Raw genomic sequence first — 72,089 nt, forward strand, 5'->3', positions numbered from 1 at the left:
CTAGCGCCCAGAACGGGAAGCCTGAGGGGGGGAGAGGTTAAAATCTCAGCTGCCCAGAGAGATGATTACGGAGCTGCTCCCAAATTAAGCTGCTTCACTGCTGGTACTTGGGCATGTGTTGGGATAATTGTGCTTGAATACTTAATGCTTGATTGACTTGGCTGTTTTGTGTTTGACCATATTTTGAAATGCGATCTCACTGTTGGGGTAGGCAATTAGCATCGAGCCCACGGGGTTGGAAAGAGTGAAACTGAGTTGCTTCTATGGTGATTTCTGCTTCTTTCCTGGATTCAGCACAGAAAGCTGAGTGTTCTGCTGGGGCTCATTTGCCTATATTTGGATCATCTGGAATTTTGATCTTAAAGAGGAAGTCTCTTAATCCTGAATGTCAGTGTGGCTGCCAACTTTGATCTTTGAGCCTTTGGTTACAGCGGAGAGTTTTGCCTCCATTCCAAGTGACCTTTGTTCTGGTTCAGCAGTGGAAGAATAGGAGAGGGGACGTCAGGGCTCAGGAAAGGGAGATTCTTGCCGGCTATTAGAAAGGCGAGGACAGAATGTGAGTGATAAGTTATGACACAGGATCCAGAATTTCTACATGGCAGTCTGCTGAGTGGCTTTGGTGCCCTGTCTTGTTCAGTTCAGTGGGTATGTCTTAATCATCTTTGTATCCCCAGCGCACAGCACAGAGCCTGGCTTTTAGTAAGCATTTGGTATTTATATTTGTGAAACAGGTATATTAAAGCTAGCACAATTTTTAGGAAAACAGAGAAGGGCAATTAGCCAATTTTTAAAAAATCTGTGTAATTTCATTTTCAGATGCTAATCTTGAGCACCAGTCAGGCTGTGTCCCATTTTATTGGAATAAAGTGTTCCAGTTAAGAATTCTAAAAGGCAGACAGTATATCTCACAGATTCAAGATCACTTTTGGGATATTTGACGCTACTGACTCCCTATTATAAAGGAAGGCCAGGTTTCTACTCACTGAATCCCATTAAAAGCAGCACAAGTAGGTACTGATTTACTTAAAGAGAAGAGGAAAGTTAACTATGGACTAGTCAGATAACTTAATGTGTCTCACTAATTCCTTAGAGGAAGATGTCCATTCCATAAATGAATGCATCACAACCCATTTGTTGAGTTTTATGAGAAAAATAAGAACCAAGGACTAATTAAATGTATCGTGAAACCTAAGTATCGGGTCTTTATAGGACAACTCCCTGAGTACAGAAACTCGTGGGCTGGGTCTAAGGCCAAATGTTGATATATGCATGCGGTTGCAGTCTCTGTATTGCCTTGGACCTCTGAGGACTAGGTATTAGTGAAATGAAAGGGGTCTCTGAATTTGGCTCAGGGGTGTGAAGTTCAACAGATCTGGGATATACAAACTCAATTTATTTGTAAATTGACCTGGAGCATCCCTTAATCAAGGCAGGACTCCTATGTTGTTCTCATTGTTGTTACTGTTTTGAATTAAAAATGAAGAATGATTCTTGGATTTGCATTTGTTCTGTGTTCTTAACTCAGAAAAAGTCTTTCGACTTTTTCGTGTCCTGGATGTTTAATCAACTCTTTCAAAAATTAGTTATAGAAACTTGCCTGGTGGTCTAGTGGTTAGGATTCAGCGCTCTCTCAAAAATTAGTTATAGAAAAAAAAATTACTTATTGATACTTCTGTTTTTGTTTCATCTGTATAATTGGGATTTTAATAGTACCTACTTCGTAGAATTGTGAAGATTAGATTAAATAATATATGGAAAATGCTTAAATTGTGTCTGTCACCTAGTATTTACCTATATTTGCAATGATAACATTTGCAATTATTTGAGCACCTTCTTGTTTGTCAAGGATGCAGTCTTACTCATATTTCTTTTCTGTTTAAGTATGTATGACTCTGCTTAAGAAGACTGTAGACTTCTCCAAAAGATAGTGCAGACAAGTTTATTATAGTAAATACTTTTGTAAGGTCACATAATGAAGTATAATAATTCTCAGTCACTGCCCTAAATTTGAAATTCTAATTATACAATTATCATAAATTCCTAGCAGCTGGGGAGTCTGGGTTAAGTATTAACAAGGCTAAGTATTTTAGTGCATCATGTAAGGCAGAGTAGAGTAGTGAATAAGCAAGTGGGTTTGAATCTTGGCTCCTTCAGTTATTAACCTCTTTGAGCCTTGAGATTCTTGTCTTTTAATGGAGTAATAATACCTACCTCACAAAACTGGTGAAAAGATTGAATAAGATAATATGTGTAAAGGACTTAGTACAGTGTTTGGCCTATATAGAGAGGACCCAGTAAGTGAATAAGTGATGATGATGATGATGAAAGCTGTGATCATTATCTTAGGTCACAGAAATTAGAAGGTGGGCCTTTTTTACTCCTCACGGGGAAACAGCATTCATGAGAAGCTTACTGGAGACAATTTGGCATCTTAGAGGATATGCTATGGTTTATTGCCAAGAAGCCAGAGGACATGGATTGGAACTCTCGAAATGAATGCCAGGCTTCCAGTCCCTCTTGGAAGGCTCTACAGAGCTGAGGATGGCTATGCTGCTATAGTAGCAAAGGATGATCTCCTCTGCCTACTCTCTGCCCCCAGTAATCGCAACTATCATCAGAATATAAAGGCACCATTTATTGACTTCCTTATATGCGCAAGGACTTTATTTGCATTATTTTTAATTACCATAGAAAATCCAATCTGCAAGCTAGATTGTCCCAATTTACAATTGTAAAAAAAGTCACTTAGCCAGTGGGTAGCAGAAACAAGGATTCCTGTGGGGTCTTTCTGACTGTGAAACCTTAGATTTCACCATTGTTTTCCGGCACACGTTACCACCTAGCGCCATCTCAAAATTTACCCTTAACAAAGGTCTTTAAAAACAGTTATAAAGAAACATTTATGAGAATAATTTTTTTTCTCAACTTGAGTTGTGTTTCTCTTCCTCCCCTACAGAGTACAAAATTATCAGAATCCACACATATACACACTTGTGAAACTATAGTGCGAGTCACTACTCTGAGTGGTGTTACATGTAGTTTGGCTGCAAGAAAATGAAACTCTGCATCAGGAAATGGTTCCTAAGACCAGTATTTTTATTTTTTGCTTTTTTGTATAAAAGCAGATGCCAACGAAAGAGTGAATCCGAAAAAGTCTCCCAACCACAGATAGTAAATACGTATAATATTAGTTCAGTGTTCTAAAGAGGTTGCTCAAGGTTGGTCACACAGCAAGTTAGTAATGGAATCAAACTGGAATCCACCCCTTTGGATATTCTTTCCAGCACTTTTTCTTTATACTTCTACAGCTTGTCAGGTATTGGGGTTGTAGCACAGAGAACAACTTTTTAAGAAAAATGGATTGTGGGGGGAAAGTGGTTAACACACTCCCGGAATGTGTTACCTGAAGAGGGTATCTAATTTTTGAGCCCTTTTGGAGGTTGCCCACCTCCTTAGATCTGTGTATCATGTGCATAAACAGCGTATTTAGCTCCAGGCCACCGCTCAGCCCTGAGCATACGCTACACTGGGCATGTTGCAAGGACCATTCATTCCAACTAAACACCTCTACAGGGGCAGGTGGAGGTGTAGCAAAATGTCCCTGCTGGCATTTTTCTCTCATGGTCCTCTGACTCCTTTTGATACACCTACTAACCCTCTGGCAGGCTCTGAAATCCTGTTTGTATGTTTTGTTATTGAACAGTTTATTTTCACATGAGAACTATTTTTACAAAATTCTACAAAAACTTACCTGCTAATGGTAATCACCTGTATTTGTATAGCTCATTCCATTGAATAAAGTATCCACATATGCATTATTTTATTTTTCTTGTTAACTCTGCCAAGTGGACCACACATGTGGGTTATCCACATTTTACTACCATTATAAAATGGGGTTGGAGAAGTTTTTTAAAAGACTTGCCCAGAGTCACACTGGGTAGTCAGCAGTGGAGTCAGATCAAACTTAGATCTTCTGAGACCTAACAGTGCATTCATCACTGAGATGCGTTTCTGCAGACAGTATTTTCACTTCTAGAAAAGATTGAAAAGTGCTTAATGTAAAGACTCTGGTCATGTAATTTCAGGCTTTATGGCAGAAATAAGGCAAAAATAGACTTTGGGGGGCACCTCTTGCTTCATACCAGGGAAGCCTAAAACCTTTTTTTTTTTTTTAAGATTTTATTTATTTATTTGACAGAGAGAGAGAGACAGTGAGAGAGGGAACACAAGCAGGGGGAGTGGGAGAGGGAGAAGAAGCAGGCTTCCCACCGAGCAGGGAGCCCGATGTGGGGCTCAATCCCAGGACCCTGGGACTATGACCTGAGCCGAAGGCAGATGCTTAATGACTGAGCCATCCAGGCGCCCCGGGAAGCCTAAAACCTTAATGAAGTAAGGTCATTGGAAGCATTCCTTCCCCAAGGTCTTATCCCACAGTAAACGTCTGACAAATTTTTATCTTCAGAAAGAAGGGAATACATTTTTTAGTGTCAAGTGTCATTTTTAAACAAAAATCATTGTCAAGCCAAAAATACTCAGTATTTCTCCCACTTACCATGTTCTATAACCTCTTTATTAGAGGATTTTAAGTTCTGAGATAAACGTTAACCAGTGAAATTTATGGGAAATTCATAAGCAACTAACATGAAACAGTGACATTAACTACTGGTCATATGTTGTGTATCTGTTGGTTCCCAAACTCGGGAATTTCCTGGGTGAAAAATGTAACTGGCTCTGGTCCACAGAGGGTGTGGAGAGACTAAAGAAAAAGGTGGGCCCCTCCAGATTGGTAAGTGGCAGTTTTAATAAGCAAGGGAACTTGCTTGTCTTTAGCAGCCGCAAGATCAGTAGATCTCTACACCTGCCCACCACAATCTTAGGCCTTAACTGTGGTCAGTCCTTCTGGCCTCAACAGTACCTTACTCTCTAAGGCTGAGTCCTTGAAGCAGCTCCTAATGGGGGAGTGGCAGGTGGATCATATATTCCAAGGACAGGGGGGAGGGGGTGAGGAGCCTCCAGTTGCCTGGGTCCAGCTCTGAGGTCAACTGGCAGTCACGTCCTTTCAGGGACCTCTTCCAACAGCATCGTGTCTGCTGTGGATCCCTTAGAAGATTCAGTTGCCTAACAGTTTCTTAGGTTCTTTGGAAAATGAGGGCCAGCCCTATAAATACTCTGGTGGATGTGATACCCTGGTTGTTACGGAGCAAACAACTTGTGTACCTTGAGGAGGGAGAGGTGATGCAGCCATAATTGCCGGTTATATAAAGTTAATAACATAAGAGATAACATTGTTAATAATTGTTTATAGGTTTTCATTTGACTCAAGAGAATTTGTAATTGCTTGTAGAAGCATTTTTATGAAGGCTGCTTTAAAATTCTTGTCAGGTAATTCTAATACCCGATTACTCTCGGTGTTGGTGGCTGGCGATTGTCTTTACTCATTTAAGTTGTGATTTTCCTGGTTCTTGGTATGGTGAATGGTTTTTTATTGTACCCTGGACATTATTTTATGAAACTTTGGATCCTATTTAATCTTTTTTTTTTTTTTTCGGTAGGTAGTCTCCCTGTTGAGATGTAGCTTGAGGGCTGAATGGGTGTATATGTCTAGCTTCCTGATGGGCTCTGCCAATACCAGAAGTGGAAGGATGACTCAGACTGCTTCCTTGCAGGAGCGTGGGGTGGGAGTTCAGCTCCCCATTTAGTCCTGCTGACACCTTCATGGAGAACATGGGGCATCAGCTTGTACTGCCTTCGTTGCCTCTATGTGGTAGCGTAAGACTGTACCCTGCTGACACCGGGGCAGGGGGGGCAGGGTGTGGGAGCAGCAAGCTGACTCACCTGCTTTTGCTGCAGAGTGGGGCAAATGTTGGGCAGCCTTGACTTCAAGGGAAGGGAAGGGGGGGATAAGTGCTGAGTGCCAACTAACTACTCCCGTCCTCCCCCCCACCTCATACTTTCTCTTACCACCTCATGGAAGCCAGGTGGGCATAAAGGTTCAGCTCCCCACTGGGCTCTACAGAAAAAGGACTGGTGCAGTACCAGATTCACTACGTGGTAGGGATGGGAGACTGTGCAGGTCACTGGACCTCACTGACTGTCCTGGTAGGGGAATCTGTGGGTCCCCAGTTACTGATGTGGGGAGGAGAGTGGGGTGAGGGCGGAAGATCAGCTCCCTACTTAGCCCTCCTAAAACCATGGGGGTGGGAGGAATGCAGTTTTTCTTTTCCAGTTTCCTCAAGTAAGGCAGTATTGCCAAAAAGGTTTTCTGCTGATAGGCTACCCATTTCCTAGTCTTTTGGCTAGGGAGAATAGGCTTTTCTTAGAGTTTTTGTTTGTTTTTGTGTTTGTTTGTTTTTTTTTGTCTTTGCATGTTGCTGGTTTCTAGTTAGAGGCTTCGACAGCATATATCTGGGATATATGGGGGAGTGGGGGTGCCATGTGGTTCCTCACGTCCTGAGATTCCTAGGCAGTCTGTCTTCTTCCTCCCACCTTTCAGGGTCTTTCAACTTGTTTGTGCTGTTAGGCTCATGAATTCTTACCTGTGAGAGAGAGGACCTCTGCTTGTGTAAAAGGGAGAAATGGGGTTACTCCATCTTAGAGCTAGAGGTCCTGTAACCATTTTTAAAGAACTTTCTGACATTCAGTTTGGTCAGAATATTTGCATGACCTTGCCAAAGGAGTCCTGTGGGGGTGGGGGGAGTGCACTCACAAAGACAAATTTGAATGACTGAAATTTTCCTTCTTCCAATACTCATTATGATATTTTGCCTTCCTTTCATACACACACACACACACACACACACACACACACACACAAATTGTTGTTGTTGATCTATCATGCAAATTTACTTGCACTCCTACCCCAACTCCAAGCTCATTCCAAATCTTGCCCTGTGATTCCTTGCCTTGGGTTGGATGTAAAAGTCAAGGGTATTAACTCACGTCACCAAGTAATCCCAAGTATCTATCTATTATTTTGCATCTGTTTGATCATGCTGTCTGGTATTGTAATTTGTCTTAGTGGCTTTGCAGGGAGCTTCAGCTCAGAACTCTTGACTATTCACCTTTGTATCTATAGCACCTGGGCTCAGTACCTGAGACTTCACAGGTTCTCAGTGACTATTTGTTGAATAACATGCCCATGTAAGCACATCATCCATTCACCCCTCCCTCTTTGGAAACCTTTCTTTGCACATCCTAATTTGCAGCTTCTTAATTTATTTGAGTGAAAGGTATGGCCTACCTGATATTGGACTGTCCCACTGTGTAACCTTGGGTAGTTCAGTATTTCCGTTATCTGTTGCTGTATAATAAGCTGTCTCAAAACTCAGTAGCTTACAACAACAATGATTTGCCATTTGAGTAGGGCTTGGTGGAGACAGCTTATCTCTGTTCCATGTGCCATCAGCTGGAGTGTTTTGACTCACTCTGGAGAATATACATCCAAGATGGCTCACTCACATAACTGGCAAGTCAGTGCTGACTGTTTGCTGGGAGCTCAACTGAAACTGTTTGACCAGAGGTGATTATTGTGATTATTCCCACAAGAGCCTCTCCATGTGGTTACTTGGGCTTCCTCACAACATGGTGGCTGGATTTCAAGGGGTAGAAGCTGCCAGTCCTTATTAATCCGTGGCTTGGAAGGCTCATAATATTTCTTTCTTTGCATTTTATTGGGCAAATCAGTCTTAGACCCAGGATAGAGTTAAGGGGGAGGGAATGTAAATTCTACTTCTTTATGGGAGTTGTAGCTTGTATGTAGAGGGAGGAGCTGAATTATTTGGGACTGTCTTTGGAGAATAACTTTAACTTTCTGCCTGCATCTTTATGTGTAGAATGTCAAATGGGCAACAATAAAACATACATCACAGAGTTGCTATGAAAATTACAGGAGAAAATATGTGTGTCAAGTTTAGAATGATTACTGGCACATAGTAAGCAGTGAATACATTTTAGCTACTTTAGCTAATTTTTCTTGATATGAGGATGGAGAATTGCAACAAAATAGTAAGTCAGATAAGAGCATACCTTTTCCTCCATGGAAGTTATGACATCTTCTCATAAAGTCCAGTCAAAAGATTTTAATATTTCTTCCTTTGACAACTTCAATTAATGCATCCTCTTTGATCAGCTGCTTCCTCTTAAACAACTGATAGAGATTAAAAAGAGAGAGAGACCTCGAATCAGTAGCCATCCAGTGAAAGGAATAACCCACAATTTTGTTGTCTGATGACTTTTGGTATCTTTGTTGGAATCCTTTTTCTTTTTATACTCACTTGCGGGTATTTTTGTTCTTGATACCACTTTTCAGTTCCTCCACATTGCACTTTGAAAAAGCGGTCCTCTCAAGAGATATAATGAAGGATACTGGAATGACATGCCCTGAGAAGCTGCTCTTGGTGCTCTCTTTGGAAGCACTCATGTGCAGAGTTAATCCTTAAAGAAAGTTACAGATCATCAGAAGTCATCAGCCAGATGAAATCCTAGGTATAACCAGATCACTTCCAAGTCAAGTCATCTCTGCATTTCAGCAATTCCAACAAAGTAATTTCTTGTTACCACAGATAGGGATTGATGCAATGTGCTGCTACAATTATATAAATTCACTATCTTTAGCAGTTGAAATGTTAGCCAGGTCAAAGTGCATGGTGCCTTTGTAACTATCTTGATTTTATATAAAGAGAGCTATCAAGTTTGTGCTAGGTTCTAATAGCACTGCTAATCTCATTCTTTTATTTTGCTTTTGTGTCCATACCTGTAATTTTTCCAAGTGATTAAGACCACAAGTCTTAATCTTCTACAGCTGACATTTCCTTATGTGATTATTCATCTCTTTAGTTCTTTTAACAGCCACATTTTATTAATGATCATTTACCATACAGTAATAAGCTCCATTATCATTTAGTCCTTCCAGAATTTTCTGATCCTTGATTACAGTGTAACATATTGCCTGATTAATTGCTCATCATTGCTGTTTTCAGCTTCTGCGTGCACTAAGGTTATTTCTTCCCTTTTTGGCTTTACTGTCCCCTGAAGACTTTGATTTTCAACAACCTTATTAGTTGTTGAACCTCAACTTCTCTCACTTCCTTTTTGTGTTCTCTGATAGCACAGACTGACTCCTTGTAAATGGTTACCATTTACTCTTGTTTCAGTCTGGCACAGTGGTTCTTAGATTTTAGTGTGCCTTAGGAGCATCTACAGGGCTCGTTAAAACACAGATTTCTGGATCCCACTCCCAGAGTAGGTCTAGGATGGCCAGAGAATTTGTTTTTCTAACAAGTTCCCAGGGATGCCCGTGCTGCCTGTCTGGGACCAAGCTTTGAGAACCATTAGCATAGCAGGTTAGCATGGTGGTTAAGAGCCTAGGTTCTGGGTTCAGCTGATATGGGTTCTGACCATAGCTCTGCCACTTAACTTTCCCAACCATGTGACCTTGGGAAAGCTAAGGTTTCATAGCTTAAACTGCAGTTTCTACATTAGTAAAATCAGAAGAGGGCCAATCTTCTAGACTCCTTATAAGGATGAGATGAGATAATCCACATAAAGCACTTAGTACAGTAGCAAGATGTCAATGCTCAATAAATGTTAGTATTGATATTTTTTACAAGTGTGAGGAATTAATGTTCAAGCTTAATTACCAAAATTAAGAAAATGTGCCTTTTTTCACAAATTGGCCATTTTTTCTTTGGCTCTTGATTTTCTATACTGCTGAGTTAGACCTGCTATTTTTTTTTTTTTTTTTTTTTTTTTAAAGATTGGCCATGTGGACAGAAAGATGCAGTAGAGAGATCATGAGATTTGGAATCAGGAAAACGCCTGGGTTCTAGTCTAGACTCTGCTATTTCTGGCTTTGTGACTCACAGCAATTTGCTTCATCTCTCTGATCCAAGTTTCCTGTAAATATCTTCTAAAGTGGTGACATAAATGGTAAGGATTGTTATATGGATCAAATGAGCTAGATCATTTGGTAGATTTTTTTACTTTAAGGTTCTGTGCAAGTAGTTGTTATTTTTATTGAGAATAGGGGTCTAGAGCAATGTTTTATTGCACTTATTCATTATCATTGTGGAAAGTCATGCTTCCATGGAGTGACAATTATGGAAAAATACTTTTCCATTAGCATTATTTTGAGGTGGTAGTGACTCTAACTAAGAATTGCTGAACACTTGCTTAGATGTGTGGATGTGTTATTTTCTATTTGTGATCAAGTTAGATCTCTTTCTTATTGACTGAAATGCTGGCTCATCTTCCAGACTTTTTACCTGGAGAGAATTAACATCCGAATGACCATATTTTAAAATGATGCAGATGGAAAGAGAAACAATTATGTTATATCTGATAATAATTGGGCCAAAAGCATGCTTAAGAAAACTTTGTTCTCATGGTTTGAGTTGCTGAGTTTTCATAGATTTTAGACAAAACTCAGGGACTTCTCTTCAGTTGATACTACAGGATCCTTTCAGAAGAGGAAAGAAGTTCCATTTAATAAAAAATCTTAAATGTTTGAAGATACCAAAATAAGCCACTCACATTTCATGCTTTTGACGCATTTTTCTCTTGAGGGAAGCAGAATGACACACAAAAAGTCACTACATATGTCCCAAAGAAGGCCGAGTCAGAGGGCTGAGGGAGTTAAAGACAGAGAGACTGCGGGATCAGCACCCTCCCTTTCTCAGGCCACGTGATGAGCCACATTAAGCCGGTGTGTCTGAGTGTCATAAGGAGCCTGAAAAGGACTTTGTGTGCCCAATTTATTGACCTTCACAAAGGATTATATTGAAACCATCTCAGACAGGTGAGAACCTATCCTCCATTGGGGGAAGAAATCCTTCTATTGAAGGAGATTCTATAACCTTCCTTATTAACTCATTTCAGTATTTACCATCCTTGGCTTCCTGCAGAGAAACCTCTTTCAACTGCCACAGGAACATCAGAATTTGTCCACTCTGGATTTGCTGAACACAGACATCTTTATGTAGCCAACCATCATCATATCTCTGGGGCCCCCATGTCACTGCTTCATCAGTTGATTACACAATTAAACAGTTTTGGGAGTCAGGATATCGTCATGGGCAAGAGCACTGAGAGGCAGGCAGTTCTGGATTGGAGTCTTGGCTCCTTCACTTTCTTGTTCCTATGACTTTGGGCAAAGTTACTTAAAACCTCTGAGCCTCAGTTTTCTTACCCATACAATGAGGATAATAAACATATAACATATCTACCTCTTACGGGTGTTGTGAAGATGAAATGAGAAAGGTGAATGTTTTAGGTCGAGCTACATGAAATCATTAATATATGACCATTTGGACCGACAAAATAGCAACTTTACATGGTTCATACTAATAAATGGCTTAGCAAAAGGACCTGAATTCTATCAAAGATTTAACATTAATAATAGTTTTTAGAAACAAGAGAAAAAACTTTAATGATAGGGGCGCCTGGGTGGCTCAGTCCGTTAAGCGTCTGCCTTCGGCTCAGGTCATGATCCCGGGGTCCTGGGATCGAGCCCCGCATCAGGCTCACCCTGCTCATTGGGGAGCCTGCTTCTTCCTCTCCCCTCCTGTATGCTCTCTGTTAAATAAATAAAATCTTAAAAAAAAAAAAAAACTTTAATGATATATTATCAACATAATACATACAATGTTAATATAATATATATATATAACATAATATATATTATAATGTTATCATTATTATATTATCATTATTATTGTCATGATGTACACTATCCATTCTAGGTGCTAGAGGATATTCCTGCAACCAAACCATTATGCAGTGGCTAGAACACTGATTTATGGAGCTGTGTGTGATGCCATAAAAGTGTGGAAGATAGAATGTCTAGATTGGCCTGCAGAGGTCAGGGAAGGTGCCTGAAAGGCAGCAGCATTTGAACTGGGTTTTTTAGGGTCAGTTGGAGATATCTTGATTGACAAACTGATGGATGAATTTCAAACAGAGGAGAAGGCATGAGCCTAACCCACAGAGGTAGGAGGAGATATGGGACATTTGGTGACCTGCAGTGATTCTATGCGGCGAGAACATGAACTTGGACTTGGGCATGGAAGGAATTGCAGTAGAGAAAGAAATGGCATGAAAGCAGGGTAGATTTTATTGGGGAAGTGTCATGAATGGTTTTTGCCAGTTCGGAAGGTTCCTCTGGAGGTTTTGTGGAGCACGATGAGCCTGGAGCAAGCATGGACACAGAGGGATGTGGAAGGAGGCTACTGCCAACTGATGTGGGGCAGTAGCAGCGTGTTGGAGAGCAGTGGATGCAAATGACAGATTTATGGTTTCAAGGCCCTAGTGGTGGCTGAGCTCAGGCAAGAGGGTGACATGTACATGGACTTGTGGGTGTGTGGCTTGGGCCCTGGTGGGTGGTCACACTGTTCCCTGAAGTAGAGGAAATCAGAGACGCAGGAGGAGGCAGACTTGGATGTGCAGACAGGGTGGGAGAGAGCTGAGGAGATAAGGAGTTGGGTTTGGGCATCCTTGCTGTGGTCTAAGTGATTGTGTCTCCCCAAAATCCATATGCTGAAGCCCTAATCCCCATGTGATGGTACTTGGAGGTGGGGCTTTGGGGAGGGAATCAAGTGTAGATGAGGCCATGAGTGTAGAGCCCTCACAATCAAATTGTACCCTTAAAAGGGGGAGGACGCCAGAGCTGCCTGTCTGCCACGCGACGACCCTGCAAGAAGGTAGTGCATGCAAGAGGACCTCACCAGTCTCCAGAACCATAAGAAATGTGTGTGTTTGGAGCTAGATGAGGCACCATTTACAGAGTGGCAGACACAGCTTCTGCACTTCTTCCGTTATAGAGAAATAAGGAGTCTGCTTTTCTGACTACCAGGATAAGACTGTGTGGGAACATCTCTGCTTTTCTAGGTGAGAATGGTGGTGGCTGTTGTCACGTGGTTGAAGGTATTTTCTAATGACTTTGTAAAACTTTGATTTTAGAATATTCTCCGCCTTTGGGAGAATCTCTTAAGTGAGGTTTATTAAGAGCCTGAGAGACATGAGCAGATCTGGGAGAGTTAGCCGTGGAAGACTTGCTCATTCCTAGAATTCATGTTGATCAGTAATATTGGTTCTGAAAATAGCTTAGAGCTAAAAATACCTTTCAGAGAGAGAAAAATTTATAGGCCCATCAAGAAGGGAAAACACGAGAAAAGGAAGATGCCACGTTTTCCTTGAGCTTTGTAATGGCATCAGCTAATATAAATCATGGATGAGTGTGGGAATAGAAAAAAGAAAAAGGCATGGCTGCTCGAGTCTTTTCAGAGAACAATCTCCCCGAGTCATAGTGACTGATTACTATGTGTAATGAAAGGTAGGAATGTTGGTGATGATGGAGTTTTCAAGCCTGCCTAAGTGGGGAAATGTTGGTGTTATTGATGAAGGTGAGGGACTTAGCATGCTGAGCCCAGGGTGGGTTGAAGGAAAAGGAGGAGCTCAGTTTGGCAAGGGTTCGTTTGCGGGAAGAAAATGGAACAGCCAAGGAGGAGCATTCAGCAGGAATCAAAGACAGCACCGCAGGGACTGGAGCGAGAGAACAAGGTGGAAGGTAGAGATTGGGGTATCATTTGCTTGGACATTATCCAAGAGGGAGACAGAACATTTGTAGCAGAAGAAAGAACTCAGCACCCAGAATGAATTTTCAGAAATGCTCAGAATTCAGGGTTGGGGGACAGGAAGAAGAAGAAAAGCCAGGGGTGGAAGCAGAGGTCAAGCAAGAAGGTAGAATGACTTACCTTGGAAGTGCGTAGAGGCCATTTCAAGGTTTCAAGACAGGTGTTCGGTATATCCTGGAGCTTCTTTTGGCTCAGGTCATGGTCCCAGGGTCCTGGGATCGAGTCCCGCATCGGGCTCCCTGCTCCGTGGGAAGCCTGCTTCTCCCTCTCCCACTCCCCCTGCTTGTGTTCCCTCTCTCGCTGTGTCTCTCTCTGTCAAATAAATAAATAAAATCTTAAAAAAAAAAAAAAAGAAATATGTCGGTAAAGGAGGAGTAATAAGGTGGTAGCTAGAGCCAACACCAAGATCATACTGAGATTTTCTTTCAAGGTGAAGGAGAAACACACAGGTTGGGTTGAAGTCTATAGGGAGGGGAAGTTTGAAGATGCCAGAGAGAGGAAATAAATATAACAACCGTATCTCTCAGATGGGATCTAGCTTTAGAGAAAAAAGGAGAACACAGATTCCTTTGAGCTGGAAAGGACAAGAGGGTTAGTAAAAATGAAGATTGAAGTAAATTTTTTTTAAATGACAGTGTTAGAGGGGCACCTGGGTGTCTCAGTAGGTTAAGTGTCCGACTCTTGATTTCGGCTCAGGTCATGATCTCAGGGTCGTGGGATCGAGCCCTGCATTGGGCTCCGCGCTCAGCGGGGAGCCTGCTTGGGATTCTCTCTTTCTGCCCTTCCCCCGCTAAAATAAATAAATCCTTAAAAAAATAAATGAAGGTGTTAGGATAAAGAAGGGAATCTTTGGAGCTGCTCATTAAAAATAGAATGGGGACTCATTTATCAAGTAAGAATGCAGATCTCAGAAGAATTAAGAGATTTTGAAGTAGCTATTGGTAGACATGTTATCACCCAAAAATGAGGAGAGAACTTGGAGCTAAGTGGTGAGTGCTGAATTTGAGTAGCAATCACAAAATAATTATTTGTTGAGTTCCTTCTATGTGCCAGGCACATGTACTTGAAGTGAGAATACAGGTTTATATCTCTCACTAGCAATTCTCTGGGACCAAGTCTCCAGGGATACAGAGAGTCAAGGGAGAGGAGTTTTTGGAGTGGAGGAAAGGACCACACTGAAGAACATGCCGAGCAGGCGTCCAGAGCACTGTGCCATTCATAAAGCACTGTTCCAGACTCTGATAAAACTTGCCACCTTCAACATTCCTCAGAAATTGTATCTGGGTGTTAATAAGCTAGAGTCAGGAAAAAGAAATAGTTCCCAGAAAGGGGGAAGAAAATAAGCATTCCTTGGAAAAATAAATAAATGGATATTTTTTCTTTTCTTTTTTTTTTTTTAATAAAGATTTTATTTATTTATCTGACAGAGAGACACAGCGAGAGCAGGAACACAAGCAGGGGGAGTGGGAGAGGGAGAAGCAGGCTTCCCGCCGAGCAGGGAGCCCGATGTGGGGCTCGATCCCAGGACCCTGGGACCATGACCTGAGCCGAAGGCAGACGCCTAACCACTGAGCCACCCAGGCACCCGATATTTTTTGTTTTCTTTTAAAGATTTTGTTTACTCATTCATGAAAGACAGAGTGAGAGAGAGACAGGGGGAAAAGCAGGCTCCCCGCCGAGCAGGGAGCCCGATAGAGGACTCCATCCCAGGACCCTGGGATCATGACCCGAGCCCAAGGCAGATGCTTAACTGACTGAGCCACCCAGGCGCCCTAAATGGATAATTTTCAATAGATATCTTTGATCTTCTCAGCAGTTTTATTGTGATTTGCTAGGTATAGCTTTCTTTGTATTTATCCAAAATATTCATGAGTAGAATGGTTAAGTAGATTGTACAGTGTTTACACAGTGGAATACTGTATGGCAAGGAAAATGAATACACTGTAGTTACACACAACAGCGTGGATGAAACTCACGAACAGAATGTTGAGGGAAAGGAGACTTACACAAAAGAATTTATACAAACTTTTTTTCACGTATTAGAAAGTTGATCTGTAATGTTAGAAGTCAGGGGAGCTTCACGTTTGACTTATGCGAGAGAATACCAGGGGGCTGGTAATGTTCTGTTTCTTGATCTAGGTGGTTTCCCTTGTGCTAATTTATTAAGCTGTATACTTCTAATTTGTGTGCTTTCTATAGTATATTATACTTAAAAGTTTTTTTCTACAAAAATGCTTGTTAGCAATGGGAAAGAAAAAAGAAACCCATTTGCATTTAGTTTGAAGAAAGGAAATTGAACATCTATTGAATATCACTGGTATGATATTCCATCCTTTATTTTACAGACTAGGAAACAATTATCTAGATCTATTAAATGCCTGATTCTAGCTCTCAGAGATAATTAGTAACAGAGTTGGAACTGAAGGCTGTTCTTGAATTCCAAATCAAAATCCAGAGCTTTCCACCAGTCTGTCATAATATACATGTAATATACACAAATCCTTCTAGCTCTGGTACCAAAGGCGCTTTCATCCATTCATTCATGTGGCATCTATTATGAGCTGGCCATTGTACTAGGCTCAGGGGTCTGGGGGCTGCTGCGCTGCAGCCCAGGGAGTGCTGTAATACAAAATATAAACAGACACTGAGGAACACATGTAGGGAGCTGTGAGATCCTAGGTGGATCCGGGGTGCCATCCTAGAGGTGTATTTATATGCGTGCTAGATATTTCGAGAGGCGTATGTTTGGTGGTGAGGTGGGTGAACTGGTGTAATACTGTCTGGATTGAAACCTTGAGCACGTCACTTATGTGCTAGGCAGTATGACCAAGCTAGATGCCTTGAGGTTAGTCACACAATCTCTCTGTGCTTCAGTTCTCTCTGCTGTCAAATGGGGTTCAGTTATACTAAGTTAATATATATAAATGCTTAGGAAGGTGCTGGACACAGCATGCGCTAAGGAGGAAGGGGAACTTAGCGGGAAAAGTCTTCCCCAGCAGATAAGGAGTGTTTTGTTACTGACATTGTTTAGAATTGCCAACATATGGTAGTCAGAGAAAGCAGACTCATTTTTTGGCTTTATTATTGTTTTTAAAATCTCTATCGACAGTGCAACTCCTTACTGCTTGCATCTGAAGCAGCTCCTCCCACTACCCCACCCTCAACCCTCTACACCACCGGGTACACAGTAGGCACTACATAAGTGCTTGCTAGCATTATTGTTTAGGTATGGAAGGCCCCGGAGGAATTTCCCAGAAGAACAAGGTGCGGAGGAGGCCTTCCTGACAGAGGAACCCTACGTGCAAAGGCAAGTAGGTAGAAAGGCAGTGTTCATTCAAACCGTCAGTTCATAAGCAGGAGGACAGGGCTTACGTGGGGGTAGCCCACCGTCACTGGAAAGGAAAGCGAATCGTTGTGAATCTTCCCTTTGACGGGCATCATGGAAGGCCACTCACAATTTCACATGAGCTCCTTCTGCCTTCAGTTCGACATTTTCCCCACTCCTCAACATTGTATGCGGTTGCCTTTCTGCTCCAGAGAGTCAAGGATGGCTTGAAGATACTCGCCCTTGAGAGTGTAATTCTGCCAACAAGCTATTTCTGTGCAGTGCTTTTTACCGCACCAATATGAGAGCCTACTTTGATGATGAGAATAATCAACTGCTTTGTCTTCTAGAGGGTTCTTAATGCCAACAGTCCGTACTTCTCTGTGAGTGCAATTAAATAAAGGGAGGGGCAAAGCCCAGTTAAATAATTCATAAAAGCACAACTACAGAAAGAAAAATTTAGCTTGGTTTTTCCATTAGTGACCAGGCCACTACCAAGGTAAGGGACTCCCTTACGCTGAGGACTGTCACACCATCATAGGAGTTCACAGCAGAAATGTAAATCATCTTACTGAGGAGTCCCAGGAGGACTGGCTTAAGCTGCTTGGGCTGCTTTTGCAAAATACCATAGACCATAACCAACAAGGAATCAATCCCTTCATACCTGTTAAAATGGCTGTTATCTGTGATCAGTTAGAGAAGAGATAACAAATACTGGGGGGAAATGTGGAGAAACAAGGCATTGTGCACTGTTGGCGGGGATGTAAATTGGTGCGGCCACTGTGGAAAACAGTAGAGACATTTCTCAAGAAATTAAAAATAGACATACCACATGACCCGGGAATTCCACCTCTGGGTATACATCCAACGGAAATGAAAACAGAATTTAGAAGAGATACCTGCACCCCAAGTTCACTGCAGCATTATTCATGGAGCCAAAATAGGGAAATAGCCCAATATATGGAATATTATTTAGCCATGAGAAAGAAGTACATTCTGCCATTTGTAAGAACGTGTGAGACCCTGAAGACATTATGCTAAGTGAAATAAATCAGAGAGGTAAAGACAAATACTGTGTGATATCACTTACATGTGGAACCTAAGAAAAGCTGAACTCATAGAAACAGACACTAGAATAGTAGTTACCAGGGGCTGGGGTGGGGGAAAAGGGGAGATGTTGGTCGAAAAGTACAAACTTCCAGTCATAAGATGAATAAGTTCTGGGATCTAATGTACAGCATAGTGATTATAGGTAATAATACTCTATTATTTACTTGAAAATTGCTAAAATAGTAGATCTTAAATGTTCTCACCGCAAAAACGAAATGATAATTAGGTGACATGATGGAGGTGTTAGCGAGCACCATGGTGGTAATTATTTTGCAGTATAGAAGCGTATCAAATCAACACATCGTACACCTCAAACTTACACAATGCTGGGTGTCAATTATATCTCAGTAAAGGTGGAAAAAATATGTAGGGTTTTGGTAAAATTGGTTATCACTTTGACATATTGATAAGAGAAGTTGCAGAGAGCACTGTTATTCCAAATAACTGGTACACAGTACCCGAATCTTCCCGGAACTTTTCATAACATCTAGAACATCTGGAAAGGAAGCAAATTCCCGTTTACATAATGTCGTCTCCTTCTTTCTGAAAAGCGCCCCTCTTCTCCAGCCATCGGATGTGGGATACTATTGTAGTGGGGGCTACTATTCGAGGATATCATGAAATCTTCGCATGTGTAAGAAGAGATGTTTGTCTTTAAGAGGTTGTGTCAAAAATAACGTTTTCTGGTCTGGTCTTTGGCCATTGTCTTACCATCTTCTGTGGTCCTGGTAGGCACCGTGATGCCTCCCCACCTTCCTAAGACTGTATGAGTCCAACAGCTCTCAGTCCTTGTCTTTGTCACCTTGGCCCCCAGGGAGGCCACGACAGTGTTTTGTTTTGGTGGTGGAGATTCTTAGAACACTTAATCTTCAGAACAACCCCGACACCATAGGTTTTATTAAGACCCGTTTTCACACTGAAGGAACAGACTCAGAGACGTTACACAACTTGGCCATGGTTCTCGCTGCCAGGAAGCGGTGGACTTGGGGTTTAAACCTCCATCCATCGATCAGCTACCAAAGTTTATATATGCTGTTACGTGGCAGCATTCAGCAGTATCCCTATTTGTGGACATTGAGTTCATGGTGTCTAATCTGTTACCAATTAGCTTAAATTGTTGGAAACCTATTTCAGATACTGAACTTAAAATCTGTTTCTTTTTATTTCTGTGTAAAATTGCCCTGTGAGGGCTATCCAGAATGTCCACTTTTTTTTTTTTTTTTTTTCCTCCTGACAGTCACTTTCAAATACTTGAACGAAACTCTCAAATATAGTTAGGGATGGATTCATAACGAGGTGGAACCTGAAGAGGAGCCATAGCATTTGAATTGATGGAAATGAAAGAAACAGACATTACCGGTAATCAAATGTGGTAACAATAGAATGATTTGTTGAGGGCTTATTGTGTCCAGTATTGTGCTAGTCACTGGCTGTGCATTACCCCGAGTCAGCCACATGGGATGATTGTGCAGAAGGTGGATGCTGTAGTCATTTGCTGGATGCAAAAACCGACTCGAGAGATGTGCAGTAATCCATTTCACCCAGGTATTAAGTGACAGAGATTTGAAGCTGGACCTCTGTTATTCCAAAAAATATGTTTTCTTCACTAGCCTCGGCCTGGGTCTTGGCTATGTAAATTAAGTTACAAAAACAGTGTAATCTGTTTATAAGTCCGAAGTCAGTGGAGTACAAGGCTGGGAAGGCCTTCTTGTTTTTCAGTCACCGTATTAAACACGCTCTGCCAATTTACTCCATTCTTGTCCTCTGTTAACATTTTAAGAGGATTCCATTGCTTTTTAGGCCTTTTTAGTCAGGACAAAGCCCAGCCCATGTCAATCTTATTTCTTTCCCTTTGTCCAGATCAGACCCAACAACCTAAGGCGGGTACCTGCAGTGAAGAGGAGCATGGTGTACTCATTTAATCTTTTTTCCCTACCTCTTTCACGGGGGTTTCAGGCAGGGAGCAGAGAAATGGTGGTGATTCCAACTGATGACGTCGGAATCACCGTTGACACCTGCTGCTTCTCTAGGTAACCCTGATCAGCTACCGATGCTGTCAGTAAGGCCAGCATCCACCGATGGACTGGATTTTGGGAAATGAAGGACAAAGGGGGAGCAAAGTTAAGGTTTGCATGACAGGGAAGATGGCATTTATGGAAATGGGCATGCTGGAAGAGAGTGAGCTGATTCAGGATAGGCATAATCCTATCCGTTGTGGAAGCTTCTACATGATGACTTAAGTTGGAAGGACAGTTAGCTCTCACTTTACGGAACTGGTGTGTTCCAGCTGTTGGTTCTAAAATGAACCCAATTGTTCTTGTTAACTGCTATTAGAAAATCAAGGATGTATCCCCACAAGGAAAAAAGAAAATTCTCAGTTGACTCAATTAAAAACTTTTGGTGAAGATATAGTTGCACTGGTGGCCAGCTTCCTAGCCCCTGGGGGATTGTTGTCCCACTTAGTGGTTCGCTTCTCCTTTGCTGTGATTTTTCGACTCCTTGGTTTCCCCTCGGCTGTCAGTCCCCATCATGCTCCCTTTGGGATAGAATGTAGTGTGGTGTCTGTTATTGGAGAAATGACTGCACAATCCCAAAGCACCCCGAGTTTTCTGGCTGGCTATAGATGTCACATTTGCATTCAGGTTTTACATACTTTCTGTTCTTTCTTATCTTTGGAACATCTCTAAAAATAACAACCTACTGGGAGCACCCATGAGGGTAACTGTGACCTGCATCCCTTTATCTTCCCATGAACAAAACTCTAAGAAAACGGTCTACAGACATGGCATCTTCTATTTCATCAGACTCTTCGTTGTCCTGTAGATTTGACATTCCCTGTGTCTGTATAACATTTATTGGTGTGTCTATTATGAGAAAGCTCTTTTGAACCAGTTATAAGAAAACCCAATTTGGCAAATGGTAAGTTATGTCCCTACCTCTGCCCCCTGAGCGATTTGATCTTGGGCACCACAGGAAGTTGTGGAGGTTTGGAAGGAGAGCATGAACAGAAGACACCAGGAGATCGAAGAACTTAGGAACACCTTGGGAAAGAGAAGAGGCATAAGGAGGGAGGAAAGGGCTACTGGCAAAGACGAAATTACTTTAGAAATATTGCTGCACTGGTTTCTATGCAGGAAACCTATAATACCAATCCCATTGAAAAGACTGGGTCAATAGAGTTACCTCCTGAACTCTCAATTTATAGCACCAACGTTTTCTCTAACTTTGTTACAGCTGAAGGCAGGAGTCATGTTGATACAAAACACTATTACAGCTCTTCTTGAAAAGAAGAAAAAGATTTTCACAAATGCTTCCCTTCTCATTTATTGTCACTACCATTTTTCCCCAGACTACTCTCATTCTCGGCCCACGGAGGAAATCAGAAGATAATCTAAAATTAAATGATGATGGCTCAAAGCTTAAAGCACTTAAAAAGAGAGAGAGGGAAAAAAACCGCATCACATCTTGAAAGGGCTGGGAATGAGGACTGGAAGATTGCCAAGGAAGCCCAGAAGTGCTGTTGACAAGTGGGCCTTTGGTACGTTGTGTGACCAGAGAGGACCTGTAAGACATTCTCCTTCCTCATGCTCTGTGATGATGTTTGAGGTTATGAAAACCTAGGAGAGAGTTGAGAAAGAATGGAAAGCAGGTATACACAGAGCACTAGTGAGTTAGGAAAACCAAGTTGAACACTTGATTTACTAGTTACCATGTTGTAATATAAACCTACTCAGCATTTCTTTCTGTACCTAAAATGACATCCTCATAGAATATGAAAATTAAAATCAAATTATATATATGCACACACGTATATCTTTTACATATGTATACCTATATATTTGTGTGATACATATATACACACACACACACACACACACAACATATGTATCACACACCCCACGTGCGCATAATTCTTAATCAATATAGGGGTTAACATATAAAACACTTGTTATAGTAATGCTATTAACTATTTTTATTATAGGATATAAAGCCAGCTCTTCAGCTTACTTTAGCTTTAGTCCCACTTGCCCATATGTGATGATATGCAAATCACAAAAAGGGCCCTCCCGTTTAGCATCTTCCATTTCTTGTCAAGTTTCTCTGACTGTTAGAAGTAAAAAAAAAAAAGCATAGGTGTCAGAGTCTGACAAATCAGAATTCAAATGTGTGCTCTGCCACTCATGAGCCATAAAACCTGGGACAAGTTACCTTTCTGGGTCTGAGAGTCCACATCTGGATAGTGGCATTATTTATTATTTCACAACACGGCTGGGAAATTTAATGAGGTGAAAAGTATGTAACAGTGCTGAGCAGATTGCCTGGCATATAAGATACACTAAATCAGGGGCTGGCAAACTTCTGCCCAAGACCAGATAGTAAATATTTTAGGCTTTGCAGGCCTAAGTACTCAAGTTAGTCATCATAGCATGAAAGCAGCCAGAGACAATTGTAAAAGAATGAGTATGGCTGTGTTCCAATAAAACTTTATTTAAAAAAGACATGTGGGTCACTTGGGGCCTGTGATCTGTAGTTTGCAAATCCAAGCTCTGTTTCTTCCTCTTTCCCCAATTTGAGATTTAGGTTTTTCATGTGTGTAATGTTGAAAATAGCACCTACCAAAATGTTAGTTTATTTATCGAGCATCTGTTGTGTACAAAGGACCGGGTAAAGTGCGATGAAGAACAGAGTGAATAAAATTTGCTTTTACCCTTGAGGGGCTTAAAGAATAACAGAAAGTGTTTAACTTATCTAAGTTTGGTCCTCCTCCTTAGCCAGGAAATGGTTTAAGAGTATTTATTTCATGGAGTTATTATGAGAATGAAATAAAGCATCGTGTTTAAGTGTAGATGCAGTAGCAGGCTTTGTGGAAAATGGTCATGGGACTGAACCTTTCTGCTATGAAGAGCTGTAAAGCTGGACAAAGTATATGAATAAACTGTTTTCACACGTTGGACAACACATAGCACGGGGCTGTGATGCTTGAGATCAGGAAAACACCATATTTCACTACAGCTTTCTACCTGAGACCACCATTCAAACTTCAGCACAAGTAAGTGAAGCCCAATTAAAAACAAGTTGAGCCTACTTTTTGTTTTTAAGTGTCTTTCTTTTTAAGGTAGTGGTTTCACTGGGTGGAGGCAGGCGAGAATAGAGTTTGGGGGCTGCTGATGTCGCAGGAAGTTACAGGTCAGGTTACTGAGGACCAGGCAGATGCACACATAAGATGGCTTCAGAAATCTGCATCAGGCTCCCCTGGAGGTTTTGGGTGAGTAGAAAGCTGTGTATGGATAGATCAAGATTCAGTAAGATTAGACAGAGAACAGCTATTGGATAACTGAACTGAACAAAATCTTGGAGGTTGCACAAGAGAGGAAGATGGAGTTACAACCATCCAACATGGAGGGACCTCATAAGCACCCTAGACATTCGATTGAGATGCCAGAAAATGTATATCTTAAGAGTAAGGTTACTCTAGCTCTAGAAGAGAGGCTACTCTAGAGTCATCATAAAAAAGCTTAAAACCAAGCCTTGATAGGATAAAGCTGACCTGTCAATAAATTAAGTGCCTGCCAAAGCAAAACACAACAGGCTTAAAATTCAGACTTATATAACAGCATAGAATCCATAATTGAGTATACATAATATGTTTTGAAGACATGTGAGGGAGTAGGAAAATGTGGCACTTAACCAGGAGAAAAGTGAGTCAATAGCAACAGACCCAGAAATAACACAGAGCTTGAAATTAGCAGACTTGTTGTTTTTTTTTTTTGGCCACACCCACCGCCCAGCCCCCATCCCTGACCCCTAGCAACCACTAATCTATTCTCTATGATTTTGTCATTGCAGGAATGTAATAAATGAAATTATACAGCTGTCAATCTTTGGGGATTGGCTTTTTTCACTCAATATAATTCCCTGGAGATACATTCAAGTTGCATGTATTGATAATTTGTTCCTTTTATTACTGAGTAGTATTCCATGATGTGGATGTATCACTGTTTATTTCACTGTTCATTCATTGAAGGACCTCCCGATTGTCTCCCCCTTTTGGCTATTACAAATAAATCTGTGAACATTTTTGTACAGGGTTTTTGTATGGACATAAGTTTTCATTTCTCTGGGACAAATGCCCAAAGGTACAACTGCTGGGTTCTAGGGGAGTTGCATGTTTAGTTTTATAAGAAACAGTCAAATTCTTTTCCAGAGTAGCTTTATCACTTATAATCTCACTAACAGTGTACGAGTGATCCAGTTTTTCTGCATCTTTGCCAGCATTTAATGTTGTCACTATTTTTTATTTCAGCCATTCTAATAAGTTACGTGAGATGCACTTTAAACACGAAGACATAGATGGGTTAAAAGAGAAAAAAATCATTTTTCATAGTAAAGATGCAGTAATTGTGTCAAGGATAGGCAAAGTAGAGTTCAAGGAAAGGAGTATTTACCAGAGATAAAGAGGAAGATTTCATAATGATATAAATAATGAATTAATTATTATTCATTAAGAAGACAAAACAGTCTTAAATGTGAGTTTATCTATAACAGAGCCTCAAAACATATAAATCAAGTGATAGGACTGAAAGCAAGGATAGATATATCCATTATCAGAGTTGGACATTTTAACACTTCTGCTCTCAGTAACTGGTTTGACAAATAGACTAAAAGCTGTAAAGATATAGATTTAAACACTGCTATCAGCCAAGTTGACCTAAAAGATAATTATAGCACACTATTCAACAATTGTAGGACACTTTCTTTTCAAGGCTACATGGGATATTTATCAAGGGAGACTATTTGCTGGACCATCAGAGTGTGTTTATAAATTTAACATTATTGAAACCTTTAAGCATACTTTCTGTCCATAAAGAATTAAATTAGAAATCAATAACAAAATATTGACATAATTCTCAAATATTTGGAATAAGAAACACTTCTAAATAACATATTCACCAAATAAAAAGAATTACAAAGGTTATTAAGAACTATTTTACTAAATGGTAATAAAAACAAAGTACCAAAATTTGTGGGGTGCCGGTAAAACATTGTTTAGATGGAAATTTATAATGGCAAATCTTAAAAGGAAGAATGGTTGTTGTGTGTTTTTTTTTCTTTTTTATTAGAGAAAGAGCACAAGCAGGGGAAGCCGCAGAGGGTGAGGGAGAAGGAGAAGCAGACTCCCCACTGAGCAGGGGTCCTGGAATCATGACCCAAGCCAAAGGCAGACGCGTAACCGACTGGGCCACCCGGGTGCCCCAGGAGAATGGTTTTAAATCAACCGTCCATATTTGCACCTTAGGAAGATAGAAAAAGCAAAGGAAATTATACCCAAAGTGCACAGAAGGAAGGAAATAATAGAAATTAATGAAACAGAAAATAAGCAGATAATAGAACAAATCAGTGGGGAAACAAAAATTGATTATCAGAAAAGATGACTAAAATTGAGAATTTATCTTTCTCAACTGGGGTTCTGCAAGAGAATTAGACTTAAAGAATATTGACCATTTTTTCTATTCTTCTAAGTAAGTTACATAGCCAATACTATTTTAGATCAAAAGAAAAGTTTATTTCATTTTATATAATAGATACTTTAGAGCATTAGGGCTTAATTCTTTTGTGGAATCCTAGTTGAGAACAGTTGCCCCCAGCTATAGTGATAAAGATTGTATTTATTTTTTTTGTTTGTTTTAGAGATTTACTTATCTGAGAGAGAGAGAGCTGGGGGAGGGGCAAAGGGAGAGGGAGGGGAGAGAAATCTCAAGTGAACTCTCCACTGAGTGTGGATCCTGACACAGGGCTCGATCCTATGACCCTGAGATCATGACTTGAGCCAAAATCAAGAGTCAGATGCTTAACCAACTGAGCCACCCTGTACTGATAAAAATTACAAAAGAAAATAGAAATTACAAATTACCAATATCAGAAACGTAGAAGGGGCCATCACTAAAGATGCTGTGGACATTAAAAATTAGTAAGAAAATACTATATGCCATGAAAGGAAAAAACAACACTACAGCTGTGTTGAATTTAAATAAGTTAAATTTATAATTTAAAATTTTCCTATAATTCCAGATGCACTGGAATTATTAACTGGAAGACTTTAACTTATATTTAAGAAAGAAATATTGCCAGTTTTACAAAAAGTTGTTTAGAAAAAGGAGTTGGAACTGCTACTCAACTTTATGAAGTGAACATAGCCTTGATGTCACAGTCCATTATCATGCATTAACATATATGTATATGCAGAATTTTAACAAAATACTAGAAATTGAATGCAGAAATTATGACAAAATATTAGAAATCAAATCTGGAAATATATAGTCGGATAGTATATATGACAAAGTGGGATTTATCTCACAAGTGAATACAAGGTTGTTTCAACATTTGAAAATCAATTATTTAAATCAATTTAACAAAATTAATGAAATCAATTAAGGTAATACATCACATTAAGAGATTAAAGAAGAAAAATCCTGTGATTAAAATGCAGAAAAAATACAAAATTCAACACCCATTTATAATAAAAACTTTCAGCAAAGTAGGAATAATAAGGGGTCTCTCAATCTGATAAAAGCTACAGCTAACATATTTAAAGGTGAAGGACTGATTGTTTTCCCTATCATTTTGGAACAAGACAAAAAGGCTACTCTATTCTATTCAACCTTGTGCTCAAAGTAATGGCTAGTGTAATAAAGCAAAAATAAAAAACATACAAAAGGAAAAATGGCAATATAAATGTATACACAGAGGGGCGCCTGGGTGGCTCAGTCGGTTAAGCATCTGACTTCAGCTCAGGTCATGATCCCAGCATCCTGGGATTGAGCCCCCACATCGCTTCTCCCTCTCCCTCTGCTCCTGCACTCTCTCAAATAAATAAAATCTTAAAAAAAAATGTATACATAGAAAATTTTATGGGATTTATCAAAAAAGATCCTAGAACCAACATATGACTTTAGCGAGGCCACAGAATATGGCATTGATCTAGAGAAATTAATTGCATTATATGTAATAGCAACACATAATTTTAAATAGAAACTATTTAAAACACCCACTGCTTGCAACAGCATCAAAACATTAAAAATTAAATGTAAGTATGTGTAAGAACTCCTCATTGAAAATTAAAAAAATTACTGAGCACAACTAAAGGTCTACATAAGAGAATAAATGATATACATGAATTGGAGGATTAATTACATTAATGTAAATTTAATGCAAGATGTAAAATTCCCTAAATTTTTCTAGAGATTTTCAGTGTAATCTCAAAATCCCAAGGTTTTTTTCTTCTAAAAATTGGCAAGCTGATTCTAAGATTATTTGGAAATACAAAGGACCTAGAATAGGAAAGAAAGAAAGAAAAAAAGAAAGAAGAGGGAGGGAGGAAGGGTCTTGAAGAGGACAAACAAGTTAAAAGATATATACTACCTGATTTCAGAACCTATCATGAAGATAAACTAAATGAAGAAAGTGTGATGGTGGCTACCAATGGATCTTTAAGGTTTATGAAACAGAATAGAGAGTTTAGAAATAGACAAATGGTTACATAATCAATGTGATTTTTGACCCAAGGAAGATACATAAATGACCAATAAACACTTGAAAAATTGCACATTATTAGTCATCAGGGCAATGCAAATTAGTATGAAAATATCATTATACTTCTGGGATGACTTAAATTTAAAAAGCCTGACAACACTAAATGTTGGCCAAGATGTGAAGCAATTAGAATCCTCTTCCATTGCTGGCAGGAGTACAGAATGGTACAACCAATTTGGAAACTGGCTGTTTCTTATAAATTAAAACATGCTTCAACAACTATGACCAAATAATTCCACTGCTAAGTGTTTAACCAAGGCAAATGAAAACGTATGTCCACAAAAGGTTTTTATACAAATACTCATTGCCGCTCTATTAATGCCCCAAACTGAAACAATCCAAATGGCCACCAACAAGACAATGAAAAAAATGTGGGATAGCCGTCAAATGAAACTGTGCTTAGCAATTTAAAGGAGAGGATAGATTTGGACACTTCCAGGGAGAATCAGCATCAGTTAGTGACTTGATTGAAAGAGCAATGTGAGATAAAGAGAGGCACTGATGACGGCCTTGAAATGATTAGGAGAAAGTGAGGAAAAAGCTTTTCCTTCAGGATGAGAAGGATATAGATGAAGATTCTCGGAGATTTGCTTGGAAACTATTTTTTTTTCAGTGTGAAGCAAAATAAGTTTCTTTATTAAGTGAAGGTTCCAGGTAGTCAGAATTCACTTGTTTCCGTGTTTCAACCTCTTTGTGTCTTTCCTGGGCTAATTTTCAGTGACTTCAGAGGGTGTTTGGCGTTGTGAGTGTACCAGAAATGGTCTCAAGAGTACTTGGTGTGCTTTAGTACTACCTGTTCTCTTTTTTAACTTTTTTTTTTTTTTAAGATTTAATTTTTAAGCACTTTCCACTCCTCGCATGGGGCTCCAACCCACGACCCCGAGATCAAGAGTCATGTGCTCCATGGACTGAGCCAGCCAGGCGCCCCTCCCTGTCCTCCTTTCTGATGATGTATTCGAAGCTCAGGTGTCTGTGGGATAGTAGTGGAATGGATGCCTCTTAGGTTGAGGGGGTTTGGGCTGAGATGCACTATTGTGGATGTTCAGGAATGTTGGTGAGAAAGGAGGGGCAGAGCGTCATAAGAGTCTGTATGTCAGGTCCTTCGGGAATCAGTCATCACATTCCTTGAGTTATTTTCTGTAATAGAGTTGTTTTCTTCTTTCCTACTGGGTGAATTTCTTGAGGGTAATGACTGCCTTATTCATCTTCTCACATTTCCTCCTTGAAGTTTATCATGAAGTGAGGTGGCATTCAATGAAAAGATGCTGAAAGAGGGAGCTATCACTATTTCTTCTGAGATACAAAGTTTTGTTATTAAAAACAACAACAAATGTAAACAACAGTTACAAAGTGAATTTTTAAAGAACTTTCAAGAGAAGGGCATGTAAGACAAGCCCAATATAAAAACGGAAAGACCCTTGACTAAAAGGGACATTTAAAAACCAGATTGGCAAGATAAGAGAGAAAAAGGAGAGGGAAATCAGATACCCAAGCTTTCTGAACTCAGAAGGGGAAAAAGCAGAAGATATAGATCAAAAAATCAAAACTCCATTAAGGGAAACAAATGGGAAGTAAAGGGAATAGGGTGTCCCTGCAAGATACAGAAGCATTTTGATTGAGCTATTGAGACAAGGAAGGTCGCACGAAAACAGGGAGAGGTCGTACAAAAACCAGAGGGAGGTCACCTGAAAACGGCCCCTGGTACTGGGTAGCGGGGCTGGGATTGACGTTCACTTTGATCTCAGTCCACTTCGTGATCCACTCTCTGGATTAGGCACCTCTTGATATTTACCCATAAACTGTGACAAGCAGCTTCGAAGAATGCCTGCCCATGAAGGGTCCATGCTACAACTCAGCCACCTTGCATTTTTCTAGCCACTGTCCTGTCCCGTCCAACTCTTTAACACTGACCTTGAAACCACTTTGGCTTTGCTGTTCAATGTGTTACACCCTTCAAAACATGGTCCAAATGCCGGTATCTAACTGGGGCGATTAGTGTGAGGTGTATTCTTCTGAGTATACAAGGATGGATATGAAGAAGGAAAGTAAAATAATTACTACTTTCAGAGAATATATGGCTCTCTTCCTTGAATATTATCTGGCACTGGAAGGCCTCAAACTATTTACTGTGGTCTGAGAGGCCAGCTTCTTCTTTTCCAGTGTCACCTTCTACAAAATCAAATAGGTTTAGATTTTATTTTTAACTATAAATATCCAAAGAGAGTTGATAGTTTTGAATGAAAGATGGTACATTAACAGAAAATGCTTTCAGAATGAGGTTGTCCTGAATTATTATATGAAACATGCAAATATTTCAACGAAAGCAAAAGTCAGCTGAACCTGAGGGTTCAGCTGAGGGATTGAGGGTTTCCTTCATCAGTAAACAAAACTTTGGGTGAAGAAAATCTGGAAGAAAAGAAGCAATGATTATATGCTTTGGGAGTTTGGTCATTAGTTTCATATTTGCTGCTATAAAAAAACTATCACAAATATGGTGGCTTCAAAACCCACCAATGTATTATCTTATAGTTCTCTAGGTCAGAAGTCCCGCATGAGTCTCACTGAGCTAAAATCAAGGCGTCTGCAGGGCACTGGTCCTTTCTGAAGGCAGGAGGGGAGAACTCGTTCCCTTGCCTTTTCAGCATCTACAGGCTGCCCACACTCCTTAGGTCTTGGCCCCTTCCGCCTCCCTCTTCCAAGGCAGAAATAGTGGGTGAAGCCCTTCTGCCCTCCCATCTCTTTGACTTCCCCTTCCGTCTCCTTGCCAGCTTTTAAGAACCCTTGTGATTACACTGGGCCCGCCTGGATAATCTATTTTCAAGTCAGTTGATGAGTAATCGTAATTCCAGCTGCAACCTTAATTTCCCTTGTCATGTAACATAACATACTCACTTGGGATTAGGGCCGGGGCATCTCTGGGGGATTATTATTCTGCCTGCCACAGCTGGCTTGTGATTTCTGCCTCTTGACACAGCATGCTATAGGATGGCAGTCCCTCCTGAACTTGGACAGCCCCTGCTACATTTGCTTTAAAAATACACACGTTCCAGCCCATGTACAGAGTTGACCTTGGAGCATTATAGGAAGACATTTGAGGCTATAAAAATATGCAAAGTGTTTGTGAGCTGCCTTTTTAATCTTTTTTGGTCTTTTATCCACCAAAACTAAGTTATGAAAATTTGACAGTCCTGCTAACAGATTTACAATAAATTATTTAGTAATTATGTTTATAGTTAGTGCAAGTAAGGGTCTGCTTAGCTTTTGTTAAACACTCCCTGTGACACTTTATTGACCTTTTAGTTGCTTTTAAATGACATGTAATGCTTTTCTGAATTTCGACTGAATTCTCTCCTATGGACAGGTGGGTATAAACAGTTCTCTTAAAAAAAAAAAGGCTGTCTTGATCCAGTTTTGAGGCCCTGGCTACAGGCAAGTCAGACCCCCTCCTTGAGCAGCTGATTAAGTCCATAGCCCAGTCACTTCCCCTATCAGGTCTTCACACTTCAGGGCCTCTAGGCCATTATGCACCAACCCTAATGACCCAGGGACTGGGTACCAGGCCACCAACCCCTCTGCCCTGGAGCCTGCAGGGCTATTCAAATTAGCCAATCCACAGGAGTCCAGGGCGCCTGGATGGAACCCCATTCTCTTTGCCATCCATAGGCTGCCCCTGCTAGCCCCAGCTTGCTGTTACCTTGTCGTGGGTGCGACCCCACCTGACAGCCTTCTCTCATTTGGAACCCTAAGTCACAAAGACTTTCATCTGTCCGAGTGTCCATGTGCTGTGTCCCGCCATCAAAGAATCTTTAGATCTTATAAAACAGTGAACCGTTCATCCATCTACCTATTCTTCCACACCGCTAACATTTATTGCATGTTCAGTGTGGGCAAGCCCTGTGCCAGGCCGCAGGGGTGATTACAGCGGTCCCTGTACCCAAAAGCTATTAAAGATGCAGATTTCGTTTCTACCTGAGTTCCAGCATATCACCAGTGTTTCCTCCCATCCCCACTTTTAAAAAGCATTTGCTGCTGAAATTAATAGCTCTGCATTGCTTTTGCACAACCCAATCAAGGTAGCTGGAAATCTGTTCGCATATGAATTTTAGGAATGAGACATTCCATTTCAGCTTATATGGATTTAATTTGCCACAACACTGATTGGATATACTCTTTTGAGCCCTTATAGCCACTTGAAGGTACTGACTATTGCCAAGAGTTCTCTGCAAGATGCCATTGATACACGAACTCCTAAGAAGAAAAAAACAGAAAACCTGTTGTAGTTAACATGATGAATCAGCCATGTAATAAAAGAAATCCAAGCAATGTTTTACCAAATGGTGTCCTCCGTAAAAAGAGTATTTTTTTTCCTATCACAGGCAGCAAGAATAGCATTTGTTTGAATGACCAGTTCCCTATCTTGCCTTTGTAGGGCGGCCAAAGCCATTTTAGGATGGTGAGAGACATGTCGCCAGCACATTTGAAACGCGTCTCTGGTGGACAGGGAACTGTATGATTCACACTCGAAGTTCTCTGTTGCTCGAAAGGGATGAAACTGCTTTGACTTCAGGAGGACCGGAGGTGTTAGGAGCTGCTTGGCGTTTTGACTGTATTTTTTGAGACGAATATGTATGTATGACTGCCTGGGGAGAAACCACACACAACAGAACCTGAAGCGAATAACACCCGGTGATATATTGCCCCTTACCATTAGTCATATCATGTGCAGTGTAAACAGAGTGAAGCAATTTGCTACTTTCCTGGGTTCCATTATATATATGTGTTTATTTAATCAGGACTAAATGATATTACGTGAAGTTCCCCTTGCCCTCCTGAGGAATCCAGATTCAACACTTTCAGCGCTGTTCAGTGCTGGAGAGCGAAGAAAGTGTAACCATAGTGATGGAATGGAAATGATTTTCTTTGTTCAGAGGCTTCAATATCCAACAGACATTACAGTTTTCAAGGTCAAAAATATATTAGGATGAGATAAAAATTAAAGAAAAATGTGCTGGCTTAGCTACAAAAGCTAATTTAGTTTATGCATTATAAATTATGTTAAAATGACTAAAATGAGATTTCTCAGCAAGAACTAAATGTGTGGTTTCACAAAACTAATTTCCAAAGATGAACATGATTACAGAATTTAGCTTTAAAAGCTTTTCAGGCCATCAGAAAAAACAGCAAAGCTATCAATTATCAGACTTTAGTGGTGCCTCTGTCAGAAATATAATGGTATTTTTAGCATTCCGCTCAGCGTTTACTAAATTAAGAATGTCTACAAACAAATCAATTAATTGGGACATTATTTAATTAAGTAAAACATGTGATCTGCCAAAGAACCTTAAGCAGACGATTATAACATCCCAGTAGCCTTCTTTTCCTATTGAGAGAGATAGCAGGCCAGCAGTAAAAAGATGGAACTACAGGAAATGAAATGTTGATCAAACAAGCAAACACAGCCTCATGCTTTTCTGATTCATACTGCATACTTATGTAATTTTAAAAAGTGCTTGTTTTGAAAATCTGTGATTTCCTGGGAGAAGGTCACTGCTATCTGTCAGTCATTCCAGTGCTGTTAGGTGGATGTGTGGCATTTGTGAGGTGGATTATTATTTTTTTTTTGTAGCAATGCATATATAAACATAAAAGAATCTGTATTCTCACGCATGGCACACTTAAGTTCCTGGGCGTCAGGAAGTTCCTGGGTTTGTATTTTTTGCTTTCCATAAACAGTTTAGGTCCAGTGAAAGTTTATTTGGGACCTCACTATCAGCCAGGCAGTTTCCCACCAAGCATCCCGTTCTACCGTTCAGCGGTCCTGTGAGTTAGGTATCACGACGCCAGTCTGAGGCTCAAGGAGGTGAAGTACTTTCCCTGTACTCATAGACCTGTTAATTTCAGAGCTGGGATTTAGATCCATGGCCTGTTATACTGAGTCCTGAACATGTCCCATTATTCCAGTGTGGACCAGACCGGATTTAAATGCGGTTGCACACTAAGATGCCACCCTGTTGGCCAACAGAGTCCTTAAAATCATGTTGTCTCCAAAGAGGTTGAAGCAATGATTTGGTTGGGGAAGGAGGGAGTGGAGCCGTGGGTTACTGTTTGGGCAAGTCAGAGTATCTAATGGCCTAATCCCACGAGGCAACATGGGAAAGGCTAGACTGCCTATTCACAAACAAACAACCTGGAGTAACGTTCTATCCTTACTTGAAGTAATTGCAAGTATGGACCAAGAGGAACTTAAATGAAGTGAGATGGAGAGCAGGTGTGCAATAGCAATGCTGTGACCTGTTAGAAACTTTAGGATGGAATTCCTCCCTTTTTGTTGGTGAACATTATCTTCTCGCGCATATCAGAATGATGAGCTTGTGTATTGGGGAATATCTCATGAGCTCTATCAAACACCCTTGAAATAATTTTCAGAACTCATTTGATCTAAGCCAGTATTATTGGTCCTACCCAGGTGACTGTCCCCATGCAGGCCAGTCGGTCTTCTGGAGCCCTTTGTTCTTTCTTTTTTCCCTTTTCTTCTCTCAGATCCAGGTGTGTCCCTGCTGCAGTTATGCATCTGAGCTTTCTTCTCCTGCTGGGTTTATCTTTCTGAAAATTTCTCACACAAGACATGAATGTAAGTCTGCAAATCAGGGACACCTGATAATCTACCAATGATCAAGAAGCCAGGAGAACATGAAAGTGCTTTCAAATTCTTGTCTCCCCTAGATATTAATTGTTAAGTCAAAGCTTTGTTACTTGTTAGTCTCCGCATTTTTATTCCTAAGCAGTAGATTAAACTTTTAATGAAATGCCATGTGGGAAATTGACAACTTTTCCACTCAGTGCTAAAAATAAAAGAACTTACTATGTTCGTCATTAAACTGGAGAGAAAGCACCTTATCTCAGCCCATACCTGATGACCGAGGCGGGTGTTGGCTCTCCTGACTGGAGCTAGAGGAAGGGGCACAGATGGACTTCACTCTCTGCTCAGGATAGACAGCATGTGGGCAAAATGCTTTGCTCTAATTAGGGTAATTTTGCATGCAATGGGGAGAAACAACCCCTTAAATATCAGTGTGGGATTCAATAGCAAAATATGTCTAGACATATGAAGCCTTCCACACTGAAAGAAGTTATTGAAAAATGATTCATTTTTACATCCTCCACCTGCTGCCTGATTCTTCATAATATTGATTTGTGAGAGAAAGAACTTTCCCAAATGATAGTACTGAGATGGGTTGCTAATAAGATACATAATTTTAAGCACTCAGCCTTATTGAGCATCAACTATGTGTTAGATGCTGTTCAGAAAAATCAGAGTAACTGTCTTTATCTTAATTCCATTTTCATAAAATTTTTTTTTGTCATTCATACTGTTCAGAATTTAGGATCACTTAAACATAGATGATGTTTGATCTTTTTTTTTCAGAGCAGGAAATTATGACTTTGAAAATGTGTTTTTCATGTAAGGATAGATATTTATTATTATTATAAAATTAAAGTTGTTTTTCTCTGTTATCTCACTAATCTGGATACTTTAGAGACAGCGTTTTAGATATTCTCCTGCATCCGTTGGCTTTTTTTTTTACCTGTAATTACAATAAGGTCTCACAGTGCTTAAACAAATACTTTGTTTTTCTCAGATACCGAGGAGTCAGAATGTAGTTGGCTACACTTGTTTGTGCAGCTTGATGTCAGGGGCAGCATCTCCGTGATTTTCTTTACCTTTTCCTGAGAGTCACAAGGTGTGACTGTGCGTGTGTGCGTGTGTGTGTGGTTACTCCAGCCTCTAGATGGCGATGAGGCAGGGAAGGTGGTGATATGTAGAAAGTAGGGCAGGTGTAGTGCTAGAGATGTATGCTGCTTTTATCATACAGCAGAGCTTTCCAGATACTCCAGCAAACTTCAGCTTACACAAATCATTTGGCTAAAACCCAGGCATCTGGCCATTCCTGGCTTCAAAGAATCTGAGACGGTGAGTGTTTAGGTCTTTAGGAATGGATCTTAGGTTACCTCTCCAACAGTGCCTGCCACCTCTTGCAACCAAATTTATATTTTAACGAGTAGGATTGATGCTGTGACTGAGTGAGATAAGCTATTACTTGAGGCTTTATTGTATAGGAAAAGAAAATGGACTTAAATCATATCATCTGAGTTTAAATCTCAACTCTGTAGTTCCCATGTTATGATCCAAAGCAAGCTACTTACTTCTATAAGCATCAGTTTCCTCGTCTATAAAGGGAGATAAGAATTCCTCTCTGGAGGTGTGCTGAGGATAAAATGAATAAGATGTCTTAGAGTATCAAGTACAGATTTGAACAGATAGAAATTCACAAATTCAGTTATTATTTCTTTCATTCGTATAATCAGTTGGCCAAAACAAACTTTATTTCAAGGAAGCAATCAAGAAAAGGTCACCACTGGTCAGGTTTGTGTCTGTGAGGCCAAAGATGCTGTAGTTGCTCATTTCAGGGTGTTGTTCCTGAGGAGGGGTGTGGTTGGGGGGGTGGTTACTCCAGCCTCTAGATGGCGATGAGGCAGGGAAGAAGAAAATGAACTTTTTATTGACCACCGCCTACATTCTTCTCTTAACCTAAGATTGTTTTTTACCTGATGAAGCAAACATTCATTTTCTCCCATGTTAAACCAGGCTATTAAGCTACAAGCAGAATGGCTTTGACCTCTTATATTTCTAAGTTGCACATATTACACCATTTTTCCATCTTATTCGGTCTTTTATTTCCCTGGGAACCCATCATCAGTTCCTGGAGGCTGGGCGGAAACACAAAGACAGTTTTGTTAAATACTGCTCAGGGTCGCACAACAAATCTTTCCTTACTTTCAACCTCCAACTGATATTCCACAAATAGGTTGGTACCTAATTATCTCTCTCCTGAGAGTATATTTCTTTCCTATCTTGACTTCTTCCATCCAGTCCCCATCAGAGAGAAAAGATAGCCATTACTCAAGACAAATTTGGAATCTGAACTTTAGGAACTACTGTCCATTTCTTCAAGTGTTGCCTCTTCTCTGAAGCTCACTGTGCCATCTTTCCTGGTCTGTCCAGATGTAGCCAACGTGACATACCCAGATTCTCTGTGGGTTTATTCCTCAGACCTGTGATCTGGAAACCTTGCCACATACGCATTATGTAACACTGTCATGGGCACTCATTTCTAAATATGAACATGTGAACATAAATATGTCTTCTGGACAAGGAAATACAATCTCCCTTGTCCTTTGCTCTTTCCTCCAGCCATCTCTTTCTTCCTCCATCCTTGATTGTCTCTGCTTCTCTCCTCCCTCTCTCTCTGCCTCTGCCTCTCCCTCATATCTGAATAATCTGTAGGAGGGGGCACTCTGAGAGATGACTAGTTATCTGTATGTAACACAATGATGTATTACAGATTGCTAAATGATCCCTTCTGAAGGATAGTACATGGAATCAAACCAGTCATTGAATTGTTGCCAGACACGTTCTGATCAGCTTCTATAAGAGATCAAAATAGGCATGATTCAAGCTAAGTACAATTCCTGACTTTCCTCTAGAGGGAGCTGGTGGTCAGGCTAGAGAAAACCAACAGTGAGCTTGGTCAAAAACTAGTGAGAAAGCTCTAAATGTAGGCAGCATCACAAGACTGGGTGGAGCTGAGCAATTAATCCTAAACCCATGGAATTAAAAAACATCAGAAACTCCCGGGGGAAAAAAAAAGAAAGAAAAGAAACTCCCAGGAAAATATCAGAGAAACAACTGCTGTGTACCTCATCTAAATGTTTTTTTTCCTCATGCTGCAGTGCTAACATCTTGATTTGGGTCCTGGAAATATTCAAAAATTTTATGAACTTCCAACCACCCATTTATTTATCTATCCACCTCCCACTAAAATTTGCTGAGTTTATATTATGTACCGAATGTTGTGCCAGGTATTGGGCATGCAGAATTAAATGGGTATTGTCCCTAACCTCAAGGAACTCAAAATCTAATGGAGAAAATACATATAGAAGCAGATAGTCACAATTTAGTACAAAAGTGCTAATTTGAAGATATATATGTGACGTGATAGTTGGGAAGAAAGCATACATGATAGTAGGGAAGATTGGCATGAGGAATCGATCAACCTACCTAGAAGCATCTCGGAAAACCAGCGGACAGGTTGACAAGTCAAGAAAGGGGGCCACTGTGAAACTCTTGGGTCAGGGGCTCCGCAGCACCAACCATATAACTTCTTTGCCTGATATGCAAGGCTCACCATCCCATAGTTGGCTCTCAATTCCCATTGGTGGTTCCCAGAACACGTTATTTTATATGTCCGTGTCATTGTATACGCTGTTTCTCCCACTTGATATCCTCCCTTCTTTCTTTCTGCCCTCCTATCCACCTGATATATAGAATGTACCACCCTAGGATTTGGGATTGACTTCATTCTTCATTGGGTGTCAGCTCCGTTGTTACCTACTCAGGGATATCTTCCCTTCTTACTCAGTCTAAAGTGGCGACTCCATCCACATTCACCATCACATCATTCTTTTTTATTTTCATCACAGCACTTTTTTGTATTTTCTGTATCTGAATTTCTAGCTCATTTATTTCTCACTCTCTGTGTAGACCTTGATTAACAAATAAATGCCACGATACAGGGATTTGGACAGTCTCAGTCACTGCTGTATTTTATGGTCTAGAATTAAGTCTGGTGCCTAACAGGTGCTTACTAAATATTTGTTGAATTGATGAAATCAATGAGTAGACCAATTTTTTCCACGAGGGTGCATACCTCTTGGGAGAAGAGCTCATCACTTTTTTCCTGTGTACTCTACATACTTGGCGTACTCTCTGACACACAGTAGAAGCTCAATAGATATTTCCTGACTGAGTGGGGGGTCAAAAGAGTTCTTTCCATGACCAATGAATTCAGTCATTTCCTCCCAATACAATTAAATTAAAGATTATTTGACACTACTTGGCACACAAATTATGATTCCTGTTAAAAAATCAAATCAATACGTGGAGAATCATTTTGGGCAAATCTATTTTGAGGAGATATTTTTATTGTTAATAATTTTATCAAACAGTTTTACCCTTGTATCCGGAGAGAGGTCATTCAGTATCAGATTTCCTGGTGGAGGAAGCTTCACTGTTCTGACCTCCTTTCTCCAAAGGCTCGAGACTCGAGGGAAGAGTGGGTGGTGAGGAAGTCGTTTTCTCTCTAAAACAATGCCAGCGCCTGAAACCTTCACTTGAATGGAAAGTAGTAAAAAATTTTTGTCCTCTGGCACTATTACCTCCTCAGAAAGAACTTTTCTGACCACCCTGTTTAAAGTGGGTACCCTCTGCCACTAGCTCAGCTCCTTGGTTTTCCCCCACAGTACGATCGCTGTTGTTTCATTGTGACTTATCTTCTTCTCCACACATCCCCCAAACCTGCTGTTTTGTAATCTTCATGGTGGCAGGCGTATGTCTTATTTCCATTCCTGCAACTCCAGCTCCTAGCGCAGGGCTGGATACACAGAAGTCAATAAACGTTGGTTGAAGAAACGGTAATGCTCCTGTATAAGGTGCATCCATTAGTAACATTTACTCTCAGGCCACAGTACACATATAAATGTAGTAGTTTGTGCTCTATGCGTAATTTCCTGTGCACAGATGTAACTCCACATCTTTTTTCACTGATTTGGCAATTTGGTGTATTGAGACACCACAGTAGCAAATCATTTGGATATAACGTACAGTTTATGAAGGAATGGAGGGAGAGCATGGTTCTTTAAGACTGAATATCTCATTTGGGAAGGTGAAGTATGTGATGGTCACTGAAAAGCCTGTGTGTTGATAACTTGTGGCTTATTGTTTGGGATTTCTTGGTCACCTGAATTCTTCATGCATTCTTCTCTCTCTCAGCATGTGGTTTGTGGCTCAGTAGTGTAGGCATCATCTGAAAACTTGTTAGAAATGCAGACTTAGTCCTGCTGAATCAGAATCTGTATTTTAATGTGCTTCTTAGGTGATGTGTGGAGTACGTTGAAGTCTGAGAAGCCTTCGTAGATGATTAGATTAACTTCCTGCTTTCTCCCTGTTATTCCTACCACATTAGCTTTTCCATCACCAACCACTCTCTTCTGCCTGAGTGGTCATGAATAATTGAGTTTCTTAGTGTCTTAAAGGTCTTAGTTCTCTGGACGGCAATAAGCCCTCTGTGAGGCTACCAGGTACATGAGAACTTGCCTGAACGTGCACCAGATCTTTTATGAGCCCTGACATTGGAGCTTCGGTCACGTAAAGTATAATTAAAGAGAAAAATTGTAGCACCAATAATAACACATGTGTTAACAGTTCCATGATGTTTTTTTCTCTTTTCAGAGCACTTAATTTGTGATATTCATTGTGTTCCCTAAAAACTCAGGGAAGGGGGTGGAACTGGTGTTATTATACCTCTTTTGCAGGTGAGGAACCAAGGCTCATAGTGATGAATCTAGCTCCCAGACAGCATACCTGGCACATCTTTTGACTCCTATTCTCCTTGTGCTGCACAAACCAAATCAGGTAAAAAATGAACAGGGGGCACGTGATGATGCATCCATGACAAAACATGGCGGCTGTTTAAAGATTCATCAAGTCATCGGGAGAGGCCGAGTCTAAGCTTTAAGGCCCCAAGAATATGTCTTCATGCCTTGAGGGCTTTTCATGCCAAAATATTATGAAACAGAAAAAAAAAATCCAACTGAGAAAAATATCTCAAATGAGAGATGCCGTGAGAAAGCCCCTGAAAGCAGTGTCACCAACATCGTGACAGGTTTGCTTCAGTTAAAGTCGTCAGTGACTATGTTCTGCCGTTGTCTTTGAAAATGTTCAAGGAGTGCCAACTTTGTGTTTGCATCTCTTCAATTTATGGACTCAAATGAGTTTTAGTTCAAATGGGATTGGTTTGGAACGAGGTGTTTTATGCCAGCTTTGGAATAAATCCACAGGTATAGTTCTAAGGCGGCTGTAGTCTTTAGTGACGAGGCTGACTATTGACTGGAAACAAGGCATTTTAAATTCCTACTCGGAATAAGCACAAGATGAGTTGTTTTTATTTTTAAAAATTTTCCCTTTCTCAAGGAGAGATCGATTGGGCATCTTTGGAAAGGACTAAATGTTCTTGTGCTTTCTTCAGAACTTTGGTTACTTTTTTGGGTCAGATGTAATGAAGCTCTTCCCATGTGTGGGAAGGGGCGCCTGACTGACTGCTCAGGGCCACGCAGAGATTCTCTTGGCTGTGAAAAAACAGGAGCCGAAAGACAGACTGGACCCTGCTTACCTGGCAGATATTTCTCACTGAGCTTTCTCCGCTCTGGATATCCTGATGTGGCTACCTACAGTCTTCCTATTCCCAGGCCAGATCTTACCGCCTGCGTTGCCAAAAAACCCACACGCTCTCGTTTCCAGGTGCTTTGGCCCCTTTTTGCGTCCCTTCCCTTGGCTCCCTCAGCAGTGTTCCTAATTTGGTCTTTAGATTTCCAGAACTAATGAAGCTTTTCTTTCCTTTTAATTTTTTTAAAAACATTCATTTCATTTCCTTTTCCATCTCCCCTTCCTTCTGCTTCACCTCTTCCTCCTTCCTCTTTCTTCTTTGTGACAATCCTCTACTTCTTTGGATTTCTCTGATCCATTTCTCATTTGAGATGAAGACCAGTCTTTTCCGGTGAAATCACAGAAGTGCCAGGATATTAATTGACAGTCTGAAGCAATCACTGTGGAGCATTATACTCGAGAGCAGCATAGTTATTTCGATGACATCTAGAGGTTGAATACCATCTGTCTTAAACCTGGGTATTTAACCTGGACCAGCCCACCTCTGGACCAGGTGCCTAGCACCTGATAATAGAGTCCCATTGCCTCTGCTCTGTTCATGACAAGAATCCTGTACCTTCTCATCTTGTTGCTACACTGGTTCAGCATTTTTACTTAGCTGCAATTGTGCAATTACCTATGTTTTATAACTTTCCCCCACTGCTTTTGATTTCACCATGATAATAGATTTCGTTTCTGTGACTTTTGATAATTTGAGGTTACCCTTTAGTTCCCTCTGTAGATAACATAGTTAGGTCCTGGCCCTGCAACCCAATCCTGGAGCTGCTTGATGGGGTTGGGGTTTTCTTTCCTCCTACCTCAACCTTCAAGAAGTGCTCAATTGACAGACCCAAACCTTAAACTTCTGTCTCATGTTCAAGAAATCCTGATTGATACAATGAAGGATCTGCTACCCCAGATATAATGAATCTGATTTTCTTACAAATTCTCCACCTCTTTATCACTGTTAAATATTTATTAAAATTGATATAAGTGAAGAAGGCAATAGGGAATATACAGCTTGCTTTCTCCAATAGGTGTATTCCTAAAAACATGTATAAATAGAAGGCCTGTGCACGAATTTTTATTGATATATCTTAGGAGATATTTAAAGAAACATCAGGATAAAACTTTTACAGAATGTAAAAAAAAAAGTCTTTGTATTCTGTATCAGTCAGGATAGGCTGGTTTATGCTGCAGTAACAAATAACTCCCCAGTCATAACAAATGTATTTATTCTTATATTGTTTGTCTAAAATAGATTGTCAGGAAGCTCTGGAAGTTTGATGGAAGCTCATGCAATATGAGAAAGACTTGACCAGCCATGGCTAACTTTGAAAGTGGAAGGGGGCCATGAGCCAAGGAATGTGGGCAGCCTTTAGAAGCTGAAAAGGTAAGAAAATGGATTATCCCCTTGGGTTAAGGGAATACAGTCCTGCCAACACTTTGATTTTTGCCTAGAGAGAGCCATTAAGACTATCAGAACTAGAAAAGTAAATCTGTATTATTTTAAGCCATCAAGTTTGTAGTAATTTGTCACAGAAGCAACAGGAAATGAATACACATGTTAAATCTGCTCAGAGCTTTTAGCACTAGCTTTTAACACTATTGCCATATCCTTAATTTAGTTTTAGCTGCAAGGCAGAGTTTTAATCAGCCTTTGTTGCTCAAAACTCTTTCTCAATTACATATTTTACTGTTTAAGTATAAGGAGTGGTTGTTTCTTGTAACACTACCAGCCCATGAATTAGAGAATTTTCTATTTCCTTTTCATTCTAGCTTGTAAACCAACCAGTTCATTTTTCAGCTTCTCTCTACTGCAGGCTTCTCTCGTTACCAACATTCTGTTTTCCAGCTCACTCCCCTAGTTGTCCAGTTTTATTAGGTATAGAGGATGCCTTCTACGATATTGCACATGACATGTTACCAAATATTCTGCATAACATGGATCACCGTTCTTCCAGCTCCACGGACAGTTTTCTTACCACAGCTTCTAATTAATGCTACCTTTTTGTTATGGCGGGAGCTCATTTCTGTGTCCCAATTTCTGTTGGTTAGAAGCTATATCCAATCTACTCATGATGGAGATTGTGGGGAGAGGTTACTCTATGCAACAAATAATCCTAAAATCTTGGTGGCTTAAAGAAGAAAGGTTTATTTCTCATTCACACTATGTCTCTTCTAGGGGCTCTGCTACCTTATACTATCTCCAGATCCTAAGCTAGTGGAGTAACCACAATCTGGAACATTGCCAGTCTCTAAGGGACAGGGAAAGAGGGTTTGACTAAGCACATACTAGTTCTTAGGTTTTCACCCATGAGTGACACACATGTTCAGTTACATTACCTGTAATTGGCCAAATCCAGTAACTCACTACATCAAACTCAAGGGCACAGAGAGATGAAATCTTATGTCCGTAAGGTGAACAGCAAATATTTGGTGAACAGAAACAATGACTACCCCATCCTTTCCTGACTTTTGTAAATTGAGGTTTATTATAGTATGCCACAAGTATATTCAGAAATGGGAGCCATACTCTGAGAAAAGATGACTCTGCAGAAGTATTTTTTTGCATGTTTGCAATGGAATTGTATTTATAAATGTAATTGTTCTAACTTCATATTTTTTTATTTTTTAATTTATTTTTATTTTTTCTGACTTCATATTTTAAAAGCCTATTAGTTTACAAGCATATTTTATTTTTATTATTTTTATTTTAAGATTTTATTTATTTATTTGAGAGAGAGTGCACACAGAGGGAGAATAAGTGGGAGAAGCAGACTCCCCGCTGGGCAGAGAGCTCAATGCAGGACTCAATCCCAGGACCCTGAGATCACGACCTGAGCTGAAGGCAGATGCTTAACTGACTGAGCCACCCAGGCGCCCCTACAAGCATATTTTAGAATATAAGGAATACTTAAAAAAAGGCAGACAGAATACCCCAACTTGACACTTCAGTATATATCCAGAAAGAAATTCAAAATACCAGCAAAATAAAAATGTGTAATTCAGTGTTATTTTTTAATGAGAAATTTGCAACATCCCATACACTTTTTAAAAGTAGAGTATCTACACTCACTATATTGTGTAGCAATTATATAAATTATGTAAATATTAAATGTTAGAAATTGCTCCCAACCGACATTAATTTAAAAAGTAGAATATACTGTACATGTAGTTTGAACTTTAGCTTTTATGAATATGTGAGGAGAAAAATATGAATATTAATAATGGCTGTATATAAGTGATGGGTTTATGGTTAATTGTGATTGATTTTTTCCATTTTTACTTTCTAAATTTTCTACAGTAACATTTACTTTTATGTCCAAACCAGTAAACAAAATGAAGAATAAAATGTATTTCTTTTATTTATGATGCCTTTTATCAAGGCCTGTCAATAAAACTGTTGAAATGGAGAACAAAAATTAAAACCATGTTTGGTGGGCAAAGTTATAATCATGTCCCTCCAAAATCCTGATTACCTGGTATTTAATTAAACACTAATCAGAGTAGGCTGCAAGGAGATTTTGAAGATGGAATTAAAGTTCTGAATCCACTGACTTCTAAATGGAGCAAGTATCATGGGTTATCCACATGAGCTTGGCATAATCACGTGAGCCCTTAAAAAGAGAAGAGGCAGGGAGAAGAGTCAGAGAGTTGTGGCAGAAGGCGGGGGTTGGTGGTCAGAGATACTCAAAGCATGAGAAGGACCCCCACCCAACCACTGATGACTTCAAAGTCGGAGGAAGGGGACCACACTTCAAGGAATGCAGGTAGGGATTCAGCAGCAGAGAACAGCCCCTCACAGTTAGCAAAGGAACTGGATAAGCATTAAATGGAGAAATCAGAAAAATCAAGAAGTAAGTCTGTGGAAAATAAGACAATTATAAAGGTAAGATCAGCAATCAATCAATTAGGGAATACAAAACAGTAGAACTTATTAATGATTTTGAAATCTGGTCCTTTTGGGGGAGAAATCCATCTTTTAAATAGTTTAATGGATAAATAGCATTTTTATTAAAACAAATGAGACAAAAAGACAAAGAGTGAATGTAAAACTCAGATCAAGTAAGCATATAAAGGCAGTGTCAACCATTCTCAGAGAAATTATGAATTATCAAAATGATGGTAGAAGAGGTAGCAAACTTAAGTTCCTAAAAATCCATGAACAAACAAGAGGAAAAAAAAAACATTTGGCCACAGGTTTATGAACAAATAGAAAGTCTAACTTTTAAGGACCATATAATTCCCATGTTTTTGTACTATGTTAGAAGATAGAAAAATTTTGCTGTTTGCTTATTCTTTGTCACTAATAATTCAGTTTGATAAAGGTACTCCCTTCCCACATAAGCACACTGAACTGTACATAATTTCACTCACGAATAAACACAAAACGAAAGACCTAGGTAAAACACTAGCAAATCATATACAGATATATATAAAAGAATAATAGATTATGACCAAATGGAATTGATTATAAGAATATAAAAAATACAGTGTTGTCTGATACAAGAAGAATGACCCCAGAACTATGACCCTGAAACAAATCTGAAAATATACAAGCATTTTGTATACAATAAAGTGATAAAAGAAACCAGAAGGGGGGCGTTAGAGTTATTCAAGGAATAGTGCATACTACTGGTAAACTATTTGGCAAAATAGAAGTGTTGATCTTTATCTCATGATTTATGTGAAAATCAGATAAAAGTTAAATAATAAAAGAATAAGAGGAGAGTAAGGGAAGCAGAAAGATGGAGTGAGAAAAATAAATGATGGATAAATAGAGAAAGTAACTAGAGGAAGGGGCAAGAAAGGAAGGATGTCTAGAAAGAATTTAGAAATAAGGGAGCCCTGGTTGGCTCAGTCGGTTAAGCATCTGCCTTCAGCTCTAGTCATGATCCCAGTGTTCTAGGTGGTAGCCTGCTTCTCCCTCTCCTCCCCACTCATGCTCTTGCTCCCTATCTCTGTCTCTCTCTCTCAAATAAATCTCAAATAAATAAATACAAATCTTAAAAAAAAAAGAACATATAAATAACTAAAGATAGTGTGTCCAAATTATATCTCTGAGGGTTAAAGAAGGACTTTCTAAGCATTAAAGCAATGGTGAAAAGTCAAAAATAGCCATTGGGCTCCTGGGTGGCTCAGTGGGTTAAACGTCTGCCTTCGGCTCAGGTCATGATTGCAGGGTCCGGGGATCAAGTCCCGGGTCAGGCTCCCTGCTCATCGATGAGCCTGCTTCTCCCTCTGCTTACCATTCCCCCTGCTTGTGCTCTCTCTCTCTCTCTCAAATAAATAAATAAGATCTTAAAAAGGAGAGAAAAATATCCATTGATAAAGTGTTATGAGGATACTCTTGGTAACTTTTGTACTAAGCAGAAAAACTATGGTCTAGGCAAGAATGTCCTGGAACCACAATATCAAACCTAAAACAAGAAAGAATTTGCTTCATGAGTAAAACAAAAGAAAAACACTCATTACAAAGTGTTTTTTGGTGTGAAATTATATTTAATATTTTTAGTTAAGGAATTCTCAGGTGAAAAAACATAAATAAAATCTGAATAACGAAAAAGAAGAATTTGGTTGAGATGAGAGACTCTAAATGAGAAAATATAATTTAGATGCAGTTCTAAATCAGGTATACCTGATGTAGGAAAAGCCCAAATAATTTTGTAGGGCAATCTCTGGTTACTGGCTCAAGGTGCAGCCAGAAACCCAGAGAATCCAAGTGCCAAGGAGGCCGGAGGGATGCCATTGAGAGCACGGTGCTGGTAACCATCTCTAGTCACGTGATATCGCTGAGTTACCCTGGGCTGGTGATTTAAGATCTGCAAATTTCATGTTTATTCATTTGAAAAATAGGCAACTATGGTTAAGAGAATCAAATTATATAACCCATGCAGAATGCTTAGCATGGTTCTTGACACTTAGAAAGTACTCAATAAATAGTTACCATTATCATTCTAATCACACCGAGCACAATGCATCAGGCAATGTAATGTGGTCCTTTCTGAATAGTTATGGAAAAGAGACAAAGCAAAACTAGCTGAGAAGCTTTGGGACCCAGTTCACACTATCAAATGAAGCCCTACCTTGGCTGAGTCACGTCTGTAATCTATCTTTAGTTTCCTTCCCTTTAAAATGGCGTTATCACCTGCTTTGCTGCCCTCTGAGAGCACATGAAAGTGCTTTGGAAACAGAGCAGAGTGGAATTTACCACTACTAACAAGTCACCACCATTTCAATGGCCAGAGTCCCTCTTCTTCTTGTATTACTGACGCCATTTCCCACCCTGTAAAGGGAACTCATGCAGTAATCTCAGAAAACCTTGGCTTGGCATCTCCACAGTGTGTGGTCTAGTACACGGGGTATCAGGCTGAGGAAGAGAGGCTATAAGATAGGAACTCTGCCTTCAAGCAGAAAGATTGATCTGCTAGCAATGTTGATAGAGAAGAAAGACCAGAGTTGGGGAGACTGGTCTGGAGGATTTTGCAATAACACAGGAAGTAATGAAGGTCTGTGCTAGGATGGTGGCAAAGGGAAGTGGTTGAGCCACTTGGGTGGCAGTCTGAGCATGGGGGTCTGGTTGGTGAAAGTTTAGCCTACATGGCCATCCATGGCCATCTTTGCTGCTGGGGCTTAGTGTGTTCTCCTCCAATCAGTTCCTGTCTGCTCCAAATCCTGAGACAGAGATGCTATGGGTAGTGATTACGATCATAATGATACTAGTGAATATTTATCTAGTGCCAACCATGTGCCAAGCAAAGTATTCATTTACTCACATTGGCTCCTCAGAGAGACCTGATAAAATTGGTGCTGTTATTACCTCTGTGTTTCAGATAAGTGGAGGCAGAGAAATGTTAAATAATTTACTTAAGAGTTGTAGTAAGAACTGTAAGTAGTGCTTCCTAGATTTAAATCCCAGGCAGTCTGACTCCAGAGTCCAAACTCTTACCCACTGTTCCGTAATGATAATAACCATGATGGTATAAGAACAAATATCGTGGGCTTTCCCTTTTCTACCCCATGCTGAAGGCCATACGTGAACTCTCCTCCTGATTGATCGAGTACTGACAGCTCGATCACATGAATTTTTAGCAAGGCCTCCACTCTTGTATTAAAGAATTAAACCAGGCCAGTGCCGCTGACTGCAGCTACAGTTCCTTTGAGTGTATGGTCCACATTCAGGGCATGGAGCATTCAGGGGTGGAAATGGGTCTTGCAGAAAAGCACATTTCTATTCTGTAAAGTTCTGCCTGCTGCCAGAAGCCCTCCAGGTCTCATTCATTGACTCCATCCAGAAGGAAGCTTGCCAGGGCCTTGACCCAGTATGGTGACATCCCTAAATCAAGGGGAATACCCTTACGTCAGGGCGGAGAGACTTCTAGGCCACCAGTTTGCTAAGATGGGGCCCTGGAGTATATCATGTAACTAATCGTTATTAGGAGTAATCCCCTCTCAAAGCATCGGTTTTCTTCATTTTCCCTTAACTTTTTTTCCCCCGACACTCTCTTGGGCAGGTTAATGAATTTCTGTGGGCCTTAGTTTCCTCATGTATAAAATGAGGATCATAGTTGTGGGGATTAAATGAGATAGCCCATGCATTACGGTACTTACCACAGCATTTGACCTACATAGTAAGTACCCCGTAGATGTGAGCTGTGACTATCATCTTCATTTTCAACAGCCGTGCGACATGGAGAAGGGCTGTGTCCTACTCTGGCATAAGTGAAAAATAGTAGTACAAAGATTTTCTCAAAGAGCTGCCTTATGTAGAAAAAAATATAGAGAAAGACGGGGTTCTGGTTCCCCATCACACACTTTACGATTAAAAATAATTTAAGAATAGAGGCTGGTAGGAAACTAACTAGCCTTCTGAAACATAACCTAAAATGCGACAGAAAAATGCTCATGGATCCATGCCAGAAGCTCAAGGGGAAGCTGTCATTATTGAGATATTAAATCATTTCAACTTTGCCCATCCCCAACATTGTCACTTTGGTTTTAAGAGGAGAAAGGAGGTTGAATCTTGTGTGGCCGGGGACTTGCAGGATGATGCAGGGGCAGGGAGAGTTTTCTAGAAGACCTTCGACCACGTAGTGGAAGAAGGCCAATGGAAAGGAGAATCCCAGGGCCAGGGAGCACGATCAGAAGGAATGTGAAGTGCAGGTGGTTTAGGAGCATAATCCTAGAACAGCGGTTGGCGGTAGGAGTTAGAGCCTTTGAACACTGGCTCCGAAAATGTGTGAAGGGGGATCCTTGGGGGGAGCAAAATAGGAAGAGCGAGAGTAAGCCACAATGCCCGCCACCCACTGCTTCACCTTCAGAGCCCTGGTGCCCTTGGCGGGAGGTTCCCTTGACTGTTGGGGCTGAGGAGAAGTCCAGGGGTGGGTGGTAGCTGAACCTGCCCAGCGCCTTTAAACCCTCACATCTCCCTTGAGGACACGACGCCAGAGCTGGGGACAAATGCAGCTATCATCTCAACTTTTTCATGGCCTCCTCCCTAATCTGCTGATTCTGACCCATTTTGCTCTCTGCTTCTGAACACTTTCCTTTCTCCTCCGGTTTCAGCTACATTATTCTGGTCCGTACTTAATGAGTTTGCTCTGCCCTTGGACCCAGAGCTTTGATTTTAGCTATGGATTGGCACCTCCTCAGTTCATGTAGGCTTTTGATCACCCTGGTTCCCAGGACCTGGTGACTTTGGGTGAGTAACTGGTTGATAGACCTCTAGGGCTTGTTCTGGCCCTGTAGGAAGGACCAGGACAAGTGAAAACTATTCTTGTGTTTCAGCCAGAAAGTGCTCGGAGACGGGGAGGAAGGGCATAAGGAAGTTTATGCCAGAACACTGCTTTTCTTTAATCATTTGCTCCAAACAGACCCCCCATCCCAACCAGGTACAATTGCTCTAATTCTTTTCACATCTATATGTTGGTCATCTGCATATTTGAATTACTTTAGTGGAGAGAAAATTCAAATGAACAAATCCAATAAAGTAAAGACTTTCTAAACTGGGCTGAGAAGTATTTTAAAAAATGAATACAAATGATTTCACTATATTTTTTTTGTTGTTGTTAATACATAATACACTCAGCCTGGAATAATTTTTAGCTTCCCAGGGAACACAGAGTTTGATTAAAGAAAAATATATGCATTTATGAATCCAAAAGGAACACAAGTTAAATTTGGTAAATGCAGACATTCTTATGAAAGAGGAACAAAGAAAACAGAAGTCAAATGAGAAAATAGCCCCAGATATTAACATATGAAGAAATAAAAAAGAGGCTTCTTCACTTCCAACTTTTCTTGAAAAGTTTTTTTGGAGTTAAGAGCAAATGAAAAATCCTGAGCTCATTTATGTGACTTGATTACCTTTTCAAATGTAAAACAAAGAAAATCCTTGAGAGTAGAGAAGATACTGGGAAATGGGAAATGTTTCCATGCAGCATTTTCTATTTTCAAGAGAAAAATCTCAGGCTTGGAAAGAAGTATGTAAGCGTGGATCAATGGCTCTAATATTTACCTTTCCTTATGGAAAAGATTATAGCAATCGACAATATCCGATCCATTGTCTAGATAACACTCTCTGAGATAGCAGCACGTAACCCTATGCAGGAGTGACTTTTTAAAGGAAGAAAAGGCCAAAAAAAAAAAAAATACCCTACACAACAACAACAACAAAACACACCAAAAACCCCTCTTGTACTCTAAAAAATATCCCTGGCCTTGTCCTCCTGAAAACAACATGAAGATTACTGCACAGTAGCAAAAGTGTCTCTCGACTCTGTTCAAATATAAGAAATGTAGAAATTGAGCTAAAATATTCAATTGCCTAATAAAACAACTGATAAACACAAACCAGTTGGGATATGTACAAAGAATGGACTATGACAACTCTAGAAGACTGTTTAATATAATGTCAAAAGCTACCAATATAAAAGATTCCAATTTACTCCTGTCTCCAGATGCTGGAAAAGCTTTTGACAGTTAATTGGAAGCTTTTATTTTTGACGCTGAAAAGCACGGACTTGCCACAAGAATTCATTTCATGGGCAGAAACATTATCTGATCATCCAAAGGCCAAAATTAAGGCTAATGTGTATAATTGGAGACCTTTTCTTTCTTTCTTTTTTTTTTTTTCCCTGTTTTTGACAGGGAAGCAGCCATAGGCTGTCTACATTTTCCTCTATTATTTGGTTCATCAATAGAATCTCTGGCAGGCAAGATGAAGGAATAAAAATGGGGTACTTAAGGCCCACAATTTTATTGTGAGCGGATAATGTGGCTCAATTCTGGGTTGCATGTAGACTTGTGAAATCCACTTCTGGGGAGTCAAGTGGGAGGCCGAATCCCCTCTCCTAGTGGAGGGGCCTATTTGGTTTAGCTCAAGAGGTATTTTCCTCTTAGGAACAAGCTCTTTATTGCTAAATAAAGATGTGTGTTACAGACGGTGCCTTTTTGTCCTTGGAAGCAGTAACTTATTCGATGTCAGCCTATTTCTCCTGTTCTTGCCCAGTTTTTTTTTTCTGGAATAATCTCTATGCAACAGAAGAGCAGAACTTCCAGTAATAGCCATATAGTTTTCTAATTTTCTTTTTCTTTCCTAATCAAATATGTAAAGAATTCAGATTATCTGATGAGTAAATAGGTACATGAGAACTATAAATTTTTATATATAAACAAAAGATATGGATATTTGACAAACCACAAAGGAAGTATGGTAGGGAATTGCTTTAAAGCTAGTTGCACCTAACTGCAAAAAACAGTGGGAGGTATGGGGCATTGTGTAGTTCTTATGCTCTCTTTCTAAACAGCTTTATTGTGCTATAATTCATATATAATACAATTTACTTATTTAAAGTGTACAATCCAAAAAAAATAGAGTGTACAGCCCAGTGGTTATGGTATATTCACAGCATTGTGAAACCATCATTATAATCAATTTTAGAATATTTTATCATCTCTAAGAGAAATCCCATGTGCAATAGCAGTCACTCCCTACTTCTTCCCATCTCTGAAAGCCCTAGGCAAACATTAATCCACTTTCTGTCTCTATGTATTTGCCCCTTCTGGACATTTCATATAAATGGAATCATACAATATGTGGCTTTCTGTGTCTGGCTTCTATTATTTAGCATAATGTTTTCAAGATTCTTCCCTGTCCTAACATAAATCATAACTTCATTCCTTTTTATGGGTGAATAACTTTTAATTGTACGAATATACCACAATTCATCCATTCATCAGTTGATGGACATTTGAGTTTCCACCTTTTGACTGTTATGAATAATGCTACTATGAACATTTATGTACAAGTTCTTATGTGAACATGTTTCCATTTCTCTAGGATTTATACCCCAGAGTGCAATTCCTAGGTCATTTTGAAACTCTCTTTAACCAGACTGTTCTCCAAAGAGGCTATACAATGTTACATTTCTACCATCATAGTGGGTATGAGGTGGTATCTCGTTGTGGTTTTGGTTTGCATTAATGTCATGGCTAATGAAGTTAAGCATCTTTTTAGTTGCTTATTGGTCATTTATATATCTGTTTGAGAAATATCTATTCTTACCTTTGCCCATTTTTAAGTTTGATTGTCTCCTTGCTACTGAGTTTTAAGAGTCCTTTAAATATTCTAGATACAAGTCTCTTATATATATGATTTGCATATCAAATTTCCCATTCTATGGGTTATGGGTTGTCTTTCCATTTTCTTCATTACAGTCTTTAACCCACGAAAATTTTTAATTTTCATAAAGTCCAATTTACCTATGCTTAGTTGTTTGTGCATCTAGGATGTATCTAAGAAACCAGTGCCAAATCCAAAGGCATGAGGATAAGCACCTATGTTTCTTTTAAGAGTCTGCAGTTTTAACTCTTACATTTAAGCCTTTGATTCATTTTGAGTTAATTTTTGTATATGGTGTGAGATAAGGGTCCAATCTCGTTCTTTTGCATGTGGCTATCCAGTTGTCCCAGTGCCATTTGTTGAAAAGACTGTTCTTTTCCTTTTGTATGGTCCTGGCACTCTTGTCAAAAATCAATTGACCATAGGTATATGGGTTTATTTATGGGCTCTTGATTCTATTCCATTGATCTATGTGCCTATCTTTATGTCAGTACCATGCTATCTTGAAACCTGTAGTTTTGTAGTGCATTTTGAAACCAGGACTATGAGTCTTCCAACTTTTTTTTCTAAAACTGTCTTGGTTGATTCATCCAGGTGAGTCTTAGGATCAGTTTAATTTCTGCAAAGAACTCAGCTGAGCTTTTGATATTGTGTTAGGTCTTCTGATCCATGAAACTGGGATGTCTTTACATAGACCTTTAATTTCTTTCAACAACATTCTGTGGTTTTGCGAAACCATAATTTTAGCCCATGTTAAATTTATCCCTAAGATTTATTTATTTATTTATTTATTTATTTATTCATTCATTCATTCATTCATTCATTCATTCATTTATTTGAAGAGGGAAGGGCAGAAGGAAAGGGAGAGAGAGAATCTAAGCAAACTCTGCCCTGAGCTCAGAACCTGATGCGGGGCTTGATCTCATGTCCCTGGGATCATGACCTGAGCTGAAACCAAGAGTCAGATAGATGCTCAACCGACTGAGCCAGCCAGGAGCCCCAGTATTTTATTATTTTTAATCCTATTGTAAATGGAATTGTTTTCTCAATTTCATTTTCAAATTCTTTATTGTAATTGTATAGAAATAGGACTGATTTTTGTATATTGATTTTTTTTTTTTACCTTGCTTGAATTTATTAATTAGTTCTGGAAGATTTTTAGTGACTTAGGATCTTAGGATTTTCTTACATACAAGATTGTTGTCTGCAAATTGTCATAGCTTTGCTACTTCTTTTCAATCTGGGTATTCTTGCCTGATTTCCCTAGGCAGAACATCCCGTACGATGTTGGATGTGAGCTCAGACATCCTTGTCTTTTTCTTGATCTTTCATTGTCATTCATTATTAAGTATGATGATTGTGGGATTTTTTTTTTTTTTTGTAGATGTCCTTCTCTCAATAGAAGGAAGTTCCCTTCCATTCGTACTTTGTTGAATGTTTTTATTATGAAAAGGTGCTGGACTGGATTTTGCCATATACTTTTTCTGTGTCTATTGAGATGATTTTGTGGGTTTGTCTTTTATTCTCTTGATATGGTATGTTACATTGATTTTTGGATGTTAATGCTACCTCCCATTCCTGAGCTTAGTGTCACTTGGTCATGATTTGTATTCCTTTATGTATATTGCTAGATTCAGTCTGCTAGTATTTTATTGAGCATTTTTGCATTTAATTCATAAGAGATATTAGTCTGTAGTTTTCTTGTGATATCTTTGTCTAATTTTGAACTAGGAATCTTTCCATTTAATCTAAGTTATTTAATTTTTTGGTATATAGTTGTTTATGATATTCTTAGATAAACCTTTTTTTAAAAGAATTTATTTGAGAGAGAGAGAGTGCATGAGTGAGCTTGCATGGGGGGCTTAGAGGATGAGGGAGAGGATCCTCAAGCAGATTCCCTGCTGAGCTTGGAGCCAGTGAGGGGCTCCATCCCAGGACCCTGAGATCACAAGCTGAGCTGAAACTCAGAATCAGATGCTCAACAGACTGAGCCACCCAGGCACCCCGTTACATAAACTTTTTTATTTCTGTAACATCAGTAGAAATTTCTTTTCTTTCATTCTTAATTTTAGTAGTTTGAGTTATTTTCTTTTGGTCAGTTTGTAGGTTTGTCAGTTGTTGATCTTTTTAATCTTTTCAAAGTACACACTTCTGGTTTGGCTGATTTCTCTATTTTTACTATTCTTCACTCCATTAGCTTACATCCTATTTTCTTTAAATCATTTCTTTCTGGTTCCTTTATGTTTAGTTTTCCCTTTTTCCAGTGTCTGAGATTGGAAGGTTTTACCTTTGAGTGGTTCATTTGGTGGCTTCTTTTCATATTTTGACATTGACTTTTTAAACTACGTAATAACATTTTCCTTGAAGGAAAACAAAATATTATAGACATATCATCTTCTGCTATACCTCCACTTTTTTTCATGTCCACCTGCTCCTTCTAACCCTATTCCATGAAAATGTTTACATCCATTTACATATGTGTTATTGTCTGTACATGTATTTGGGTGTGTATTTGTTTATGTAAATATTATTATTCTGTCAATGTTTTTCAGCAAGTTGGTTCTACTTCTCAATATTGTGACTAAGGTCCATATTATATCTGATCAAACAAGTTTACTTTTGCTTGCATATGTTTTATATGTAAGTTGGCTATTTGCATGTCATCTGTAAATTACCTATTTTTTCCTTTAACCTATTATTGGTTTATTTTATTTTATAGATGTTAGTTATATGATTACTAGTCTTTTTTCTGTTACACAAGATGCAAATATTTCTTCTGTTGAATTACTTGTTTTTAATTTATTTGTGGTGTTCTCACTCTTGGAGAAGATTTTAGTTTGGATGTTGCCAGATTTGTTAGCTTTTTCCTTCATGAGTTTTTTCTTTGTGTTTGCGTTTAAAAGGCCTATCATATCCTAAAGGATTAAGTATTCTTCAATAATTACTTTAAATATTTTATAATTTTCTCCATATTTATGTAGTTTATCTGAAACTAGTTTTTGTGAATTCTGTAAAGTGAAACTCTAGCTTTACCCTTATATAAATAGCCAATTACTTTCATAATTATATTGAATATTTCTCTTTCTCTCAACTGTTTGAAATGTTAAATCTTATAGTATTAAAGGCGTTTGAATATATTTTATTTTATATTTTTAAAAGATTTTATTTATTTATTTGTCAGAGAGTGAGAGAGTAGGAGAGAGAGGCAGGCAGAGGGAGACGCAGGCTCCCCACGGAGCAGGGAGCCCGACGCGGGACTCGATCCCAGGACCCCGGGGTCATGACCTGAGCCGAAGGCAGACGCTTAACCGACTGAGCCACCCAGGCGCCCCTGAATATATATTTTAAATATATATTCTCATATATCCATGGGTTGGGTTTTGGGCTCTTTACTTAGTTATTTTGAATTTATAACAAAAATGGCCATATTCATATTACAATAGTTATATACTAGGTCTTGATATTTGGCAGGAAAACATTATCCTTCTGATTCTTTTTTCTTTTTAAATTCTTTGACTATTCTTACAAATTTTGTTTTCCATATGAATTTTAGAATAGACATGTGAGATTATACCTGAAAAATCCTATTGAGATAATTGTAATTTGCGTGAATTTAAAGATTAATTTGTACACACTTGACAACTGTACACTGTTGAGTCTTCCCACCCAGGAAGTGACATATTTCAATATTCAAGTTTTGTTTTACATCATTTCTATTTTTTTATTCCTAAATATTTTATAATTTTTGTTTTTATATGAATGGGTTCCTTTTTCCTACTACATTTTGTAATTTTAATCAGTGTGTAGGTACTTGATTTTTGCATACTGATCTTGATACTACTGCCTCTTTGCTTAGTTATCTAATTTTTAAAATAATTTACCAATTTAACTGATATTTATAAATAGACAATCATCATCTGTCAGGAATGATAGTTTTGTCTCTTCTAATTTTGTTTTATATCTTCTTTCCTTGTAGTACAGTTTCTAACAGTATCTATAATAGCAGAGAAGGTCTTATGCCTGATTTTAAAGCAAATGCTTCAGTGGTTTACCCTTATATGGTATTTGTTATAGATTTCTGATGGATATTCTCTGTCAGATTAAAAATTTATATACACAACATAATATGGTTATGTTCACAGGATATAGCTCAAAATGTTAAGTATGATCTTTTTCCTAAGAAGTGGGATTTTAGTGATTTTTAGTCCCCCCCTCCTTGCAGTTTATTTTTATTTATTTATTTAAAAAAATTTTTTAAAGAGATTTTATATACTTACTTGACAGAACAAGCAGAGGAAGAGGCAGAGGGAGAAGCAGGCTCCCCGCCGAGCAGAGAGCCCGATGTGGGATTCAATTTCAGGACCTGGGATCATGACCTGAGCTGAAGGCAGACACTTAACTGACTGAGCCACCCAGGCACCCCCAACATTGCAATTTATAGAGGTTTTAATACTTTTGCAAAGTAAAATGCTTTTTGGGGGGGAAAAGTAACATGTAAAATATACATTACTCATCCCAGGCTAACAGAAGAGGACCAAATTCTCAATGATATAGTCAATCTTTTTTTTTTTTTTTTAAGATTTATTTATTTATTTTAGAGAGAGAGCAAGAGAGTGCGAGGACGGGGGAAGAACAGAGGAAGGGGAAGAGAGAATTCTCAAGCAGACTCCCTGCTGAGCATGAAACTTAATGCGGGGCTCTGTCCCATGACCCTGAGATCATGACCTGAGCCAAAATCAAGAGTGGAACGCTTAACTGATGAGCCACCCAGGTGCCCCGGTATAGTCAATCTTCAACTATCTGTTTTATAATAAGGTTTCCCAAAGTTTGTTTCTTAAGATGTTATTTATTATTCCTTGTAGAAAGTTTTTGTGGACCATTAAATTTGGAAAATGCGTAAGTCAAAGTTAACTATGACTTTTTTTAATGTAAGATTTCTTGGAACCTCTAATACACATATATGAAGAGTGAAGCTCCAACAGGGAAGGTAGAATCTAGCATATCTTCCAGGAGCATCTTGTAAGCAGTGTGTCAGTGAACTCTATTGTTCAGTGGACTTTTTTTTTTTTTAAAGATTTTATTTATTTATTTGACAGAGAGAGATATAGCAAGAGAAGGAACACAAGCAGGGGGAGTGGGAGAGGGAGAAGCAGGCTCCCCGCAGAGCAGGGAGCCCTATGTGGGGCTCGATCCCAGGACCCTGGGATCATGACCTGAGCCGAAGGCAGACGCTAAATGACTGAGCCACCCAGGCGCCCCAGTTCAGTGGACTTTTGTCATTGCTGCTATTGCAGTCAGGGTTATATGTGCCCGGTCAGGCACAGTTTCCTTCAGAAGCATTGGGTCAGACTAACTTGTATCAGTAGCTCTCTCTGGAGAGCTTTATACTTATTTGTCTTAGAAAGCAAACCAGTTAAGCCAAAAAATCAGTCAACTCTCTTCTGCTCTCTTGAGTACTGGACTAGGTGGTATGCACAGGGGAGGATGGACTGGAGTTCACAGTGCGGCCTTCAAGGGGTTTCCAGTCTAATAAGATCTGTATCATGTGTCTTCCTTTTGACCCAAGGGAATAATAAAACCACTGATACCAGTCTTTTTTTATCAACTGAGGACACAAACACAGATGGGTTGGTGATGAGTCCAAGGTCATGCAAAGTGGAATACCAGTTGGGAACAGAACAGATTCATTTGACTACATTTACAGCACCTTACTTAATTGACCTGACTTCCTCTCCTACATAGTCGATATAACAGATTAATTGTTGGGGTGTGAAAAGTTAGTGAGTGGGAGCTAAGCATTTTGGAATATCAAAATAATTTAATTGGATCCCAAATGTATTAAGATATGTGGGAGTCCAAATTATATCCCAAATACCACGTTTGCATAAAGCCAATTTAAAAATAATTTAAATTAACAAAACAGAATGATTGTCTCATGCTAATACAAAGAATGCAAAAAATTACAATGAATGTACTGAAAAAATTTTATTCACCTCCTGTCATATTATTAAACTTGTATTTCAACAAGGAACCTTGAAGTTAAAATCAACTTGAAGTATGAAAAAATGAGTTATCTATATCTACTTTGAAATAAATATATTGTAAGTATTTCTGGACAGAGAATAAATGTGTTGATTTTGTTCATTTTGATGACCAATATACTTTTGAAGTACTTTTTTTCCCAAGCAATAGGTATGTACACACAGAATTCTGTAGGGACCATCTGTCTACAGAATTGTGGGTTGGCATCTTCTGCTTATTAAACTTAAATGCAAAAAGAAAATGTCCAGTTTTCTTTTTATTTTCTCTCTCCCCTTTTCTGCTTCTCTCCCAACTTTTAAAGCTCTCTGGTGCCTTCTAGGAGCTCGGTGAGCCATTCTTTTGCTCTGACTAAACAAAGCTCCTAACTTCCACCCTCTTCTCTTGTTTGATCCATTGGCGCTGTGACCCGATATGACTTTTTACTCCTTCCTCGGGAGGCAGCTGGGACTAGGAGTATAACGTTGAGCACATTGCTATGCATGCTGCACTGCAGATTCCCCATAGTCATAACTAACTTTGGGGACCATAGTAAACGAATGACGCATGGAACTGAAGGCAGCATATGATTGCGATCTTTATCTGGGAGGAAAAGGGGAGAATCAGGGCGGAGCAAAATGATGTGTTGGTTTCTCTCATGATTCCTAGCTGTCTTACTTGAGCAGTCAGATAGGGTTTTCTTTTAGTACAGGATTTCGAGGCTTAGTTGCTCTAGAATTCTCTAGTTGAGAGATTAATCTACTTCTGGGAAGATGAAAGTATCCAGGTGTACCTATCCAATTCTTGAGGCTGGGATGGACTCGCCTGTCCCTTCTTTAACCATTGAATGCCAGCCAGGGACTCAGGCTTTGCGCTTCAAAAAGAAAGCCTATTGCAGAGATTGGAGAGAGAGAGATTTAAAACAATGACCAACTTCTTCCCATGATTTTTTTTGGCAAATGTTAAGATTAATGAGTGAACCAGCAAATGGATTAGAATGACATTTTGTGACCCTTAGCTCCTGAAAGCGCAGGATATTGGATGTACTCGCCTCTGAACAACTTCAGCTCTTGATTAAGGAGTCAGGCAAAGTACCTTCCTTTTTTGCTTAGTTCCTTTTCCCTTTTCCCTCAGTGAGTCTGAAGAATGATTTGCTTGGCTTAAATAAAAGCAGTATTACTTATATTTGTTTATGTTAACTGTCTGACTTTTATGCCCAATGAACTTACAACACTATAATAATTATTCATCTCATTAAGTATGAATTGGAATAGCTTTCTTATAAATTACATGTGATAATGGTGCTGAGTTTTATTTAAATGAAGTTAATGGTGTTCCTCATCAATGTAATTATTTGACTTTAAGTTTTAAAATTTTAGGAAAATTTCTGAAGTTGGTATAATAAAATTGTTGCATGCTGAATACAATTATGACTAAACTATGAATTCATTTATTCATCCATTCATTTATTCATGCATCCAATTAACATGTATTCAATGACTAATACTGTATTAGGAGTATAAAAGCCAAGGCTCCCCCTTCTAGGAATTCACCATTTAGGATGGCAGACAAGTGAGCAGACAGTTGTAACACGATGTGACAGGTTAGTAGATAAGGATATATGAGGGGCCCCTCACCCACACTGAGGGGCAAGACTGGGGGAGATCAGGGAGACTTCCTGAAGTAGATTATACTGGTGCTGAATCTTAGGTAACATGTACCATTTAACCAGGTAGAGACATGGGGAAAAGCAAGGTGCAAGCAAGGGAATAGCAGCATTAGGGGCATAGAAGCAGGAAAGGACATGATATATTTAGAGAACTCCAAATATTAGTGTGACTATACACTAATGTGTGGAGGACGTGTTTAGTGTGATTGCAGTCTAGTGTGTGGTGGAGGGAATGGAGGAGATGATGTCAGAGAGAGGCAAAAGCCAGATTGTAGGGGACTTTGGCTATCTCTTCCTTAGAGGGGAAGAACAGCCCATATATCATGTATTTCAGTCTCTTGACCAGATTAGGTAATGCTTTCCCATTGCAGTAAACATTTACCATGCTCCCACTGTATGTCTGGAATTTGTATTCTGCCCTGTGATGACTACATCTGCTTCACAGCTGAAATTATTACCTGAGCTTAGAAAATTTAGGAAAGTCTAACTGGTGAAGTATAAAACCTCCTTTTCCTAATTACATGTTGTATATTTTTAAGCAAAATCTATTGATGAATCAATTGAAATACACCTGGGGTCTTTACTGAAATTGATCAGTGTCTTTCTAATAAAGCATCTTTGGAGGGTTGAGTTCCTGTAGTTCTGCTTTTTAGTTAATTGACCAAAACATAGATTCTCCAAAATGCAGGAGGAAAGATGGAAGACCTTAAATCACAATGGTATTCAAGTTATGGAGTCTTTGAGATAGATGGAGATGTTCATAAATTAGGAAAAAAATAACCTTTCAGTATTGCCATGTGATGGGGTGGAGGCAATAACTTGACTGATAGGTTCCATGCACTTCCTCCTGCTACCACAATTCTTTTCATTTTGACTTGATGGTAATCATGTCCCTGGACTCCATGGGGGTGATTTGCTAGCCTAGAGGATTAGGGAAATCTCATCCTAGCTGGGAACCTCTCCAGTATAAGTTCTGTAATATTCTTCTGCAATTATTTATGGAGAATCTACAACAGATGCTTTACACATGTTATTTCTAAACTTCGTGTCATTGAAGGGACCCCGATTTGCAGGTTAGAAAACCATGGGCTTGAGAAGCTAACTGATGGTGTGTTGTATGTTGAAACCAGTGCCATTCCTCCTGTGTCTTGTGCCCTCTCACAAGGAATGCTAATTCTGTGCAGGTCAGGCTCCTCTTTCTCTACTAAAGGATTTTTCTCCTTTAACTATTTAAAAAATTGAGATATAATTCACATACCATAAAAGTTCTCCTTTTAAAGTGTATAATTCAGTGGTTTTTAGTATCTTTGTAAGGTTGTGCAGCTAATACTGTTATCTAACTTGACAACATTTTAATTGTCCCCCAAAAGAAATCTTGTACCCACGAGCAGTCATTCTACACCTCCCGCCTCCATCCTCCAGCCCCTGGCTGCCATTGATTTGCTTTCTGTTTCTATGGATTTGCGTATTAATGGGCATTTATCTAGATTGAATGATACAATAGATAGCTTTTTGTGTCTGACTTCTTTTATTTAGCATAGTGTTTTCAAAGTTCATCCATGTGGTAGTCTGTATGAACACTCCGTTCCTTTTCATGACTAAATAATAATCCCTGGTATGAATATACCACACTTTTGTTCTTGATTTGTTAGTTGATGGATGTTTGAGTTGTTTCCACTTTTTGTCTGTTTTGAATCAGGCTGCTATGTCTTCATGGTTTTAGGCTGCACTGGGTGATGGTGTGTTTCCTAGGACATATCACATTATAATTATATTGTATTATTTTTATATTGTCTCTTTCCCCTGCCATTCTGTAAACTCTTAAGTGCACAAAGCATATTTGTCTTGTTAGCCATTATATCAAGCATAGCACACCCATGTAAGAAACATGTGAGTGAATAAATTAAAGAAGGCAGCTCTGTAGCTCTAGGTGGAACTTTGAGCTGCTCATCTAGCCTGCCTTCTGTCACTTCACCGAAGGCCTGTGTCCCTCACTCTGTTTAGTGTGTGTATCAGAGGCTGAGGATCCTGCTCTAGATTTTTCCTGACATTTTCGATCGTTGGGAGAGGGGAAGTTACATTGATATAGCAGCCTTATAATTTGTTTGGTTGAGTTGAGTGTTACCACCTATCAGCAAAAGTCAGAGGAAAGCCAGATTTGTTCTGACAGTTTGTGCTGGGAGATTTGGGACATTTATTAGTAAGGGAAGTAGACCATGATCCCAAGTTTGCCTGTTGTCTTGCCAATTAAAACTGCCTGCCTGAGCATGTGTCATGGCCCCACCATGGGATTCTTCCCACCAGGGACACTGGGAAAGCCCATCAGTATTAAATTTATTGTTTCCTTTGCTTTTATCCCTCTTTGCCTAACTCTTCCTTGATCATTTCAGAACTCATTCCAGCAGATCTTCTGTGGCTAGTGGAAAATGTTGCCTACCTCCCAATTCTCCTTTTCAAAGGTAATAGAATTTAATCAGGGCAAAATCCTCTCATTTATGTCTTGCTTCTGATAAATCCCTGGTTGTTGGGGCCTTCCTTTCCCGTGGGACATTTTGCTCAGGTACTTAGACCTATTCCTCAGTCTTGAACCCGCCAAGGGATCCCGAGGAACGCCAGGCACTGGTGTGGGGGGTGGCTGTAGTGGCAAGTGCTCTGACAGTCTCTGCTTCCCCCCTCCCTCCTGCATCTGCCTGCTCCTTAGCCTAGTGAGAATGACAGGAAGGGAGAAGGAGGCTGCCAGGTTTCCTGTATGTGTGTCTGTGGGAGGGAGACAAAGAGGGCTGGCAGCCATGAACTAAGTGGGCTCCATTCCATCTATCTTTTCTGATTAAAGTGAAGCAGATTCAGGCTGCTGCTTGTGAGCTGTGATGGGAGCCATCGCTCAGAGACAATTCCTGGAATGAATGTTCTAGACATTGCACCCATTTCTACCCTGGAGCAGCTCACAGGCTGAGGGGGTTGAGAAGTCTAAAGCTGTCGGTAGTGTATGCTTGGTATTTGGATGAAAATCTCCATGTGCTATTATATAAACTTCAGAGAAAATACTGTGAAAATATAAATAAAGATGTCCTTAAAAGTATGTGTTTTTGGTGTAGCATCTCGTGGCTTCAGTTTGTATGCTGTTTTATTGCTGTTGATCTCTCCCATTTGGGTTAAGATGGGTTTGGCTTCCAAGTAGTTGTCATTAAAAGGCTAAGGTTTAGAGACCCAATGTATCTATTGTTTCATCAAGATCCCATGAATACGTTGTTTTATTTCAACGTTTGTGCCTGATTATCACAACAGATTCCAGACCCTTCTGGATGGTTCTATAAACATTTATCCATTTTTGCATGAATTCATAATTTCCCAGACCAATCTAGGGGAGGACAGTCAAAAATTGGGTAGCAATCACATGACAGTAAAATCCCCTCTTGGGGCTGAGCCTCCTTGGTGGTGTCAAGGATGTAAGGCCCCTCTCTCCTTCCTCCCAAGCAGTATCCTGGCATAGCTCATCAGGTCTTCTTGGAGAAAATAAAATTCTGCTGTAAGCTCTGGGGTTGATCTCTACTCTGGCCATAGAAGGTTAACAGCTGACACCTTCCTGCAGCTCATTTCATAAGGATGTTGCTTCCATGCATGGGAGAACCATTGCTCTTCCGCTTGCTGTGGGTGATGGACCTTCTGTGCTCCTGGTCTCTGTTATTGCTTTCCTGGTCACTTTAGGAACTGCTGAAGTCACAAAGGATGCACCAGTAATATTTTTCTGCTTTCCTTTTCTTCTCCCTTACTCAGAGGGCCTCTATTGTCATGACTTCTTTATTTATTTTTTTTAATTAAACAGGTTAGCTTCCCACTTTTGGGGGAAACTTGAAATAAATTCTCTTGGGATGTCTCAGAGGGTATTTTGGAGGCATTCTGTATAGCACCTCAAAGTGATCTTCATTAGTAATTGGGGCCCCAGTGTAGGTACCAGGCACTTCAACTCCTTCATATCAGCGTAAATCCCCTCATCTTTTAAAAACATCTTAATTTCTCATTAGACACAGCAGATGCTCTAGTACTATTCTTCCGGGGGGGTGGGGTGGGGGGGAGAGTCCCAGGTGCTGATAAATGGGATTTGTTGTGGCTTTACTCAGGATAAAATACATCGTGCTGTGGTAGCAAGCAACCCTAAAATCTCAGTGGCTTAAAACATCTTTTTGCTCATACTACATGTCTAAAGATAAGTAGTATCATTGTAGTTATTTAGAGGCTCAAACTGATAGAGACTTCAGCATTAAGATGCCTGAATCTCCTGTAACATTTGGGGTTTGCAACAGTAGGGAAGAGAACAGGTAAATACAGCTCTTAGGCGCTTCCCCTGGGGAGTGATACATGTCACCTCTGTTCACTTCGGTTGGCCAAAGAAAGTCACTGAACGGGAATCTTGGTGAATTCTGGAGGTAAGGGGATGGGACTGAGCCAGCAAATGACTTGGGAAGAGGTTTGAGTGGGTTGGAAGGTATACCTGATAAGCCCAGTGCTCCCACAATTGATTTTCTGCTGATAGCATTTACCATTTCTTTCCAGGGAGCCTAAAGAAGATGAAATCAATTGGCACGGATTCTGTAACTAAATGATGCTCTCACAAGGGTCAAGCTATTTGGAACTTCACTCCTTACTAAGAGCGTGAAATGCCACAGGAGTGGCTGAAGCATTGGTAGAAGTCAGCCTGTGGGGCCACTCTGCCATTGCGTCCTCTATATTCTGCCACCATTAAGGGGTTACTGGAGAGGGTGGGGATCATTGAATGCACATGAGGTCCTGCTTGCTGCACCTTCCTGGTGAGCATGCGCCATCTTCCCGGAGGAAGCACTACCCTATCTATGGGTTTGAAGCAAGAGTCACTTACACACGGAGTTTGTGAGAGGCGTATGACACAGCAAAAACTTGCTTTAAGTAAAATCAAAAACATCAGAAAAATGCAACTCTTTGAATGCTATAGAGTTTTCAACCATTGCCTGGTAATTTTCTAAGCCCTTTTATGACAGTATCTCATTTGGTTCTTGAAAAGTATAGAAATCACCCCAGTCCGTTAAGCATCTTCCTTCCACTCAGGTCATGATTACAGGGTTCTGGGATCGAGCCCCACATCGGGCTCCCCGATCAGTGGGGAGCCTGCTTCTCCCTCTCCCTCTTCCACTCCCCCTGCTTATGCATGCTTTCTCTCAGGTGTAGGTAGGGACAAATTTTGACACATTGTGGAGTCACCGGAGTCACTTCCATGAGCAGAATCCTCTCTGATATTTGGTACTTCCTCTGCAGAGACACTTCCTCTCTTAGCACATTATGTCCCTTACACCTCCTTTTATACCAAACAACGGCACTTATTGAAGGATTATGTTTTGAAATTCATTTGCACTTTCAGCCTTTACTACTTGAATTATTTAATATAAAATGTGTGCTCTTTCCTTTTTGAAGAACTTTAGGCATCACTAGCAGAAAATGAGGAGTATGGTCTTAGAGCCCAACTGCTCTGCATTTTTTTTTCCTAGAACCTGTTTATTATTTTATTTATTTGTTTGTTTTTATTAACATATAATGTATTATTTGTTTCAAGGGTACAGGTCTGTGATTCATCAGTCTTACACAATTCACAGCGCTCATCATACCACATACCCTCCCCAAGGTCCATCACACAGGCACCCCATCCCTCCCACCCCCCACCACTCCAGCAACCCTCAGTTTGTTTCCTGAGATTAAGAGTCGCTTATGGTTTGTCTCCCTCTCTGGTTTCATCTAGTTTCATTTTTTCCCTCTCTTCTCCTCTGATCCTCTGTCTTGTTTCTCAAATTCCTTGTATCAGTGAGATCATACAATCAATACTTGTCTTTCTCTGATTGACTTATTTCACTTAGCATAATACCATCTAGTTCCATCCACGTTGTTGCAAATGGCAAGAGTTCAATTTTTGATGGCTGCATAGTATTCCATTGTGTATATATACCACATCTTCTTTATCCATTCATCTGTTGATGGACATCTTGGCTCTTTCCATAGTTTGGCTGTTGTGGACATTGCTGCTATAAACATTGGGGTGCGCAGACCCCTTCAGATCACTACATTTGTATCTTTGGAGTAAATACCCAGTAGTGCAATTGCTGGGTTGTAGGGTAGTTCTATTTTCAACTTTCTGAGGAACCTCCATCCTGTTTTCCAGAGTGGCTGCCCTAGCTTGCATTCCCACCAACAGTGCAGGAGGGTTCCCCTTTCTCCGCATCCCCGCCAACATCTGTCGTTTCCTGACTCGTTAATTTTAGCCATTCTGACTGGTGGGAGGTGGTATCTCATTGAGGTTTCGATTTGGATTTCCCTGATGCTGAGTGATGTTGAGCACTTTTTCATTAGTCTTTTGGCCGTTTGGATGTCGTCTTTGCAGAAATGTCTGTTCATGTCTTCTGCCCGTTTCTTGATTGGATTATTTGTTCTTTGGGTGTTGAGTTTGATAAGTTCTTTATAGATTTTGGATATTAGCCCTTTATCTGATATGTCATTTGCAAATATCTTCTCCCATTCTGTCGGTTGTCTTTTGGTTTTGTTGACGGTTTCCTTTGCTGTGCAAAAGCTTTTTATCTTGATGAAGTCCCAATAGTTCATGTTTGCCCTTGCTTCCCTTGCCTTTGGCGATGCTTCTAGGAAGAAGTTGCTGTGGCTGAGGTCGGAGAGGTTGCTGCCTGTGTTCTCCTCTAGGATTTTGATGGATTCCTGTCTCACATTTAGGTCTTTCATCCATTTTGAGTCTATTTTTGTGTGTGCTGTAAGGAAGTGGTCCACTTTCATTCTGCATGTGGCTGTCCAATTTTCCCAACACCATTTGTTGAAGAGACTTTCTTCCACTGGACATTCTTTCCTGCATTGTCGAAGATTAGTTGACCATAGAGTTGAGGGTCCATTTCTGGGCTCTCTATTCTGTTCCATTGATCTATGTGTCTGGTTTTGTGCCAGTACCATACTGTCTTGATGATAACAGCTTTGTGATAGAGCTTGATGTCCAGAATTATGATGCCGCCAGCTTTGCTTTTCTTTTTCAATATTCCTCTGGCTACTCAGGGTCTTTTCTGGTTCCATACAAATTTTAGGATTATTTGTTCCATTTCTTTGAAAAAAGTGGATGGTATTTTGATAGGGATTGCATTAAATGTGTAGGTTGCTCTAGGTAGCATTGACATCTTCACAATATTTGTTCTTCCAATCCATGAGCATGGAACGTTTTTTCCATTTCTTTGTGTTTTCCTCAATTTCTTTCGTGAGTATTCTGTAGTTTTCTGAGGCAGATTCTTTGCCTCTTTGGTTAGATTTATTCCTAGGTATCTTATGGTTTTGGGTGCAATTATAAATGGGATTGACTCCTTAATTTCTCTTTCTTCAGTCTTGTTGTTAGTGTATAGAAATGCAACTGATTTCTGTACATTGATTTTGTATCCTGCCACTTTACTGAATTCCTGTATGAGTTCTAGCAGTTTTGGGGTGGGAGTCTTTTGGGTTTTCTACATAAAGTATCATATCATCTGCAAAGACTGAGAGTTTGACTTCTCTGTCAGTTTGGATACCTTTTATTTCTTTTTGTTGTCTGATTGGTGATACTAGGACTTCTAGTACTATGTTGAATAGCAGTGGTGATAGTGAACATCCCTGCCGTGTTTCTGACCTTAGGGGAAAAGCTCTCAGTTTTTCCCCATTGAGAATGATATTCACTGTGGGTTTTTCTTAGATGGCTTTTATGATATCTATCCCCACACTGTGAAGAGTTTTAATCAAGAAAGAATGCTCTACTTTGTCAAATGCTTTTTCTGCATCTATTGAGAGTATCATATGACTCTTCTTTCTTTTATTAATGTATTGTATCACATTGATTGATTTGCGGTTGTTGAACCAACCTTGCAGCCAAGGAATAAATCCCAGTTGGTCATGGGGAATAATCCTTTTGATGTACTGTTGGATTCTATTGGATAGTATTTTGGTGAGAATTTTTGCATCCATGTTCAACAGGGATATTGGTGTATAATTCTCTTTTTTGATGGGGTTTTTATCTGTCTTGGGATCAAGGTAAATGCTGGCCTCATAAAATGAGTTTGGAAGTTTTCCTTCCATTTCTATTTTTTGGAACAGTTTCAGAAGAATAGGTATTAATACTTCTTTAAATGTTTGGTAGAATTCCCCTGGGAGGCCCTCTGGCCCTGGGCTCTTGTTTTTTGGGAGATTTTTGTTAACTGTTTCAATTTCCTTAGTGGTTATAGGTCTGTTCAGGTTTTCTATTTCTTCCTGGTTCAGTTTTGGTAGTTGATACATCTCTAGGAATGCACCCTTTTCTTCCAGGTGATCTAATTTGCTGGCCTAGAGTTGCTCATAATATGTTCTTATAATTCTTTGTATTTCTTTGGTGTTGGTTGTGATCTCTCCTCTTTCATTCATGATTTTATTTATTTGGGTCCTTTCTCTTTTCTTTTTGATAAGGGGTTTAACAATCTTATTAATTCTTTCAAAGAACCAGCTCCTAGTTTCGTTGATCTGTTCTACTGTTCTTTTGGTTTCTATTTTCATTGATTTCTGCTCTGATCTTTATTATTTCTCTTTCCTGCTGGGTTTAGGCTTTATTTGCTGTTCTTTCTCCAGCTCCTTTAGGTGTAGGGTTAGGCTGTGTATTTGAAACCTTTCTTGTTGCTTGAGAAAGGTTTGTATTGCTATATACTTTCCTCTTAGGACTGCCTTTGCTGCATCCCAAAGATTTTGAATATTTGTGTTATCATTTTCCTTTGTTTCCATGAATTTTTTTAATTCTTCTTTAATTTCCTGGTTGACCCATTCATTCTTTAGTAGGATGCTCTTTAGCTTCCACGTATTTGAGTTCTGTTCAACTTTCCTCTTGTGATTGAGGTCTAGTTTCAAAGTATTGTGGTCCAAAAATATGCAGGGAATGATCCCAGTCTTTTGGTACCAGTTGAGACCTGATCTGTGACCTAGAATGGGATCTATTCTGGAGAATGTTCCATGGGCACTAGAGAAGAATGTGTATTCCGTTGCTTTGGGATGGAATGTTCTGAATATATCTGTGAAGTCCATCTGGTCCAATGTGTCATTTAAAGCCTTTATTTCCTTGCTGATCTTTTGCTTAGATGATCTGTCCATTTCAGTCAGGGGGTGTTAAAGTCCCCTACTATTATTGTATATTGTCGATGTGTTTCTTTGCTTTTGTTATTAATTGGCTTATATAATTGGCTGCTCCCATGTTAGGGGCATAGATATTTACGATTGTTAGATCTTCTTGTTGGATAGACCCTTTCAGTAGGATATAGTGTCCTTCCTCATCTCTTATTACAGTCTTTGGTTGAAAATCTAATTTGTCTGATATAAGGATTGCCACCCCAGCTTTCTTTTGATATCCATTAACATGATAAATGGTTTTCCACCCTCTCACTTTCAATTTGGGGGTGTCTTTGGGTCTAAAATGAATCTCTTGCAGATAGCATATCGATGGGTCTTGTTTTTTTATCCAATCTGATAGCCTGTGTCTTTTGATTGGGGCATTTAGCCCATTTACATTCAGGGTAACTATGGAAAGATATGAATTTAATGCCATTGTATTGCTTGTAAGGTGACTGTCAGTCTGTGTTCCTTTCTGGTCTATGTTACCTTTAGGCTCTCTCTTTGCTTAGAGGACCCCTTTCAACATTTCTTGTAGGGTGGGTTTGGTGTTTGCAAATTCTTTTAGTTTCTATTTGTCCTGGAAACCTTTTATCTCTCCTTCTATTTTCAATGACAGCCTAGCTGGATATAGTATTCTTGGCTGCATATTTTTCTTATTTAGTGCCCTGAATATATCATGCCATTCTGTAGATAGGTCTGCTGCCGATCTAATGTTTCTACTGTTGTAGGTTACAAACCTCTTGTGCCAAGCTGGTTTCAGGATTTTCTCTTTGTCTCTGAGACTTGTAAGTTTTACTATTAGATGTCAGGGTATTATTATTGATTTTGAGGGGGTTTCTCTGTGCCTCCTGGATTTTGATGCCTGTTTCCTTCCCCAAATTAGGAAAGTCCTCTGTTGTAATTTGTTCCAATATACCTTCTGCCCCTCTCTCTCTTTCTTCTTCTTCTGGGATCCCAATTATTCTAATATTGTTTTACTTTATGGTATCAGTTATCTCTCGAATTCTCCCTCCTGATCCAGTAGGTGTTTATCTCTCTTTTTCTCAGCTTCTTTATTTTCCATCATTTGGTCTTCTATATTACTGATTGTCTCTTCTGCCTCATTTATGCTAGCAGTTAGAGCCTCCATTTTTGATTGCACCTCATTAGTAGCCTTTTTGATTTCGACTTGGTTAGATTCTAGTTCTTTTATTTCTCCAGAAGGGGATTCTCTAGTGTCTTCTATGCTTTTTTTCAAGCCCAGCTAGTATCTTTATAATCGTCATTCTAAACTCTAGTTCTGCCATCTTATTAATGTTCATACTGTCCATACAGATTAGATCCCTGGCAGTCAGTACTGCCTCTTGTTCTTTCTTGAGGTGAGTTTTTCTGTTTTGTAATTTTGTCCAGAGAAGAATAGATAAACGAGAGAACAAAATGCTAAAAGGGTAACAAGGATCCTGGAGAAATATACACTAAACAAATCAAAAGAGACCCAAAACTGGGGGGAAAAGAAAGAAAAAAAAAAGAATATGATCAGGCTGGTGAATAGAACAGAGCCACACACTAGATTTTGGGTGTATTTTGGTCTGTTAGAAGAAACTGCCTCCTAAAATTTTTAAGAAAGAAAAACATATATATATATATATATATATATATATATATATATATATATATTTTGTGTATATATATGTGTATATATATATACACAAAAATAATGGTAAATATGGATGGAATATGACTGTAAAGATGAAAATAAAAAAGATTTTTAAAAAAAGAATTGATAAGAAGTTGGTTGAAAAAGAAAGAAGAAAAATTAGGGGGAAAAAAAGGAGCTTATCTGACCAGGTGGGAGACTAGAACAAAGCCATACACTAGATTTAGGGTATATTTTGGTCTGTTGGAAGAAACTGTATTCCAAAATTTTAAGGAAAGAAAAACTTATATATATACAAAAAATAAGGTTCAGTACAATGAAGGGATAGAATATGACTGTAACAATGAATATTAAAAAAGATTTTAAAAAAGGAATTTATAAGATATTGGTTGAAAAAGGAAAGAACAAAAATTTTTAAAAAAAGAAATACAAAAAGAAAAATAATGAAAATTTAAAAAATTAACTTTGAAAGACTAAAGGATCATAGAAAAAATCCATGAATTCTGTGTGCTATATTCCCTTAGTGCTGGGGTTTTATTCTCATTGATCAGTAAACTTGGTCTCGGCTGGCTGTTCTTGCTGATCTTCTGGGGGAGGGACTTGTTGCCTTGGTTCTGAAATGTCTTTGCCGGAGGCTGAATTGCCCGGTCCTTGCCGGGTCCAGGCTAAGTAATCTGCTTGGGTTTGCTCTCGGGAGCTTTTGTTCCCTGCAAGCTTTCCATACAGCTTTGGAGGACAAGAGTGAAAATGGCGGCCTCCCAATCTCCCTCCCAGAGGAGCCGAGAACTCGGGGCCCCCCTCCTCAGTGCGCCCCCAGAGAAAAGCAGTCAATGACTCCCATCTCCCTGGTCTCCGGCCGCACTCTGTGCTCACCCGGCCTGTGACCGAGCGTTTCTATGTCTGGCACCGGACCCCATCTGGAGTCTCCAAACCCAGCAGATCCCTGTGGTGTGCTCCCACGCCGCTCCTCCCCGGGGGAGGAAGGGGAGTCTCCCCGGAT

General features: G+C 39.6%; 1 long non-coding RNA gene across 2 annotated transcripts; it reads left to right on the forward strand.

Annotated features, from left to right (window-relative positions):
- The first annotated feature begins 10,568 nt into the window (after window positions 1–10,568).
- LOC141370666 (uncharacterized) lies at window positions 10,569–21,880 on the forward strand. 2 transcript variants are annotated; one of them, XR_012374918.1, is made up of 3 exons: window positions 10,569–10,795; window positions 19,301–19,422; window positions 21,413–21,880. It is a non-coding gene; the product is annotated as an uncharacterized lncRNA (long non-coding RNA). The 2 variants fall into 2 exon arrangements; XR_012374917.1 differs by lacking the exon at window positions 21,413–21,880 and adding an exon at window positions 20,020–20,374.
- Window positions 21,881–72,089: the final 50,209 nt, after the last annotated feature.

Source organism: Callorhinus ursinus, unplaced genomic scaffold (genome assembly GCF_003265705.2).
Source record: "Callorhinus ursinus isolate GAN/ISIS: 27379988/994484 unplaced genomic scaffold, GSC_fseal_2.0 scaffold42, whole genome shotgun sequence".
Lineage (NCBI taxonomy): Eukaryota > Metazoa > Chordata > Mammalia > Carnivora > Otariidae > Callorhinus > Callorhinus ursinus.